We start from the raw sequence: 72089 nt of genomic DNA, 5'->3' as shown, positions 1-72089 counted from the left end.
TACAGAATAGTAGAGGAAATAGTTATATCACAGAGGATGGAAAACTATTCAGGATAACAAAGGAGACATATTCATAATTAAATAGGATAACTTGAGGCTCCTAGAATTGGTGGCTTTTGTAGACCAAATGCACACAAGAAAAGTCTCATATTGTAAGTGAGAGCTGCTAAATTGTTCAAGTGCTCTTTAGGTCAGAGTCAAGAGACAGGTGACAGACAAAAGACCTATGCTCTTCTTTTTATAAAATAAAGAGAAATGTTTCTGGAGCAAAGATCCAGATACTTAGTTGAATTCATTATCACTAGAAGCTTCACATTAAGATAGGATGTAAATTGGATGCTGTAAGCCAGACCATGAAAGGACGGAATTGATAAAGGACAGATTATTTTTGCTTTCAAGGTCAAATGGCATTTAAAAAGCCATTTTTCAGACACAATGGAAAATTACAGAGGCAGACTGCAGATTTTCTGATAGTCACAGTGGCCATTTCTTTATAGCAAAATAGAATGAACTGCAGATGTTAGTTCCTGTTTTTTGTATGTTTTACTACCCCATAAGTGTCTCTAGTCCACATTCTAGCTCTTATATTTTCTTTATAACTATTTAAAAAGGTAATTTAGTGTCTGTGGAAGGTGCCAGTCTGTCAACACTGGAAATTAAAGTCTTGTTTATTCATAATGCAGGGGCAGCAGCACTATAAACGTCACCCCATCCCTGCCCACTGACACTCCAATATTCCTTAATATTGACCTAGAGAGACCACATCTAAGGCCTTGTTTTCACTGCTTAAAAAACTGTGTTTTTTACCTCAAGATAATTAACGTGATCTTTACTAAGGTAAAAACATAATGATGACAAAGCCCTTTAGTTTTACCATGAGATAAACTGCTAAAGTCAACCCCGGGTGGAGGTATAGGGCTGAATTGGTGTGTTTACCTTGTGATAAAACTAATGTACCTCCTCTTTGCTGTGTTTTTACCTGGGGATAGTGCATGTGTGTTAGCTACCTCAAGGTTAAAAAAAAAAAATGCTGCTTGTTTAGCAGTGAAGACAAGCCCTAGAAAGAAAAGGTAGTTCAAGTGTCCATGCTCATCCTACCCTTGGCTTTTCTGCTGAGACTGCCAACAAATGACCACTGGACAGCTGTTAGGAGGTAATAACTTTCAACCCCCAGTCTACAATAATACAAAATCAGTATTCTGCTGTTTGGAATTTCTTATTCATGATGGGTCATGTCCAAGTCACATGAATGTAAGGGACATGAGATTGTGGTGATCCACATCAAACTAATCTGCCATCATGAACTGCCTAACAGAGGTATAACTTGGTGTACTGGTAACAGGCAAATTAGGGAGTCTGCCTTTTAGATAAAAATGTAGGTTGGGATTTTTAAAGGAGACTAAGGGAATTAGGCACCCAACTCTCACTGGAATTCAGTGGGAGTTGGAGACCAAACTATTAGGCCGCTTTGAAAAATCCCACTTATTTATGCTTAAAACAATATAAAATTGCCTCATCCAGTTCTCCCCTGCACATCTACCTCCTCTTTTTCACTTTTACTCTTTCCCCTTCACTGTCTCTTTCACTTGCTTTCTGAAAAAGATATGGAGCTGGCATCAAAGGTCAGGGGTGGCCTTATCCACTACAGTGTCAGTGCTGCCATTCACACTCCCATGAATGTCCTTTTAGCATACATTCAATTAACCCCAGTTAAGTACTCTACTGGGAGTGGCATGTAGGCTACAGAAGAGCTTCTGTAGTGGCCCAGCTTTGAGCTCTAACATCAGATGAGGATGAAGGCAGGACATAACCTGCCCTCTCCCTGACACAAGCCTAAATCTAGCGAGACACAGACTGAAAATTTTCTGCATTTGCAGCTCAGAAATTGATTTGAGGGAGGAATGGTTTGAATTTTTAGCAAAATAGTCCATCCACATCTGAAATATACCCAACCTTATATATGTGTATGTGTAGTCCATTCTTATCCTTTCCAATGCCTGAGGAATACTCCAGTGTGTGTCAAAGATCTATCAAACAGAAATACATAAAAAGACATAACATTTACATGTAATTTATATGTAATATACTGAACCAAATTCATCCCCGAAATAACTCCAATGACTTGAGTGGACTTACACCAGGGATTACTTTGTCCAATTATATGTTCAAAAATATACATATTGCTTTATGTGTACTTATAAATCTATGCTCAAACATGAGTCACCCCATGATGATCCTGTCTACTTTCAAAAAATGGCTTTGAGGTGTATTTATGAACAGGTACCAAATACAGTTATCCCCCTATTTGTATAGCTTTCCTTAGCATATGTAACATGACTGCCTTCTACAAAAGTTACAGAAACGTGTCTTTGAGTTTTACTATTACTGTGTAATGGGAAAATACTTTTGGTGTTCCCTCATAGTCCTATTTGGAATGTGTTACAGTACATAAGGCTGAAAAGCCCCGCCTTCTGGATGTAGAACCAAATATTTCAGTTCAAGACCCCACAAATTATCAGCCTTGATAGGAGCAGAATATAAGGTGAAATACTATATACCTACGGCTCTATCCTGCTTTCATGCAAATAAATGGCAAAAATTCCAATTGACTTGAGTTGTGATCAAGATTGGACCCTAATGAAAAGTGAAATGAATAGCATATTCTAAGACTGTACCTTTTGTGATATCACAGTGTGAATCAGTAGTAGCTACTGAAGTCAGTTGAGCTACACTGGTTTTAAAAAGGGTTTAAGAATAAGAATTGGACCTACTGTATGCATGTGCAAGTCTAATATATCAGTATATGGGCTCTAGTGGCTGAAAACAGGAAAATCTATCTAAATAAAAAAGTGCTTCCAGATTTTTCAGGTTTACATCAGGTCTTGCCTGGTTTTCAAATGTTTGCAATTCCAGGAGCCTGAATTCCCTGTTGACGGTAGTGCAATGCAGTTTACACAGAACAAGAAGTTAATTTTATTTCCATACCAAAAGACAGTAGATTGATAAAATTGTAAAGTCACTAAAATCATGAAACAGAATGGGTGGAAGAACAGCCCCCCTGCAGTAGACCATGTTAATTACCCTTGCAGCTGGGAGATCAATTTGCATATATATTCTTTGAAGCCTGTCAGGTATGAATTGAACCACTGAACTGTTATATTTGATAATCTAGCTCTCCAAAGCATTTTTGCTAAAGATGTTATGTTTCACAGTACCAGTTATTTTTCTATCTAAAAATAAAAAGTTGTATTTAATTTGTTCCTGTATAAACAGTTCTGTGTTTGTGACTTCCTGGAGTATCAGGCTAGCTAAATAATCTCATCAGAAGCACAGATACTGCTAATTAAACACAAAAGAGATATGGACAAATAGCCTTGGTGACAAATGAAAGCTGAGAAATTAAAACTTAAAGCTACTGGTGACAGGCATGGCTCAGGGGATTGTTAATGAGATATGGAACTTTTCAGCTCTAGGATATGTATTCCATTCTGTTCTGTGTTAGTAGTGACAAAGTTGTTACCATCTGATGACTGCTTGGTGGCCTGAATGAACCAAGTGTATAATCTCAGTTAACTTCCCAGTGGATATTCTGTTCTATTTCAGTTCTTTTACAATACCCATCACTATAGTATCTAGTTTCCTATATCATAAAATTGCCCACAACGGGACAACAGTTGGCACCCTTTGATGGCCATTTCAACCATAATCTGAGATTTATATAGACATGGGAGGACCAGATCCTCAGCTGGTGTAAATCAGTGTAATTCCGTTGAAGTCCAGTGAAGCCCAGGGCTTACGTGGGACTAAAGAGGTTCATAGGCTGGCACTGTACACAAAAATTTGGTCCCGGGATATTGGAGAGACAAGATGGGTAAGGTAATATCTTTTATTGGACCAACTTCTGTTGGTGAGAGAGACAAGCTTTCGAGCCACGCAGGGAAAGGTACTGGGTGTGTCACAGCTAAATGTTACAGCTAAATATTCCTACCCACAGCTATTCCCACAGCTAAATATTCCTACCTCACAGGGTCCTAGAGCCTGGGCTTCAGCCCAAACTAGGAAGTCTACACAGCAATGAAATAGCCCCACAGCCCGAGCCCCACGAGCACGAGTCAGCTGGCACAGGCTAGCCACATGTGTCTAGTTGCTGTGTAGACAGCCCCATAGTGTCTAGCAAAGTTATGAATTTAAACTCCCAGGCTAGTCTTTTGAAGGTGTTGTGCAGGTTTCTTTAAGGACGAGGCTTGAGAGGTCAGATATAGAGTGATTGTTTTGTGTAAAGTGTTCACCCACAGGTGATATGGTGTTTTTGTCTTTTATCATCTTTCAGTGTGAGTTCATTGAAGAGCATTGTGATTGTCTGGTTTCATCCACATAGTTGTTATTGGGGCAGTTAGTGCACTGGATGAGGTACACTACATGATGTGGTAGACATGTATAGGATCTGTGAGTGAACACTTTTTTCATAGTCCTCATCCTCAAAGGAAACCTGAATAAAACTTTCAAAAGTCGAGCCTGGGAGCTTAAATTAATAACTTTGCTAGATCCTAAAAATCATGGTCTTCATAAAGACACTGGATTCATGTCTCATTTATAACAATCCATAAACCACTAATCCTCTTTTTTGGTCCTATGATTGCAGGGATGTTAATACACCACATCACCTTAAATCAGGGGTGGCCAACCTGAGCCTGAGAAGGAGCCAGAATTTACCAATGTACATTGCCAAAGAGACACAGTAATACGTCTGCAACACCCCCATCAGCTCCCCCACCCCGCTCCCAGCACCTCCCACCCACCAGCAGCCCTGCTGACCAGCGCCTCCCTCTCCCTCCCCGCACCTTTTGATCAGCTGTTTCATGGCATGCAGGAGGCTCTTGGGGGAGAGGAGGGAGGAGCGAGGGCATGGCAGGCTCAGGAGAGGGGGTGGGAAGGAGTGGAGTGGGGGCAGGGCCTGTGGCAGAGCCAGGGGTTGAGCAGTGAGCACCCCCTGGCATATTGGAAAGTTGGAAAGTCTGTAGCTCCAGCCCCAGAGTTGGTCCCTATACAAGGAGCCGCATATTAACTTCTGAAGAGCTGCATATGGCTCCAGAGCCACAGGTTCGCCACCCCTGCCTTAAATGGTCCCTTAGAAGGCATGTTAACTACTTATGCTACACAATCTCTTTCACCTTCTATTTAGCTATGACACTCTGAATAGGTTTTCCAGACCTGAAGAAGAGCTCTGTATAGCTCAGGACCTTGCCTCTTTCATCAACAGAAGTTAGTTCAATAAAAGACATTACCTCACTCACCTTATCTCTAATGTCCTGGGATCATCATGGCTACAACACCACCACAAATAAAATAAATACTGCACTGTTGCCACCATTTAACAAGAGACTTTGTATCATTGTAGTTTCTGCTCTAACCCCACATATAAACAGTCAGTTAAGTTTTATACAGAAATTGCTGCTTGTCATAGACTAGAATCATAGAATATCAGGGTTGGAAGGGACCTCAGGAGGTCATCTAGTCCAACCCTCTGCTCAAAGCAGGACCAATTCCCAACTAAATCATCCCAGCCAGGGCTTTGTCAAACCCGACCTTAAAAACCTCTAGGAAGGAGATTCCACCACCTCCCTAGGGAACCCACTCCAGTGGTTCACCACCCTCCTAGTGAAAAAGTTTTACCCTAATATCCAACCTAAACCTCCCCCACTGCAACTTGAGACCATCACTCCTTGTTCTGTCATCTGGTACCACTGAGAACAGTCTAGATCCATCCTCTTTGGAACCCCCTTTCAGGTAGTTGAAAGCAGCTATCAAATCCCCCCTCATTCTTCTCTTCTGCAGACTAAACAATCCCAGTTCCCTCAGCCTCTCCTCCTAAGTCATGTGCTCCAGCTCCCTAATCATTTTTGTTGCCCTCCGCTGGACTCTTTCCAATTTTTCCACATCCTTCTTGTAGTGTGGGGCCCAAAACTGGACACAGTACTCTAGATGAGGCCTCACCAATGTCAAATAGAGGGGAAAGAAAGTAGTTTTTCACCCTAGATGGGACTTAAACCCACAATCTCTGACTTAGAAAGCTATTCATAGATTCATAGATTCAAGGACTGGAAGGGACCTCGAGAGGTCATCGAGTCCAGTCCCCTGCCCGCATGGCAGGACCAAATACTGTCTAGACCATCCCTGATAGACATTTATCTAACCTACTCTTAAATATCTCCAGAGACGGAGATTCCACAACCTCCCTAGGCAATTTGTTCCAGTGTTTAACCACCCTGACAGTTAGGAACTTTTTCCTAATGTCCAACCTAGACCTCCCTTGCTGCAGTTTAAACCCATTGTTTCTGGTTCTATCCTTAGAGGCTAAGGTGAACAAGTTCTCTCCCTCCTCCTTATGACACCCTATTAGATACCTGAAAACTGCTATCATGTCCCCTCTGTCTTCTCTTTTCCAAACTAAACAAACCCAGTTCTTTCAGCCTTCCTTCATAGGTCATGTTCTCAAGACCTTTAATCATTCTTGTTGCTCTTCTTTGGACCCTTTCCAATTTCTCCACATCTTTTTTAAAATGCGGCGCCCAGAACTGGACACAATACTCCAGCTGAGGCCTAACCAGCGCAGAGTAGAGCGGAAGAATGGCTTCTCGTGTCTTGCTCACAGCACACCTGTTAATGCATCCCAGAATCATGTTTGCTTTTTTTGCAACAGCATCACACTGTTGACTCATATTTAGCTTGTGGTCCACTATAACCCCTAGATCCCTTTCTGCCGTACTCCTTCCTAGACAGTCTTTTCCCATTCTGTATGTGTGAAATTGATTTTTCCTTCCTAAGTGGAGCACTTTGCATTTGTCTTTGTTAAACTTCATCCTGTTTACCTCAGCCCATTTCTCCAATTTGTCCAGATCATTTTGAATTATGACCCTGTCCTCCAAAGTAGTTGCAATCCCTCCCAGTTTGGTATCATCCGCAAACTTAATAAGCGTACTTTCTATGCCAATATCTAAGTCGTTGATGAAGATATTGAACAGAGCCGGTCCCAAAACAGACCCCTGCGGAACCCCACTCGTTACGCCTTTCCAGCAGGATTGGGAACCATTAATAACAACTCTCTGAGTACGGTTATCAAGCCAGTTATGCACGCACCTTATAGTAGCCCCATCTAATTTGTATTTGCCTAGTTTATCGATAAGAATATCATGCGAGACCGTATCAAATGCCTTACTAAAGTCTAGGTATACCACATCCACCGCTTCACCCTTATCCACAAGGCTCGTTATCCTATCAAAGAAAGCTATCAGATTGGTTTGACATGATTTGTTCTTCACAAATCCATGCTGGCTGTTCCCTATCACCTTACCACCTTCCAAGTGTTTGCAGATGATTTCCTTAATTACTTGCTCCATTATCTTCCCTGGCACAGAAGTTAAACTAACTGGTCTGTAGTTACCTGGGTTGTTTTTATTTCCCTTTTTATAGATGGGCACTATATTTGCCCTTTTCCAGTCTTCTGGAATCTCTCCCGTCTCCCATGACTTTCCAAAGATAATAGCTAGAGGCTCAGATACCTCCTCTATTAGCTCCTTGAGTATTCTAGGATGCATTTCATCAGGCCCGGGTGACTTGCAGGCATCTAACTTTTCTAAGTGATTTTTAACTTGTTCTTTTTTTATTTTATCCGCTAAACCTACCCCCTTCCCATTAGCATTCACTATGTTAGGCATTCCTTCAGACTTCTCGGTGAAGACCGAGACAAAGAAGTCATTAAGCATCTCTGCCATTTCCAAGTTTCCTGATACTGTTTCTCCCTCTTCACTAAGCAGTGGGCCTACCCTGTCTTTGGTCTTCCTCTTGCTTCTAATGTATTGATAAAAAGTCTTCTTGTTTCCTTTTATTCCCGTAGCTAGTTTGAGCTCATTTTGTGCCTTTGCCTTTCTAATCTTGCCCCTGCATTCCTGTGTTGTTTGCCTATATTCATCCTTTGTAATCTGTCCTAGTTTCCATTTTTTATATGACTCCTTTTTATTTTTTAGATCGTGCAAGATCTCGTGGTTAAGCCAAGGTGGTCTTTTGCCACATTTTCTATCTTTCCTAACCAGCGGAATAGCTTGCTTTTGGGCCCTTAATAGCGTCCCTTTGAAAAACTGCCAACTCTCCTCAGTTGTTTTTCCCCTCAGTCTTGATTCCCATGGGACCTTACCCATCAGCTCTCTGAGCTTCCCAAAATCTGCCTTCCTGAAATCCATTGTCTCTATTTTGCTGTTCTCCCTTCTACCCTTCCTTAGAATTGCAAACTCTATGATTTCATGATCACTTTCACCCAGGCTGCCTTCTACTTTCACATTCTCAACGAGTTCCTCCCTATTTGTTAAAATCAAGTCTAGAACAGCTTCCCCCCTAGTAGCTTTTTCAACCTTCTGAAATAAAAAGTTGTCTCCAATGCAGTCCAAGAATTTGTTGGATAGTCTGTGCCCCGCTGTGTTATTTTCCCAACATATATCTGGATAGTTGAAGTCCCCCATCACCACCAAATCTTGGGCTTTGGATGATTTTGTTAGTTGCTTGAAAAAAGCCTCATCCACCTCTTCCACCTGGTTAGGTGGCCTGTAGTAGACTCCTAGCATGACATCTCCCTTGTTTTTTGCCCCTTTAAGCCTAACCCAGAGACTCTCAACACTTCCGTCTCCTATGTCCATCTCTACCTCAGTCCAAGTGTGTACATTTTTAATATATAAGGCAACACCTCCTCCCTTTTTCCCCTGTCTATCCTTCCTGAGCAAGCTGTACCCATCCACACCAACATTCCAATCATGTGTATTATCCCACCAAGTTTCAGTGATGCCAACAATGTCATAGTTGTATTTATTTATTAGCACTTCCAGTTCTTCCTGCTTATTCCCCATACTTCTCGCATTTGTATATAGGCATCTAAGATACTGGTTTGATCTTTCCTCCCAGTTTTGTCCTGACTCTCCTTTCTCTCTGCCAATATAGCCCACACTCCCTCTCGTTTCCGACCCATCTCCCCGGTCTCCATGTTCCCCACTTACCTGTGGGCTTTGCTCACCTGTCCCCGTCGAACCTAGTTTAAAGCCCTCCTCACTAGGTTAGCCAGTCTGTGTCCGAATAGGGTCTTTCCTCTCCTCGAAAGGTGAACGCCATCTCTGCCTAGCAGTCCTTCCTCGAATAGCATCCCGTGGTCTAGGAAGCCAAAGCCCTCCTGGCGACACCATCTTCGCAGCCAGGCATTCACCTCCATGATGCATCTGTCTCTGCCCGGGCCCCTACCTTTGACAGGAAGAATTGAAGAGAATACCACCTGCGCTCCAAACTCCTTCACCCGTACTCCCAGAGCCCTGTAGTCACTCTTGATCCGCTCAGTGTCACACCGCGCAGTATCATTTGTGCCCACATGGATGAGTAGCATGGGGTAGTAGTCAGAGGGCTGGATAATCCTCGACAATGCCTCCGTAACGTCTCGGATACGGGCCCCCGGCAGGCAGCATACCTCCCGAGATGAGATGTCAGGGCGACAGATGGGCGCCTCCGTCCCCCTCAGCAGAGAGTCTCCGACCACCACTACCCTACGTTTCCTATTCGCAGTGGTGGCAGCAGACTTTCCAGCCTTAGGGGTACGAGGCTTCTCCTCCTTTACTGTAGGGAGTGATTCCTTCTTTCCTGTGTCAAGAAGAGCATAACGGTTACCTATAACCACGGCAGGAGGGTTCGGAGCAAGGGTGGAGCACTGCCTGCTGCCAGAAGTAACCAGCTGCCAGTGTCCACCCTGAGCCATCTCCTCCTCCACCAGTGGTGTATCAGCAGTCCTGCGTACTGGGACAGCTACCTCAGCTGTCTCCACATGGACACTGTCGAGGAATTGCTCATGGATACGGATGCTCCTCAACCTAGCCACCTCCTCCTGTAGCTCTCCCACCTGCTGCCTGAGAGATTCCACCAGCAGGCACCTCTCACATTGGATGGTCCCCCCAGCCTGGATATCAGTAAGTGGAAATTGCAAGTTACAGTCTTTGCAAAACCACACCAGGATCTGGGTAGAGGCATCCATGCTTAGGCACTCTGTCTGGCTACAGGCACAGGTGGAGGAGACAGTAGCAGTGCTGGCACAGGTGTTGCGGGTCTTCCTAACCATCGTAAGGCTCCCTCTGTCAAACTCCCGTCTGCAGCCCCCTGTCAGCTGAAAGGGTTGTTTAAGCGAAAAGTTATGAATGTAGTTGCTTTATAGGTATTAAGGGGAATCAAGAGAAAACAGATGGAACCGGCAAGGGACCCTCGCCCCCTTCCTGCTCCCCTTCCAAACTCCCTTGCGAAACTCCCTGTTAGCAGCCCCTGGTCGCTTGTGCGCTGCTTTATAAAGCCCTGGCCTGTATGAATGCCCCGCCCACTGATGAAGGCTCAGCCACTTACCAGAGACTTCTAGCTTTCAAACCTTCCAACTGCCAGCCACAGCACACGGTCCTTCAAACAACCAAAACAAACAAACAGACTGACAAACACAAGCTCAGCTCACAGCAAGTAACCCTCAAACACAAACAAACACACACTACAGACAGTCACTTACCCCAAAAGGGTGCTGTATTGCTCCTCCTTCACCTGGAGAACTCCCTTGCAAAACTCCCTGTTAGCAGCCCCTGGTCGCTTGTGCGCTGCTTTATAAAGCCCTGGCCTGTATGAATGCCCCGCCCACTAATAAAGGCTCAGCCACTTACCAGAGACTTCTAGCTTTCAAACCTTCCAACTGCCAGCCACAGCACACGGTCCTTCAAACAACCAAAACAAACAAACAGACTGACAAACACAAGCTCAGCTCACAGCAAGTAACCCTCAAACACAAACAAACACACACTACAGACAGTCACTTACCCCAAAAGGGTGCTGTATTGCTCCTCCTTCACCTGGAGAACTCCCTTGCGAAACTCCCTGTTAGCAGCCCCTGGTCGCAAAAGCCTCATCCATTAGGCTACTGGGGCCCTGAAGGGTAACTGTCCTAAAACAAGGACATCTGCTAGCTGATCAGTTTTTTCATTCACTAGTTGGATGAGTGGTATACTTCTGTTCTTTGTAAAAAAAATTATAATTGAATTGGGATGTTTGATTAGTTTACCCATTCTGCTTTAAATTCAAAGTAGTCATAACCCCAGTGCCAGTTGATATGTGTTTATCAGAATTTCACATGAATGGCCCTCAAAAAGCATTGCATGTATATTGCATATTGCTGTTGTTTCAAAAAATTGCAGCTCTATGGGACAAAGAAGGGTGTTTTAGGATCCTTATGAAACCAGGAATTCCTGGCTGACATTTTGTAATCACCCATCTGAGAATGAAATTCTTGTGATTATATCTAAGGGGTTTAGAACCTTGTTTAAATTTGTGGCTCCAATGATGCAGGGACCTTTGTAATCCAATACTCTGCCTCCCTTTAAAATTGAAACCATTGAACTACCTTGCAATGTTTTATATCTTTACACGGGAAAAGTGAAGATCACTGGTCAGAGTGTACCTTAAGGGGACCCCAAGGAGTTAAAATTGAAATTTTCAAGGAGGCCAAAGGGAGGTAGGTACCCAACTCCTATTGAACGTCAGTGTTAGTTGGACACCTAAATTCTGAAGTCCCCTTTAAAAATCTCAGCTGAAGTCCGTTATTAACAGGAGAGACACCTACATGCCAAAAGAATTCCAAAGATAGCAAGTCAAAAGCAGATTTTTGTTTTGGAGGGGTCTTATCATTATTTATACCTTTCTAGCTCAGCATTAGATCCCTTTTCCCCCTGTAATATATGCAGCCTTTCAATATAAGAGAGCTAGGTGATATAATTTTAATGCTTTTTAATTTAACAAATCTTTTGCATGAAAAATATTTATTTAATGATCAATATATGAAAGAGAAGTGTACTTCTTTTTTCCTGGCAAATAAAACTCTCCTAGTCTAAAGTGAACTGCAGGTAGTTACAAATCATGCTCAGCAAAATAAACTTCCTTTCTATTGTCTTAAACTCTTTTAAGATTTAGTAGGGTCTTATATCCCTTGAATGAATGCACCAGAACTGTAATGCATGCAAAGCAAGCATGCAGTTCAGCTGGGAGAGAAAGTCTGTACAACAGAACTGTTATCTTGCAACAACAGCGGGGGGAGTATGGGTGGGAGGGGAGATCAGATAATTATGTTTTGAGTCTAATTTAAATATTGTTTCAAATGCATGTCCAGTAGATGCCCAGAGCATCTGAGGTTGTAGATGTCAATTTTTCCTCCCATTTGCTTTGAGTTAGCAAGAACACTAATAAGAAAAGCAGGATGAATGCAGAGGGAGGGAGGGAGGTATATATCATAGAAGCACTCACTAGTTCTGCTATAGTAAATGCTTTGTCAGGTACCCATTATATATTTCTATTTTCCTACACCCTTTTTTTTCTGAATTGTGCCCTTACTCCACCTATAACTTTCTGCCTATGAACACTCCATGTTTTCTTTCCTTTTCTCTGGTTAAGAAGTCAGGATTACCCATATGAGCACTATCCATTGTTGGCCAGCAGGGGCTGTCACTCCATCATAGGCATTCAGCTTCACCAATTTGTTGTATTCTGAGGCTGTCACATAAATTATGTTTCATCAACTATTGCCCAAATGTTTGGCACTTGGGTTCCAAATATTCTAGAGTGTTTGTAATTGGACTGATTCTCAGCCATTCATGAGCAGCTGGGTTATTGGATAAAGCTTATTCAATTAATATCCAAACCAATCATATATTTAGTATTGTTCTTTGCTGCATGAAACCTTGTTATGGATTGGGCTAAAACCCCATTGAGGTGGAAAGGTCTGAACTCACTGTTCAATTAACATAATTGGAAACATAAGGCCTACCTAAGACAACAGGTGTTTGGGAAGCCACCCAAGAGCTTTTGGCCTGAGTATTTCTTTTGGATAGTGGTGTGTGGGAGTGTGAACGCACAGAGACTTAGGTCACAGACAAGACCAGAAAGAGAGGGAGAGGGAAAAAGGCAAGAAGAAACAAGCAAGCACAGTGTATTCTGGAAAAAGCTAGAGAGCTTTTGGGTCTGGCTGGTGTTGGTAAAAGGGCTTAAGGCTGTAAGCTAAGAAACTGCTCCTTTTTATTCTTGGTTTCTTCTGTGTTCAGAGATACAGGAATTTGTACATTCCTTGTAAATGAACAAGACTGCATCAAAGAAATACCTGGCTCCCACCAATCTCTACTCCCAACAGGAACACCCACAAAAGTGGTAACAATATCATAACTAGGGCTGTCAATTAATCACAGTTAAGTCAAGCAATTAACTCAAAACACATTAATTCGATTAAAAAATTAATCCCGATTAATCACAGTTTTATCCACACTGTTAAGCAAGAATAGAATACTAGTTTAAATTTATTATAAATATTTTTGGATGTTTTTCTACATTTTCAAATATATTAATTTCAATTACAAAACAGAATACGAAGTATACAGTGCTCATTTTATATTATTTTTGATTACAAATATTTGCACTGTAAAAAAGATAAACAAAAGAAATAGTATTTTTCAATTCACCTCATATAAGTACTGTAGTACAAAATCTTTTTTGTGAAAGTGCAATTTACAAATGTAGATTTTTTTTGTTACATGACTGCACTCAAAAACAAAATAACGTAAAACTTTAGAGCCTACAAGTCCACTCAGTCCTACTTCTTGTTCAGCCATAAATATAAACAAACTTGTTTGTCTGAGCGATTGGCTGAATGGTGATCGGAGCATGAAGGGGCATATAAATCTTTAGCATATCTGGCATGTAACTACATTGCAACGCCTGCTACAATAGTGCCCTGTGAACACCAGTTTTCACTTTCAGATGACATTGTAAATAAGAAGCCGGCAGCATTATTATGACTCCGTTGTTGGCAGGTCATTGATGTAAAGGTTGAACAGGGTTGGAGAAAGCATAGAGCCCTGGGGTAACCCATTGTCATCTCCAAACACTTGTCTTCCCCCCCCCATATGGACTCTGAACTGCCTATCGTGGAGGAACAGTGCCTGTGACCCAAAGTAACAGGATCCGTGATACCTTACAAGCAGGCCAGTTGGCCATACCTTATCATATGCCGCTGTTAGATCAATGAAAACAGCACCTGTTTTCAAGTTTCCCTGGAAGCCATTATCAATAAATGTGGTCAGCGAGAGTATTTGGTCACCTGTGCTATGGCCTCGGCAAAAGCCGGCTTGGTCAGGGCTCAAAATACTCTCCACGTCGGGTAATATGCGCTGTAGGACCAACCGCTCCAGTGCCTTGAAGCACACTGACAATAATGATATAGGATGATAGCTTGATGCTTGACTTGGGTCCTTTCCAGGCTTTAGGAGGCCAATGGCTTTTGAGGTGCACCATATCTTTGGTAGCCTACCGTCACTCATGATCAGTTCAATGCCCAGGTATGTTAAACTGTGGGTATGGTTTTTTTTTTTCATGGCGAGGGGGATTCCCAAGGCGCTCATCTAGATTCTGAAATGCCAAAAGGTTGTACTCATAGATGTCTGTCCCTAATCTTCCTGAACATAAGAAGTCATTGAGATAGTGTTCCACAGGATCAGAGGGGTAGCCGTGTTAGTCTGAATCTGTAAAAAGCAACAGAGGGTCCTGGGGCACCCTTGAGACTAACAGAAGTACTGGGAGCATAAGCTTTCGTGGGTAAGAACCTCACTTCTTCAGATGCAAGTAATGGAAATCTCCAGAGGCAGGTATATATCAGTGTGGAGATAACGAGGTTAGTTCAATCAGGGAGGGTGAGGTGCTCTGCTAGCAGTTGAGGTGTGAACACCAAGGAAGGAGTTACAGAAACAGTTTCTCCTCCCTTGGTGTTCACACCTCAACTGCTAGCAGAGCACCTCACCCTCCCTGATTGAACTAACCTCGTTATCTCCACACTGATATATACCTGCCTCTGGAGATTTCCATTACTTGCATCTGAAGAAGTGAGGTTCTTACCCACGAAAGCTTATGCTCCCAGTACTTCTGTTAGTCTCAAGGGTGCCCCAGGACCCTCTGTTGCTTGTTCCACAGGAAGCAGGCCAATCTCACGCACAATCACCTTCTCCAACATGGAGCTGAATTTTTCAAAAGCAAGATGGTACCCGAAGCACGCCATGGACATGGCTTTATCAAAATAATAATGACCCTCAAACTGAAACCCAAGCAAGTTAAAGTCCCTGGGATGCCCTGGAAGCAATCAGAATGCAGACTTGATATCGCATTTTGCCAATATCTTCCCAGGCCCACACTTCCTAACCATGGCTACCACAGCATCAAATGACGTGTATCTCACTGAACACAGCTATGGGTCAATATAATCATTTTATGGATAAGCCCCGGGGGTACAGCAGGTGGTCATCAGTCTGTATTCCCCCTTCACCTTCTTCAGTACCACACCCAGGGAAGACATGAGTAATTCCAGCATTGGAATGCATGGGAAGAGACCTGCCACTTTCCCTGTTGCCATCTCTAAGCTGATTTTTGGCCTTACTATATGCTCAAAGCCTTTAATGGACTTCAAGCTCTTTGCCCAACAGTGGCACCTCCTGCCCTTGTACGGGATTTGAAAACCAGCTGAAAATCCATTCCATAAATAAGCTACGTCTATTTTCCTGGGGTAGTCCAATAACAAATTCCATAACCCCGTATCTTAATTGGAGAAGAAGCCTTTCCCATAGTTACTGTCTCCCCCCATAGCATTCCCTGAAGCACTGGGACCTTGCAAACCCCCTTTCCTACTCTCTGGCTGGAACTGCCCTTTATCCCCAGAACAGCAGAGGACACTATGTTGACCCTCACACTTCCTATAGCAGTGTTTGTACCTGCATTGGGAGAGAAAGCATTCCCCATCCTTAAATGCAAAGCACACATTGGCTTTTGAACAATATTTTGAAAACCAGGTTTTAGCACCAGCAACCTGCTGCCTGTAAATTCCAGCTGGGTGGAGCAATAAGGAATCACACAGTTCCTTGTATATTTTCCCCAGGGTAAATCAGGCTCCTCAGCTTCCCTCTGTCATACCTTAACCAAGTTATCCCACCATATGTAGCATAAGCCCTCGCTATTAAGTCCTAATGCCTGACAAGGAAATATACCTCTTGGGGCTCCTCACACAAATTATACTCACATAAATGTGAAAGGCTGCAGACCATTTCTCAAGCGTTTGAGGCACCTTAGTTCTGCAGGGTTTGTCCTCATCTTTGTGTGTGTGTGTGCTATTTTCTCCCTACTCTGTCTGCTCTTCCCTGAACAGTAGGTAAATAAATCCACAAATTCCTTTCTTAATTGCTCCATATTTATTTGCAGGATATCAGTCCCACCCCAAACCTGAGAGTGGACCAATTTTGTCAGGCAGGCTGCCCAACCTATTGGCCATCAACCCCAGTGATTTTTACCAGGTCACCACATATCCCTTAAGGAGAAGGATGTCCAATGGGGGAGTGACCTGGGCCGCCACCCTTGCCCCTGAGTGCCAAGGTACACAATCCCCTCCATCAGTATCTGCAGGCCACTGGAGAACCCAACCACTGCATCCTGAGGAGGCCTGCTGGACTCTTGGCAGGTAACGGGAGCAAGGTAAGGCCTAGGCCCGTCACCTGCTCCTTGTCATCCTTGTCCACCTCAATGCAGGTTTGACTCTGACTACTCTCAGACCCTGAATCCATCCTGTTGACCTGCTGTATGGGGGGTTCAGGATCCTATCCAGGAGGAATGCACTCCTCTGACTCACTATCATCCGGAAAGCGAATTGTCCCCACCGAGTTCCTAGTTCTTGCCAAGCTGCTCCCCTCAACTTGTGACTCTCCTTCTGCACTGGTTGCAGGCCATTGATCTTTGCCTGATCTCCATTCCTGTGAAGATTGATCACATCTTTTCCCATGGGGTTGCACTCCCAAGCCCACTATTCCCCAGCAAAGCTCCACAAATGAACCCTTGCTCACTTCTCTCAGTGCCTCCATTAGGGCAGGGCTGGGTCCTTCCCATGCCTGGGTCCTTCTCATGCCTGCATACTACCTATGCCCTGACTCCTGACTCCCTCGAGGGAGCGGGGGGGCAGGGGGGGGAGGAACTGGTCATTCTGTGTGGCTCCCTCAGAGCAGTTCCTGGTGCAGGCATCTGCAGGTCGCTGGCCGTACTCTTGGCCAAAGCCCCATGAGCTCTTTCCTTCCCCACACCAGAAGCTGGATTAGGGGTGGGGTGCAGCCAGATGCAAGGAGACTCTCTGCCCCAGGGAGAGGGGCCCTAGAAACCTTACCAGACTTCATTTGCTTCTTTAGGACTGCTGCTGCTGCTGGAAGCTGGCGAGTAACACTTTCTCTACTGAAACAAAGCCAATAGAGGCTCCACATGGCCCCTGCAGCAGGTAAATCGTGGGAGCTGGGGAATGCTGGCCAATCAGCACCTCTTTTTCCCAGCTAGCCAATGAGTGCCAGTTACTCTCAGGGGAGGAGCTACCTATTGTTCCTTGGCAAGTGTCTCCCTCCCTTGCTGCTGAGACTGTCCTCCTTTCACCACTGGCCCTATCAAGTTCCCCCACCTGTTGATGCTGGTGGGTAGCATCTGCAGTTGACCCAACATTAAGCCTATTGGAGGGCTTCCCTAGTCAGTAAAAATGGAATAAACAGTCACCTGTATCCAAAGTGGTACAGGCATTGGGACGCAGCCCTCACAGCAAACACATCTATTGGTCCTGCATCAATAAGATGCTGAGTTCATAGAGCTGTCTTTAACTCCTATATTTATAACCCCTTCCCTGAGATCAGATGGTGAGCTTGTGTGGCACCTGCAAGACTGCTTGGTGAGCTTGTGTGGCACCTGAAAACTTTCTGAACATCTTCAGAAGCAGCTAGTGAGCTGCATCCTACTTCTAGATATTTCTAAACCCTTCTAGCTGAGTTGCCCTGCACTGATCTCTGCATATGTGTAGAGACACAGAGTACTGCAACTAAAATGCATGTCTCCTCCCCACTGCTTTTCTCCATCTCTTTGGCAATAGAAAATACATGAGCTACAAGTAGAACTGAAAATGTTGCAAAAACTTTCTACAACCATCTTCTACTTATGGAAGTAAAAATGTGGTACCAAGTATGGGCCCTGATGATGTAATGAAAAGTCTATGCAAGTCTCAGTGAGTTTATGGATGTAACAAGGAATAATATGGCCCAAACACTGCATAAATATTTTTAATCATTGCTGCCACCAGGAGAAATCAGAAGTGAACATTCATGGCAAGATTACTTTAGTAACATGGAGAGAAGCTTCATCTGCAAATCCACTCAGCTTCAGCATATTTCAGACAACATCAAGAAATGAATTTATTAATTCATACCCTCTGAACTTAAAGGGCAAGGTGTATTATATACTACAGTGATTGGCTCAATATAAATGTGACAGACAGAAGGCAGACAGATGATAGACAAATTATTATTATTGCACCGCACTGTTCATAATTCACTCTACAAGAAAAGTGACCTTGGTAAAGTAGCCACGATCTGAAGTGCAACTAGTCAATATCAGGAAAGGAAGGGGACTCAACAAATACAGCCTCATGATTTGCCATCAAGGTTGTCTAATTTTCAGATGCCCTCCCTTCCTTTGAATTCACCTTGGTTTTTAAAAGCAAAAGAGATCTGTAAAGGTTATATGCAAATGTTTAATAAATGCAGCTCCTTAACTTTCCCTCCGCATCCTGTCACTATAACATAAAACAAATGAACAAATGCTTGGGCTGATTGGTTTATTTCATTTTTCAGATTCAACTGTGTTATCACAAACATTTGGCACTCTTATTGAACTCTTGTGCACCTAGGGCCCTGACAGGAGCTGTATTTCATACATCACTCTTGGGATTGATGTCCCCTAATTAATCTTCAGCACAAGGGAAAACTAAACAACTGGAAGAGAATTTCCAGCTAGGAAACCTGTTAGAAAACAAAGCTTTAAGTTTACTGCCATTCTTACTTTATGCTCCTTAACATTGCTGTATCTAATTCTGGTTATGATTAGGGCTGTCAAACAATTAAAAAAAATTATCACAATTAATCACACTATTAAAAAAATAATTGCGATTAATCACAGTGTTAATTGCACTGTTAAACAATAATAAAATACCAGATATATAAATATTTTTGGATCTTTTCCATGTTCCACATAAATAATAATATAAAGTGAGCAGTGTATGCTGTATTCTGTGTTGAAATTGAAATCAATATATTTGAAAATCACCATGCACAAAAGTTCATTTGCACAGGTGATATCTGTTGTGGTATCCAGGCCTGGACATTTCATGAGCTTGATGCCACCTTAAACCCGGACATGATAAAGTTAACTGACTACTGTAAGACTTGGTGCCTCCAGCCAAACAGTCTCCAGTTTGTTCCATCTTCATCACGCCAGCACAACCCAAGAACTGAACGTTTATCTGAATGGTCAGAAGGTGAAGCATGAAGTAGAACCAGTCTATCTAGGTGTGACTTTAGACCGCACACTGAGTTACCATGCCCACCTGAAGAAGACAGCAGCTAAAGTTGAGACACGCAACGATCTTCTTAGCAAACTGGCAGGTTCATCATGGGGTGCTTGTGCTCCAACTTTGCGGATGTCAGCTCTTGCTACCTCATATTCGGTGGCGGAGTACTACAGACGAGTTTGGAGTCGATCGTCACACACCAAACTGGAGGATATGCAGTTACATGCCGCCATGCATATCATCTCTGGCACCCCGTGTCCGACTCCACTTCCATGTCTTCCAGTTCTGAGCAATATTGCTCCTTCTCATATTAGACAAGAGGTTGCCACTGGCAAGTTACTGGAGAAAGTACATGCCAACTCAAGCCTGCCACTGCACAATGACCTTTTTAAGCCACCAGCTGCACGTTTGCCGTCACGTCGCCCATTATGGTCTCATCCACCACGCCAGGATGCTAGAGTGGAAACACTCTGGCGAGAGGAATGGATATCTGTTATAATCCCCAACCAGTCCCTCATCACCGACCCCACAATTTGCCCTCTTGGTTTTGACCTGCCCCATTGCCAATGGTCCTTGTTGAACAGGTTCTGGACTGGGAAAGGCCTCTGTGCAGCCAACCAGTATCGATGGGGCCTTTGTGACAGCCCTTTGTGCAGTTGCGGTGCAACACAGACGATGACACACATTGTCGATGAATGCCTGCTGACTACGTTCAGCCGTGGCCTAGAAGAACTGCATCATGCCATTGAAAATGCCATCACTTGGCTAGACAACTATGCACATGCTAAATAAAATAAATTGAACTGGACACAGGTTAGGGTGTTTCTACAGAGGAGTTGGAATTGGTCAGAGAACTAATATGGTCTTTCAAAGGGGCAAAGAAAATTACTCCGAGGGAACTACTGGTGGTCATGGGGAACTAAAGTTTGCATGCCAGGTGGTAGCTCCCAGTGCTTGTCTAGCATCTGAGGCCTCTGAAGTGTGAGAACCCCACCACTTTATAAGAATGACAAGGGGAATGAACAGTGCTTAATTTGTAATGAAAGAGGTGCCAGGGCTCAAGCAATTAGCTACCAGGGCTCAAGCAAATTTTTTACATTCATAAATGGTGCAGAAAGCCCAGAGGTACTGGGGCTATGAACCTCCAAGGCTAGAGGTGCTGGGGATCAGCCCTGGCACAAATTAAGCACTTGGAATGAAGGAAGACTTAGAAGTGTGGGAAAGATTCCTGGAAGAGTTTAATGGGGGTTTCGATAGGGCGTTCAGTCTGGTTGCTCAAGACTGAGCTGCAGATACAATCTGACTCCTTGGGAGGTATAGGTTTTGGGATTTACTTTCAAGGGGAGTGGTGTACACAGAGATGGCCAGAAAGCTGGATGGCTCAGGGTATTACAGGGGACATTGCCTTCATCAATTTTTTTCCTATACTGGTGGCAGTCACTAGTTGGGAAGAAAACTTTCAGAACAAGAAAGTCTGTTCTGGTGTGACAACCAACCCATGGTCCATATTGTAAATATACAGTTGGCTAAGACTGCTTGATAATCAGGCTGCTGAGGGGCTTCATTTTGCACCACCTGTGGTTTAACATCCTTTTTCATGCAGGACATGTCCAAGAATGGATAATGATGTTGCTGATGATTTCTTGATTTCAGAATGACAGATTCCGGGATCTTGTCCTGTTGGTCAGCAGGGATCCGTGGACCATGCCCAAACAACTCTGGCTCATGACAGCTGTGAGACTAGTCAAAGAGTTGGTTGCACTGTGGACTGTGAGGGCCTATAATGCCAGCCTTTCAGAGTTAGTGGACTTTAGGGACTTAGCGTGGGTAGCCCATACCCACATACCAGGTCGTGCAATTTGTGGTGCCTTTGACCTATCATGGGTTGGCTCCCTCCACTATCTCTGGCCAGCTAGCAGATCTGTCCTACTGGAGCAGGTTGGCTGGTTTCCCAGACTCAGGTGGGCATTTCATAGTATGGAAATGTTAAGCAGGGTGGTCCAGGAGGGGTGGGCGCCAGAGAGATGACAGGCTACCCATAACATTGGAAACCCTGACAGAGTTATCAAGGGCACTGTCATGGGTCTGCAGCTGTGAAAGAAAGAGGCCATTTTATTTAAGGCAGTATTTGTTGTTGCCTTATTTGGTGCTTTGAGAATGAGTGAGCTGGTGTCTGGAGCAGCTGCAGACAGGTCCCAGCATGCATAAATATTACAGATGTGCAACATAGTGTCCTTGCACTTAAAGTACTCAAAAACAGACCAGAAGGGAACCGGGGCTTATGGTGTTGAAGGAATGTGCAGACAAGCGCTTGCGGCCACAAAATGCGGGGCCTGTAGCCACTCCTCCTTTCATGCACGGTGATGGCAGCTTCCTGACAAGGTAACAATTCAGCACAGTACTGAAAAAAACCTTGTGCTACTGCAGTCCTGACCCGAGTAAACTTGGTATTCATTTTTTCAGGATTGGAGCAGCAATGTCAGTGGCTGCAAGGGGTTTTGGCCCATGGCAGGTGCAGGAAAAAGGGCACTAGAAATCAAGGACTTATGTCCACACCAAAGAAAAGATGTCAGGGAACGGCAAAATGTAACTAACCCAATTTGCTTGTTTGTTTTAGAAGCTACCCAGAGTATACACAACATCTGGATTTGTGGCACTTTATAGTACATTGGGCCCACAAGAGGGCAGCCAGGACAGCAGCTGGATCTCAGCTGGGCTTCAGGGCCAAAGCTTGCAGTGGGATCAGCTCATGCCACTTCTGCACTCACTGATAGGCTAGGGTTGGGAGCAGACCCAGCTCATGTGGGCAAGGCTAGAAAGAAAGTAAATAGGGAGATCACCAAGATATTCCTGGAGACAAGGGGGTTCAGTGTTACAGCATAGGGACATTTGCTACAATTGGCCTGAAGTTTTCAGGGATGATAGCATACATTTGTCAGATGGAGGTGTTCACATATGACTATGGAACGTGAGGGCATGGATTGGGCAGGCGGGGTGTGATACCAGGCAGTGTCGTTGGGTGGGGGAGTGACTAAGCTAGTTGCTGGCACCCCCGGTGGCCAGTTTTCAATGTGGTTAAGAGAATAAAATGAACAGTGCCCAGAGATAAAAGACCTGGGATTTTGGTGATGGGCCTTGGGCTCATGGGCTAGAATGAGACCTTGTGGCCTTTGCAGGCTGAGGTCAGACTGTGTGGCCCTTACAGACTGAGGTCCCCACCCTGCTGCACCCTCTGTCCCCCTTGCAATGGGGAGAGTGCTAGGCCTCTTCGGGGGGAGGCTGAGGAGAGCTACCCTGTGCTATGGGTTATATCGTAAGGAGCCCTGTAACGCCCACACTGGAACCAGTTACATAGCTGGTATGGGAGAGTATGGGTGATGGGTGAGTTGCGCCCCGCCCCAGTGTTAAAGTTGAATAAAAGTTGTGACCTGCTGCTTAATACCATGTATGTGTCTGTCCTCATTTTGCTGCTGTGTCCACATCAGTGTATTTTATGGACCTAGAGGGGGAGAGCTTTAAATTGGGATTCTGTCTCAGTTAAAGAGAGAAGGGGGTATAGCTTAATGAGGTGAGAGGTTGTAAATTCTTACTTGACTTATCTTGGGTTATGAGGAGAAGATTGTGCCCTATAGAGTGAACACCTTGTAGAGATCCAGGGAATGGATATTTTATATGCTGATTCCAGTACCTATCTGTACCACTTAGGAAAACTGTGGCCTGTGTCCAATCTCACCAGAAACTGAGGAGACCAGACTGTTAACCCACCAAGTACTGGAATGCTGCTAGCTATGAGTATCCCCAGATTTTTGTTTTCTGACAAGGCTCTGAAGTGTTTGGAAAAGAACTGAGATGCTGCCATTCTTCTCTAGTGCTGAAGAGAGGGGGCATAATAGAGCTATACACAATATTACCTCAGTATCCTCCTAGCCTCTTATTAATGTGCATGTGAATCAACAGATTGTTTGAAATCCTACTGCCTTTGTCTCTTTTTTGTTAGATGGTAATGAACAAGATTTCTTCGACGCTGGTGGCAGTAAAGGAAAATTAATGAAAGTTTTCTACATAGTTCTTAAGAGCAAAAGTCTGCAAAGATCTGAGGGAAGTTTGTGCTCGAGATGCAAATGGCAGGCCTTCATCCATCTCCCATATGAGCCTGTACACACATTATTATAAGAATAACTGGATTCTTTGAGAAGGCCACCTAAATCAGAAAGACCAGAAGGTGAGACTACATGGATTAATAATGTACATTGAGTGAGGAAATGTATCTATTTATTTTAAAGATAGACATTTTTATGGTGCTTATCACTCTGGATAAAGATACATCAAAATACCGCTAAGAAGTAGAGGTTGCTGGCTCTCTCTTATTAAGATGTTTACTTGCATTGATATGGTTCTGGGGCTTTAGCCATTCTGAGAGGGTGTCATTATGTCATGGTTATTTGGGGAAATGCTAGCTTAAGCAGTTGTCTTGGTGCACATATGTTAAAGGTTTTAATGTTAATTGTCAATCCTACCTTGAAAGTAACATGGTTAATATTTGATATGGCTGAGATGTCTTTCATAATGCACAAACCAGATGTAGCTTGGTTTTTAATGCACATATTTTGCAAATAACTATTCATGACCATCCTCAGTGTAATACTCCCCTCAAAACCTCTTGCTTGTATCAAATAATTCAGTGCTAGGGACCAAATGTTTAAAAAGGAGAGGTGTGGTCTACTGATCAGAGTTTAGCAATAGGAGCCAGAAGTCCCTGAATAGTAATTCAAGCTAAGATGCTGACTCCCACTGAAGTCAGCTATTCTTGATATCTAAGCTGGGATATGGTGCTGACGTTTTGAGGCCTTGGGCAAGTCATTTTCTTCCTCAGTTTCCTCACCTGTATAATGAGGATAATAATCACTACTTCCCAGGGAATAGATTTTATCCTTATGCAGAGGACAAGCACAGGGCCTATGCAATACTTGTGCCTTCACAATAAGGCTTAAGTGAGACATAAGTGGTATTTAGGCCTAATGCTGGCTCTCTACATAGGGGAAATAACTTTAAGTTTGTAAAGTGCTTCAAAGAGAAGCAGGCACAACTGACAACAACAAATATGATCTGACTGTGAGATGGATGAGGCTTCCTACAGCACCAATAAACCAGCAGGTGAAACTGATAACAACAAACATTGTCCCAATGTCACAGAGAGGTATTAAAGGCCGGGGGAACGTTCCAGTGAAAATGACTGTGTGGTTCCCAGGGTTGCAAGCCAACAGGTCTAAGTGTACACATGAGAAGAACATACAGGCACGTGGAATTGGAGAGTCAGTGCTGTATGTGCAACAGAGTCTACAGACACACACAAAACACCCTGTCATATGCCTAAGGTGGCAGGTTGTGGTTCTGCAGGCCACTAGAAGCAAATACTCATCTGAATCATGTGCTATTGTAATGCCAACAGACCCTTGTCAGTGGCGGAATCAAACTCTGAACCTCTGAAGCTTAGTGTATGAGCCTCTACTGCAGGGGTGGGCAACCTTTTTGGCGATCGGGTTTCTGAAATTGTATGGAGGGATGGTTAGGGGAGACTGTGCCTCCCCAAACAGCCAGGCGTGGCCCGGCCCCCATCCCCTATCCGACCCCCCTGCTTCTCGCCCCCGACAGCCTCCCCGGGACTCCTGCCCCATCCAACCCCCCCGTTCCTGTCCCCTGATGGGCCCCCAGAACCCCTGCCCCATCCACCCCTCCCTGTCCCCTGACCACCCCCGAACCCCTCGCCCCTGACTGCCCCCCACCGCCTCATCTAACCCCCCCTCCTTCCTGACTGCCCCCCTGGGATCCCTGTCCCATCCAACCACCCCTTCTCCCTGACCGCCTCCAGAACCCTGCCCTGACTTCCTCCCGCTACCCCATCCAACCCCCCCTCCTTCCTGATTGCCCCCCTGGGAACCCTACCCCCATTCAACCCCCCTGTTCCCCGTCCTCTGACTGCCCCGACCCCTATCCATACCCCCACTCCCTGACCACCACCCTGAACTCCCCAGCCCTCTATCCAACCCCCCCGCTCCCTGCCCCCTTACCGCGCTGCCTGGAGCACTGGTGGCTGGCCGCGCTACTGCCACACCGTCCAGAGCACCAGGACAGGCAGCCATGCCACCGGGCTGGAGTCAGCCACACCACCGCGCAGCGCAGAGCACCGGGTCAGGCTATGGCTCTGCAGCTGCGCTGCCCAGCAAGAGCTCGCAGCCCCAGGAGTAAGAGATGTTGAACAAATATAGGCTAGTGAGGCCCTCAGAGAAACACTGTGATTGTGGTATGAATAAAGATTATCGTCCAGAAGAGGAAGTCATATGTCTAATTGAATCAGATAAAAAAAACAACACTAGGACAAAGGTAACAGTAAACTCCTTATCTCAGAAGAGATTGTGGGGGGAAAAACAGCAAGCAAATATCAGAAAAAAGAGAATGTTTAGAATGGGTTGCAACAAACATAGCAGTCATCTACCTGTGACCTGATGTCAGTACCTGAATCCCAAAAATAAGGTATGCAAATCTTACACCATCATCAGGACTGAAATGCACCCTTAGTAAAAAATCAAAATATGCATCGGGCTTGTCTGTACACACACTTAGTTTGCAGCATGTTGAGTTGTAAATTTATTGCTCACTAGCCTGCTGCATGCTAAGTGTCCATGTGGTCCCTGCTACTATGCTCTAAAAGTTCCCTAGTGCACTTTAGTCTGCTCTCATTTTAAAGTGGGGTAGCTCAAAGAGCACTCTTTAACTTTGGGTGCCCAGCAGCAGGGTCCACATGGACACAAAGGGTAGGTCTACACTGCAGTTGGCTGGTGTGAATCCCAGCGTAGATAGAAAGACTTATGCTAGCTCTACTTGACTCAGTGCACTAAAAATGTTGCAGTAGGGGTGACCTTGTGGGCTAGCTGCCCAAGTCCAAGCCTGCCTGACCCCCTGGGTCTAACCTCGGGTGGCTAGCCTGAGCTGCCCCCAGTGCCACAGGGTCCACACTGCTATTTGTAGAATGCTAGCTCAAGAAGAACTAGCACAAGTCTGTTTACTCAAGCTAGGAATCATACCTCCCATCCTTAGTCTGCAGCAGGCTCGTGCAGAGTGGATTTACACCTCAGCTTGCCGTCAACTAAGTGTTCGTATAGACAAGCCATCATAAGGAAATGAAAGGTGAGATGATGTTAGGACCAGTACATGGGTAAACAGCACCCAGAACATCAAAGACTTTGCTGAATTCCTTTCATGAATTTTCTTCCTTCCTTTTCTTTAGAAAATCTCAAAAGACTGAATAAGAATAAAATAATGCCAAAATGTGGCCACTGAAACCTACCTGTATTACCAGACCCATTTATGAAAGATGGTTAGAATTATCCTCAATCATCCTTGGGGGGACATTGAGTATTATCTATCCAGATTTAAACTGCCAATTCAGGAAAGCATCTCCATCCAGGACAACACTTAAACTGGTGTGTAAGTCCCTTTGATTCAATAGGATTTAAGCATATGCTTAAAGATAAGTCGGTGCTAAAGTACTGTCCTAAAGAGAAAAGGTCTTAAGCACATGTTCATGTGCATTCGTGAATCAGGCCTGACGTGATTACTAGAGAATATTCTTGGCTAGTGAATTTTGAATTTGTAAAATTGTTTATATTATTTATATTTGCCATTGAAAAAAGAATGCCTACACAATGGCTCTGAACACCCTGAAAATAATTAGATATACAATAGCCACCCAGAGCATTAATACTAATATGCCAAGAAATTAACTCTGTCAGTAGCAGCCTGGAATATTTTTTATCCTCTCCTGGAATTCTCTTGGGAACATATTCACATATACTCTGCCTGAGATGTTATTAACTGACATTAAGTCTCTCAGCCCCTTAGGCTGTGGCATTTTTTCCTGCTATTTTCCTGACCGTTAAACAACCCTCATCTATGTGATCTGGAAGCCGCTGTGCTTAGACTTTCCTTAATGCATGCATTGAACTGTACCTTGTGCTCTGTTATTGTACCTGAAGCTGTGCAGGTTTCATATGACTTACACTATAAATTATGTTGCATTATGATCCTATAATACATTTAAGAAAGGCAAACATCAATTATTTATTCCAAATAAGTGACATCTACCTTTAAAGCTTTCCTATCTTTCTTTGCTCTCAGGTATCCAGTTTTAACTCCCCCTTCAGTTATGACCATCTACTGATGCAGGACAAATTATGGCCGCCTGCCCCGTGTGCTTGGGGGGAGGTTTCAGATATCCCCTTATCCCAATGGACCTTTGTTGGAGGTAACTGTTATTTAGTGGCCTGCACTTCTGTAAGTTGAGGGGCTGTTTCACTTCCAGTGGTACTGAACATCCCAATGAGAGGGAGTGTCTGGACAAGTTGGAAGACTGGATACAGTTTGACCTCTGTGCACCAGCTGGTTGTTGGGAGATAGCACTGTGATGATCAAAGCTACACTTGTTACACAGATACGTGGTAACTAGCTTGGGAAAGCACACTCTCCACCAGTGACTCTGAAAACCTTAAGTCTGTCCCTGCACTATATAGGTATAATATAGCCAAATACAAGGGTCCTTCAGAAAGTGTGGAGCCTGACCAATTTAATGATATACTAGGGCTCAACAGATTTCACAGATCCAAATACTAATACTTTGATGTTTTTCTTTGTTAGAAGCCATTTTTTTTCATTAGTGCAGAACTTGTATGAGGACATGTTGTGGTGAGTCAGTCACCAAAGATTTGAAAAGTGAAGAAGAATGAAATCTGAGCAGTGATCAAGTACCTCCATAAGAATGGCTTGTCCCCAAAGGAAATCCATGAGGACATGGTGGCAACGCTGGTGGATGATGCCCTTTCATATACCACAGTAAAAAACTAGGCTGTTGAATTTAAGCGAGGGAGAATCAGCACAGAGGATGATCTAAGATCAGGTATACTCCAGAGAGGACATCACACCAGAGAAAGTTGATGTAGTCCACCAGATGGTGATGAATGACAGATCATCATCAGTCAGGCACATAGCTGAGACAGCAGGCATCAATGCTGGGTCATAGAATCATAGAATATCAGGGTTGGAAGACACCTCAGGAGGTCATCTAGTCCAACCCCCTGCTCAAAGCAGGACCAACCCCAACTAAATCATACCAGCCAGGGCTTGTCAAGCCGGGCCTTAAAAACCTCTAAGGATGGAGATTACACCACCTCCCTAGGTAACCCATTCCAGTGCTTCAGCACCCTCCTAGTGAAATAGTTTTTCCTAAAATCCAACCTAGACCTCCCCCACTGCAACTTGAGATCATTGCTCCTTGTTCTGTCATTTGCTACCACTGAGAACAGCCGAGCTCCATCCTCTTTGGAACTCCCCTTCAGGTGGTTGAAGGCTGCTATCAAATCCCCCTTGCTCTTCTCTTCTGCAGACTAAATAAGCCCAGTCCCCGGAAAAATCATGGACCAGGTCCTCAAGGAATCCATTTTGAAGCACTTGGAGGAGAGGAAGGCGATCAGGAACAATCAACATGGATTCACCAAGGGCAAGTCATGCCTGACCTACCTGATTGCCTTCTATGATGAGATAACTGGCTCTGTGGATATGGGGAAAGTTGAGGACGTGACATACCTTAACTTTAGCAAAGCTTTTGACACAGTCTCCCACAGTATTCTTGCCATTAAGTTAAAGATGTATGGATTGGATGAATGGACTATAAGGTGGATAGAAAGCTGGCTAGCTCATCGGGCTCAAGGGGCAGTGATCAACAGCTCTAGTTGGCAGCCGGTATCCCAGGTTGCAGTGGCCACAGTGACCAAATGGGCTTTCAGCTGCTTCCCTATCCAGCCTATTCACCAGATTTGGCCTGTTCTCCAAGTTGAAGGAAGAGCTTAGTGGGAAGATTTTCCATGATGAGATGATTGCAGCAGTTGAGGAGTTCCTGGACATGCAGGAAAAGCACTTTTTCTACAAGACAGGCATAGCCAAACAGCAGCTGCACTGGACCAAGTGCTTTGACGTCAAATGGGATTATACTGAAAAATAAATAAACAATTGAATACAAATTATATATTTTTTGTGAGGCGAGAAACTTTCTGAACACCCCACGTATCACCATGTGGACAGTGTATCTCTTCCTTACTTCCCCATGTGTCTTAGCCTTTTTGAGCTATACAAATGCCCAGTTCTTGGAGTCATTTGTGCTAGATTATTTTTAAACTTGCAGGCTCAGGACTGAAATTTCCCATCGGATGAAGCCAGGGCAGTACCAAAGCAACAATCTCACTTTACCTTGCATCAGAACTGTCACTTTATTTTTGTATTTTACAGTCCTGCAGTTCCTCCTACGCTATCACTGAATACATTAAATTATATAAAGGCACAATCCTGTGACACCTCTGAACCAACCTCTGAAGGGAAACAATTTTTCTCTCTCTCAAAGATAAATGCAAAAAGTCTGCATGCAAATACTGTCACAGATCTGATTAAATGGATGGAATCAAGGAAAGTCAAGAGCAAAGGCGGCAGTGTCCTCCTTTCCTCCCTGACTTCTGCTCCAGTACTAGTGAATTTGGATGGTTCAATGGTCTTTGAGCAGCACAATAACTGGGTGCTATCCGATTTTGTTAATATTTCTAAACTATAGCAGAAAACTAACCCTTTGCATAAGGCTCAGGACTGAAAACAGGAGCTGTTGGTTCTTTTTTAAGCTCTGTCATAGGCTTGCTGTGTGATCTTCACAAGTGACTTAACATCTCTATGCCCCAGTATGAGATGTGGATAATAACACTTACCTGCCTCACAAAGATATTTGTGAGGTTAAATTAATGAAGGTATTTCAAGTTCCTCAGACAGAAGTATCTACATCATTGGAATAGCTGGCAATTGAAATGTGGGTGGTCCCCAACTTATGATGGCTGGGCAATGAATTCACCCCCACCCCTCCCCGCACACTGCACCAATGCAGGGCACCTAGCCTGACCCCAGCGCAGAGAGCCAGTCTCTGCCTCCCACCCCACCTGCCACAGCGTACGCTCCCTGCAGGGATAGGAGGAGACCCTCCTTCACCACAGCCGGGAAGCACCAACTGGCTCAGACACCCTGGCAATGAGTGTCGGGGTGGGGGCAGGAGTAAAGTCTGGGGAAGGAGGAATACAACATGTATCTGCTCAGTCCAGGTTGGGGCTGGGGCATTTTGAGGTCCTTGCCCCACCTCCCAATGTCACTCCCCAAGCCCATCCTCACAAAGCCTCCGGCATAGGGAGAAGGCTCCCTGCGCTATTGCCCGAATAGGGGGGATGCAAGGAGGCACCACTGGTGTCAGAGCTGAAGCTATGCAGCTTCCTCTGCTGCTGCTGCTGCCACCTGGGCTTGGGGTGGGGAGAAACAACATCTAGGCAGGGGTGGAGTTGCTGAGTCATGTGACCTGAGCTGGCCACAGAGCACCTCCCATTTGAGAGCATTCACACAGGCTCAGATTTGAGTGGGTCTGGGTGCTAAGGTGCTAGTTGCATGAGCCATGGCCCATTCAGACCCAAGTATGACTACACTCCTGCTCTAGAGAAGTGCAAAGTATGATTATTACATAAACTGGACATCTTTTGCATGCTTTTCTTAGATTTCCTTTAGAATTATGCCATATGCATTGACAGCATGCACGACAATAAGTTCTTCAGAACTGGTTTTTGTTGAGCTTGTCAAGATATAGCTGTGCTTTGCATAGTATTTCTATTAGGAAATGACATACTACATCATAACAGTTCCATCAGAGACTTGAGGGTGTAAGCTGTCAATGTGTAATAGGATTGCTATGCATTGCATAGGGTGGTGCTGCATTAATAATGCTGAGCTACATTTAATATAGTACAATCTAGGAGACTTAAATATTGTCTTTGTAATGGAACTGTAATGCACGCTGTGTTTTAAAATATTTTGGAAAGTTCAGTATCTGCTGTTGTCTGCATAAAGAGCAGATGCTTCTTGTAATGTAAACAAATAACTTGGCTGTTTAACTTTTTGTTGTTGAAAAACGCCACCAGAAATGTCCTAGTCAATATTACTGTGGAGTAATGACCTGTAAATATCCCTGCTTACAAATGAAGTTAGTTTTGATTAGAGGAGTACAAAACCTGCCAATCTCTGAGTAAATAATACACCCACACTGTTTCAACTGGTTTAATCAAATCACTGGGTTTAGATGCCTGGAACCATGTACAGTCTGCATTCACAATGGTGGCAAGGGCCATGCCAGTTTCCAGTGTGCTTATTGTCTTTTCAAAATGTGCAAGTTATAAACAGTTCCAAAAAAGCACATTTGAAGCCTTATGAAAATAACATGTTATTTTCACAAAGTGTTGGTCAGAGTACATTCACTCCCCCCCTCCCCTCCAGCCAGCAGAGGGGAGCCCCACAAATCATTTTCAATGACCTCTCCAGAAAGTTCACCACGCTGTCTTGATTAAATCCAGCATTGTTTGGGGGGGCGGGAGAGGGGGAAGGGGAAAGAGGGAAGGGGGAAGGGGATCTGATTTTAGCGAAAGGATTTGTATGTGGTGGTGGGGTGAATAGTACAATATGTATTTTTATTTGTTCCATGGGCCCTATCATCATAGTACCTGACCTCCTCACAATTATTAATGAATTTATCCTCATACTTCACCTTTTCACAAGGTTGTATGATTCTTATTTTATACATGGGGCAGTTGAGGAAGAGACATGAAGTGTCTTGCCCAAGGTCCGTGGAAGAGCTGGGGCCCAAATCCAACCCTTTCAACACTCCAGCTGGTTTGTGTGGATTTAGGCAAGCTCTGAGGGCACCTACCCGATCAAATCCCACAGGGGAATGCCTAATTTCACCTGGTTGGAGGCTCTTCGTGGGGCTTAGGAAGCTGGACACCTAGATTAGGTGTTATAAGCATTCTCAATGGCAGAAAGTTAGGCAACTGGGGGACATTTATGACAAAAAATTAGGTACCTCCAGGGTTAAGCGGCAGCTGAGCAAGGGTTCTGAGGATCCCAGTGGTGCCTAAAGTAGGAGTTAGACGCCTACGTCTTTTTCTGCATCTGGGCCTGGGAATAGAACTGAAATTGCGTGATATCGGTCCAGTGCCTTAATAACAAGACTATCCTTCTTCACTATGGACTAGGTTCTTCCACCTTTATACATATTAAGTAGTACCTTACATTGACTAGGACTTTACTATTTACTTGTGGAGTAAGTAAGGTGGCAGAATTGGATCCAAATATAATATTATAAAACCAACTATCCCCACACATAATGCATGATGAGTATACATATATGGGGTGGGTCTGTTTTTCCTATGAAAGAAATAGATACTCCCGATAAAGTTCCAGAAAGACGGAGGAACAATAAAAGAGTGCAATGATCAATATAAAAAAGCTTTTGTGAATCTAGAATGCTAAAAGACTGCTTCCTTAATGACTGAATAGCTTTTGGGCACAGCAGTAAAAGGATAAGTGGAAAGCTACTCAGGGAAATGGACCTGACATGTAAGCAGCAGAACAAAGAGGAATACAAGTAACAGCCCTTGAAAGAGGCATGGAGCATGTGGCTGTAAACGCCACGCCTAAACAAGCAAGGAAGAAGTTGAGAGAAAATGAAAAGGCAAGGTTAAAAAATAGACCAAATAGGGGACAATGTCACTGATGTGGCAGGTACCATGAGTATAGGAAATGTACAGTATTAGAGCAAACATAAAGAAACCACTTTGCAAATATAGGCAAAGTAAAACAGTGGAGTGAAAGGGAAGAGCAGTTTATATATGCAATAAAGAATGGCTAACAAAATACATAGAAATAATCTACACATGACATAAAAACTAGACACAGACATACGTGCCAACTCTGTGGGTGCTCGGGGGCTGGACACCCATGGAAAAAAATAGTGGGTGATCAGCACCCACCAGCCACCTGCTGATCAGCTGTTCGGTGGACCCTGTTGATCCCTGCTGATCAGCTGTTTGGTGGTGGGCGGGAGGCGCTGTGTGGAGGGGGCGAGTGGGGGCAGGAAGAGGCATCCCTCGGCCCGCGCCGCTTTCCACCGCCCCCATTGGCCTGAGGCGGCGAACCACGGCCAGTGGGAATCGTGATTGGCCGAACCGGTGAACGCAGCAGGTAAACAAACCGGCCCAGCCCGCCAGAGTGCTTCCCCTGGCAAGCTGTGTGCCAAAGGTTGACGACTCCTGTTCCAGACCAAAAAGTATCCAAACTGATCAAAAAAGTGGCATCCGGTTGAAGCCAAATATATTGCAGAAAATAAATGAATCTTAGATTGTAAGCTCTTCAGATCAGTGATGGTATCTTTCCTGTGTGTATTGACGGTTATAGATACTTCTTCAGTGTGTGGCTGACTATCTCTGCTCTCCCTTTGTATTGCTGCAGCACAGGTCCCCACTCTGATTACCCCTCTGTCTTAGCTGCAGCAATAAATGTAAGTTGGAGGGGACATGTTGTCTTGACATGGAAGGCAAACAAGTAGATTTCATTTTCACTGGCTTCCAACACTTCTTCCCCATTCTCTTTAATATGATAGCTTCATGGAGACCAAAAAAGCTGGGGAGATAGCACAGGTGAAGAGATTATGTCTGCTCATCTGCTGAACCTATAGCTTTAGGAGAAAATAGGTAGATTCCCCTAGGAAGCTGGGAACATGGTAGATTGTAACCAAAACTGGGAGTAACCCACCAACACTGTGGGTATGTCTACATTGCATCTTTGAGGGTGCTTCCTAGAGAGGTAGACAGACATGAACTACTGTGCTAAAGTTAGCTGTGTAGCTAAGGTAGCACGGGAAGTAGCTTGGGCCACCCACTTGAGTAAAACCCACCCAGACCCCCCCACTGCCCATGCTATCCTGTTTACATAGCTAGTTCAAATTCATGCTTGTTTGTTTACCTGGGCTGGGAAGCACACATCCAGCTGCAATGTAGACCTACCCTGGGAGGCTTAAGAGCTAGGTGTTGCTGCCTGCAAATTTGCTGGTCACCAAGAATAAACAGGGTATAGTAATCCAGCGGATAAACTGAAGTCCAAAGTTCTTGCAGTTACTCAGAAGTTTGCACTACAAAACAGAATCATTCATTGAAGCTGGTGCTATTTTAATCTCCTGACCCAGTTTTGTTTTTCTGTTGTGTTTGTCTTCTCTGGAAATGTTTAACTTATTTAGTTAAAATTAGTATTGTGTTATGTAGATTTAGTGCTAGACTGCTGGGATTTTTCCCAATAAATCTAACCTGATCGTTAGCTGTGATTGCTCAATAGCTGCATAACTTTGTCTCTCATGTTTCTAAACACCCAACTTTCCCCCATTCTGGGCAATTTCTCCAGTTGTATGAAACCCTTTGAGTTGAATCCCACAACTGCCTTTAAAGGAACCTGGCCAGTGTACAGCTGTAGCTAAACTATTCTAAACATTCGCTGGTTCATGCCTGCATACGTCCAGCACTTTCTATAAAGAGTCTGCAGACTGCTGACCCTCTTTTTCCTCCATTGTTGCTACAGTGTTTACAACTTCTATTCTATTCCATTCATGTTCTTATACCACCTGTATCACATTACACTGCGCCTTCCAGTAGTGCGTTAAGCAATCAGACTATATAGCTCTCACGTGTTTGTTCTCTCATCCTCTCCCCAGGAGGAGGAGCATGTGCAGTAGAGTGTTTTATTTCAATAGGGCTTTAGGGTTTTGGTTGGTTGGTTGGTTTTGATTTAAGTATAAACTATTTAGTATCTCCCATATGACTGAGTGAGGAGTCTTATGATACTATTTTCTATATAGGTCTATTACATATAGGTCCTTGTACCTCACTCATCATGTAATATCTGAGTATCTTCCAGTAGTGCATTAAACCACGTGACCACACAACTGTCATGTTGTTTATTCTTTAATTTTCTTCCCAGGAGGAGAAGTGTGTGAAGGATCTTGCTTTGGTCGGGTTTTAAAACTATGCATGTTGCTATGAATTTATGTTAGAGAAGGCAAGGTCAAAGAAATGTGATTTGCACTTGGAGCAGAAGGTAGTGAGGTGTGTGATGGTCCTTAGTTCCTAATGGAGTTCATTCCACAGTCTCTGACCTGCCCCTGAGAAAGTTCTGTCTTTAGCACAGATGAGCTTTACCCTTATTGTGGGGTTTTATATCCCTCATGGACATTGACTCTGTAGCTGAAGTCCTTCTCTGTCCACTCATGTACCTTTCCCACCTCCCTCACTCTTCCTGACTCTTCCAGTTGGGACCATCCCTATGGCAATTGCCTGATTGGAATGTTGGGCAATGCCACATTTCTGAGATAAATGAAACCTCCCTGTTCAGTGCTGCAGTCTGAACTTTTTGGTCCCCCCTCCTCACAGAAAATGGGCTTTGGTCTCATGAAATAAGTGTATCTAGCTCTAATAGCCCCACTAACTATCATGCCATTCACATATATTTTCACTCTTTAGCATTTATACTGAAGATGATTAAGAGATAATTACTACATGAAACAATGTAGCTAATAAACAAGTAAACTTATGCACATGTACCTTTTCTATTTATTACACTCAAACTTCAATATGAATTAGGAAAAACTGAAATGTAATCCCAAATTTTTCAAATCCAGTATTTAAGACAAAACAAAACATACTCATTTGGATCTAGCAGGCATCAGTAAAAGTATATACTGTTATTGGAATTCCTTGTATGGTTCTTAGTGCTTTGCTATACATATTGTATATTTTACATGATTGTCCGGTTTGGCCAATGTACATGGCAGAGGGGCATTGCTGGCACATGCTCTCACAGATCTTGGGAGACAGACCTGTCCTCGCTTACAGACAACCCCCCAACCTAAAGCAAATACTCACCAGCAACCACACATCACTGAACAAAACCACTAACCCAGGAACCTATCCTTGTAACAAACCCCGATGCCAACTCTGTCCACATATCTATTCAAGTGACATCATCATAGGACCTAATCACATCAGCCATACCATCAGGGGCTCGTTCACCTGCACATCTACCAATGTGATATATGCCATCATGTGCCAGCAATGCCCCTCTGCCATGTACATTGGCCAAACCGGACAGTCTCTACGCAAAAGAATTAATGGACACAAATCTGACATCAGGAATCAAAATACTCAAAAACCAGTGGGAGAACACTTTAACCTGTCTGGTCATTCAGTGACAGACCTGCGGGTGGCTATATTACAACAGAAAAACTTCAAAAACAGACTCCAAAGAGAGACTGCAGAGCTAGAATTGATATGCAAACTAGACACAATCAACTCCGGTTTGAATAAGGACTGGGAATGGCTGAGCCATTACAAACATTGACTCTATCTCCCCTTGTAAGTACTCTCACACTTCTTATCAAACTGTCTGTACTCGGCTAGCTTGATTATCACTTCAAAAGTTTTTTTTCTCTTAATTAATTGGCCTCTCAGAGTTGGTAAGACAACTCCCACCTGTTTATGCTCTCTGTATGTGTGTATATATATCTCCTCAATATATGTTCCATTCTATATGCGTCCGAAGAAGTGGGCTGTAGTCCACGAAAGCTTATGCTCTAATAAATTTGTTAGTCTCTAAGGTGCCACAAGTACTCCTGTTCTTCTTTTTGCGGATACAGACTAACACGGCTGTTACTCTAATACCACTGAAGTTAGCAGAGTTACACTGGTATGAAGTGTAAGTGACAGGAGAATCAGGCCTATTGAACTAGATTCTGCTTTCATGTACATGAGTGTAAATCCATTGGCATATAATTGACAATAGAATCTGCTCTGTTGCATTTAGATTGATACCAGGAACGTGCAGAAGTGTTATCTCTGTCGAAGAAGAGTGTTATCACTGTTCCAGTAACCTGCCAATAAGAATACCACTGTTACCATTCAACGTTCACAGGATGTGTGTGTGTGTGTGTGTGTGCGTGTGTGTGTGTGTGTGTGTGTGTGCGGGGGAGGGGAGGGAATCTGAGTAGTGTTGTATTTTTGCTTAATGTTTCCTAAGGGTCACTAGTGGACAATTAGGACAGTCCTAAATAAATCAGAAAAGCTGGTTATCTTGCAAACAGGGTGATACTCATCATGTTCTTGGTTGTAGTTAATGCCACCTCGTGGCCCAAATTAGTAGGGGTGCTGAAGAAAAGTGAGCCTTATCTCCTCATTCTGGAGGGCAAGCTTATCACCATAGCAACACGCCTGATCTCAACCAGCCAAAGGGGAGGGAATCCCAAGGTCACCAGGCTCTCCCACAGTATATTGCAGCTGAACCACCTTTAGCTGGCTAGAAATTTCGTTTTGATTGACTAGAGTTTTCATAACCTTTTTAAAATAAGTGATACTCAAACTGCGATATCTATCACTTGATATATTAACAGAAGGAGGTCCAAAACTATTATAATACATGTATTAATAATATTGAATCACCCAACAACAGCGAGTGAATATTTAGTTACGAAAATCTACCTTTTGAGGAGATACCAGGAAGTCGCATTTTTACTCCTATGAAAATAATATTTGTATCACCTCTTACAGAGCTATAGTATATATCTTTCAGTGCTCCACATACAGTGGCATATTGTAAATAACAGTCTAGAAAACACATTACCCTCTTGGATGATTTAAATGTTTTGTTTTCTCATTTTAAGATTGCACTTTTGTCCATGGCATTTCTGTCTAAATCGGGGTCTGAAGGACTGATTTTGATCTCACACTTGTATAAATCAGGAATAACTCCACTGAAGTTGATGGAGTTGCACAGTGATTAGGTAAAGTTGGCAAATGGGATTAGAATCAGGCCTTCCAAGTGTTTTACTTTCCTTGTTTTGTTCTTTTGTGTAAGGGCTTAGACATATGTGTGTGATGAGGAGAGGAATTTTCTGGGTGTGTTCTTGAAGACGTATCAACTGCAGTGTGCATGGGACACATTTACAGTTGTATAGATTATTTCACAAAATTAATGTAGCCACTTTATTACTGTTGACTCCCTGAAGTGTTTCCATTTAAACATCTTGTCTATTCCTATTCAGATTCTGTGCCCCTGTATCTAATTTTAAATAGCCTCTGAGGCTATCCCTTATTCCGAGGACAAGGAGGATGAAGATGGAAAAAAGACTGTCAGATTTGGCCAGGAAGACGTCACTATTGACCTTAGTTAGGGATGCCTCAGCAGAGTATAAGGGGTGCAAATTGATTGCAAAGAGTCAAGGAAATAGTAGTGTGGAAATTAACACAATGTAAGTGGAACTTGGATGTAAAGAAGATGACGAAAATGGGGTAGCAGCTGGAGAGACGGGAGAAGTCAGGGGAGAGTTTTTTAAGGTAGTTGAGACAGTGGTATATTTAAGGCTCAGGTAAAGCAGTCAAATAAGATAGAATTTAAGAATGAATTAGAGAAGATGGATGAGGGAGAGTGTAAAGGTCAGGAGGCAATAAGAAATAAGGTCAAGAGATTGGAAAGGGTATTGGAGGGACATTTAGGTGTTGGAGATCAGGGTGAAAGAGGAGATAGCAAAGAAAGAGGAAAGCTGGAGCAGGTGGCGAGTAGAATGAAAAGTTGGAGGATAACTCATGGTTGGTAGTGTCCAATCTTTTCTCTGAATAAATTTGCAAGAATTTGTGCTGAGCAGAGTCAGTGGCTTTGAGGAAATTATTGCAGGTGGAGAGGCAACAAAAAGGGCGAAGTACATTTTTCTTGTCCCAACCCTTGCTGGAATCTGTCATTCTCCATTCTTGGGGCTGCATGAAGGGGGTATGCTAAACTCTAGTGCTGTCATAACTCTCATTATGTGCTCAGCCCAATTGGTTTGGTCTAAAATTGGCAGATGTGGAGCTTCTGAGAGGTGGAGTTCCTTTTCACTTCAGCTTTTCAAGCGGCTCTGCAGCAAACCATGGTGGAGCTTTATTCTCTTTAGATTTTTGTGGGGAGATGAGCTTTTCTATAGTGAGATCAGCTGCATGTTGCAGCATCCATGATTTTCCAAAGATTATATGGTTAGGGAAGACCTGAACATTTTTATTTATATTGGGCTCTCGGGTGGGGAAAATGTTATCTATCAGTGGCTGATGTTATTGTTTATAGAGGCACTAAATAGATATAGAATTAGCTGAGGGATTCTTTTGAACATGGATTCTGGTGAACTTGCTCTATTACCCCTCTTTGGGACCCCTTAAGAACACCCCCCAGTCTTTCTTAGGACTACCACCAACCACTGCTTGGGGCTAGGTTACTAGCTGAAATCAGTTCAAATTAAGCTCATTGCAGCAACGCAAAAACTCATACTCATGTCTGGCTCTTCTGCCACACACGGAGCTCTTATGGGAGAGAGGGGAGCCCTGCCAAACCCTATAGTAAAGGGCTCCTGGTTCTTAGCCCTTAAAGGAACAGTGTCCTGGTTTTTCCTGTTGTCAGGATCTCAGCATTGAGCACAGGCATGCCAGGTCCTTAGATGGCATCCTTAGCCACTGCGCCACAACAATGCACTGAATGGCTGCTCTTGGCCAACAGCCTTAGTGCTAAAGGTCTGTAGGCACACAGCAGCTACACCCCTGATTGGATGGACAGGCAGCACTCTCATTGAGTGCCTGCACTATATAAAGGCCCCAACAGGAAGAGGAAGCTGTCTGAGCGACAGACCATTGCCTGTTGGTTGCTGCCTAGACTGCCTTGCCTCTGCCTGTCCCAACATTGTTGCCATGTTGCTTCGTATAACATACCTTGCGACCTTGCCTCGCTAACCCATTGACCTGACCACTTGTATTAAATCTTACAGCTACTGACCCGAGCAAGAACTTCAGTGATTGCCCTGGACTGCCTCCAATACGGACTGATCTGCCAGCTTCCTGATGGCTCGTGCACCTTTGACTACTGCTATGGATCATCCCCCTAGCCTGCCTCGGCCACCAAGCATTACACCCATCCAACTATTAAGTCTCTGGGACTGCTTCCTCTCTTCCTGCTACAAGGCCATTTGTTTATTCAAAGATCCCTGGAATGGGTTCTTCTGGCCCTCTCTGGCATTAATAGCCAGTATACCCGTTTACAGGGAGAATTTAAACACTACTCTAGAGTGTCATAAACATAAACACAAAAGCATTGTGTTAGAGCATGAGAATGAGAAAGTGAAACTGACACAAACCAGGGAAGTGAAACTTTCAGTCTACTATCATTATCAAAGCTGAGTAAAATGTAAAAAAGTAAGTGGTATTCATTCACTTTTAGTATTCTAAGACAGCAGTTTAACAACTATGGTTTGTGAATCACTGGCTGCATGGTGCTAGTGCTCCTTGTTTCCAGTTTTTAAATTGCATTAAAAGACAATTAAACATAGCAAATGATTTTCTAATATTAAATGTCTGTGTAAGCAAATTGCTGTAGTTCCACAGGGATGTCATGCTTGAGTGAACTGAAGGGGAGGTGGTCTGTATAGTCATGAATGGCAGAGAGGTGATCTCTCAATTTAAGATGTGTTTCACATTGCAAACTAATTTGAAGATAGCAGATCCAAATTGTTATAAATGATAGCAGGCAAGTATCTTATTATTTTGCTGTAAATATGTTTCTTATTTTGTACAGAGGATGAAATGCCCAAGAAAAATACTTATCTGATGAACTTATCATAATTGAAAATTAAGAGAAATAACCTATTATTTTTAATGTTAAAAATTAGATAGACATGTATAATATTACAGCTGCAACCTTGCAGTCAGTTCCATTTGGTATTATTGCGTTTAAACAGATTCATGGGCACAGTGTGCCAGTCTGGGGAGCAATTACAACTATTTGATTTTTATCAAAACATTTATATTGAATAATTATTTTTTTATGTTTAATTAACAACACATAAAAAGCTTGATATTTTAATAAAACATCAACATTTTGCACTGCAATGCATTAGGTCCCCTTCAACTGCCAAGTAAACAGTGAATGTGTACAGTGTGGCAACTGTTTGACATGTCGGTTGTTTAATCATTAGAGCTAGACAAATACTGCAAACTATTTTTCTGTGAATATTTGCTTGAATTTAATGCTCATGCCCCTTTTGTACTTACTTTCAACAAAGACTTGAGCAAATAGGCTTTACTTGTACAAATATTAATGGAGGGTGAAATTCTATCCTGTGCAGAGAAGCAATGCAAAGTCCTATTTGGGTGCAAAAAGTGGTGTATATGCCTCTTGGGTTGGCTCTCTGCACAAAGGTGTATTTCACCAGAAATATAAATGGTCTGGACAAAGATACAGTGTGACCATGCTTTTCACAATTAGGACCACACACATGTAATCATTTTGTGTCAATCACTGTGGTGATGAGAGAAATTTGCAGACCAATGAATACAGTAAACTAGGTATATTTTAGTTGGGATGATACCTGGTGCAGTACACTAGGGGCAATTAAATGAACCAGACGAGGTTCTGACTGTACCTTTCTCAGTGGCTTATATACACATGAAAGAAAATTAAACTTGAGCTCGGTTTCCAGCCAATACATTTGACAGAAAGCTATTTTTTTTACAAGTGTGATGCCTTGGGAAAGATCTGTGTATTTAAGAAAGAAAAATAAAATAAAAAGTTCTAAATTCCCTAATCCTATTTATCTGCTATTACTCCCTAAGAGTCTCAAAAGCCATTGAAAGTGCTATGCTCATCCAGGCAGGGGGCAGATATAACACCATCTGACTAATCTGACCAATCACAGTTAAATCGGGATGCTCATATTTCTACTCTCCTCGTCTATCCTCGTCCAAAACTGTTTGTAATCAATCTGAAGAGAAATTAAGTATGGAAAAACTTAGGTGAATAAATTCAAGAAAATCTGGATCTGCTCTTGGGCATTCTGTAAGCATTAAAAGTGGTTAGTTTAGTTTAATACATCGTTAACTGTCAATTATTCATCTCAGTCTAGTGATTACTAACAATTACATTAAATAGTAAAGTGTTTTAAACAGGTGATGAGAGTTATAGTATTAATTTCACAAGTGTCCAACCACCACTTTTGTGTTAGATTCCCATGGGGAGTGGTAGAAGACCCAACACTTAATTTAAACCTATGCTGGACAATGTACTTAATGATGTATGGTCTGTTTATATTTAATCCCTTATATTCAAGTGACTGAAATTAAATTCCAGAATAAATGTTTGAATGATAATAAGCAATTGATTGAAACAGACAAAAGGCAAGGAATCTAATGGAAGGCTAATGCTTCTCCAGGAGTTCATAACGTTCTGTGGGAGGTGAAAAGGGAGAAGTGGGGAAAAGGGAAAAAATAAGAGGAACTATGATGTGAGGCCCCAATCTTGGAATTTCCCATTAACTTTTCTCACTGAGAAGCAAACTTTAGCATTATTTATTTGTAACTTTTTATAATTTCCCCTTTCTGAGGGAAAATAAAAGAAAATATTCACAAGAAAGATTTTAAAATTTCATACTTTTATCTATTGCCTTCCAATTTATGGTCTCTTGGGCAAACGGGCAGTTTTTCAAAACATGTATCATGTCTCTGACAGACTGGAACAGCTTGCAGTCTTTCCAGTCTAGTGGTTTAAATCTCTTTTTGTGTGTGTGGTATCTATATCTATATAGATATATATATCTATATCCTCTATATCGATATTAAGTCATATTATTTAAGTCCTAGACTGGAGAGGGTTCTGATTTATCATGCATTTAGATGTTTAGCTAAAGTGTGACAGTGTTGCAAGCAAAAAATTTTCAGCAAACATGTCAATAACATTTACTGCAAATGTGCAGTAGCCAATTGTTAACTTGCAATATCTTTGGCTCTGCAGTAATAATTCATAAAACACCAAATGCAAATTGGCCATGTTATGAATGAACTGCTTGCTAAATTTCATTTCCTGCATCAAAGTAATTATATCAATACAAACTCAATATCTGAAACACTTTTTTTTAGTGCATGGGTAAAAAGGTCCAAATGGATTTTCCCACTAAAATATTCTTGTGTACATGGGGAAATTGACTGGCATAGCTATAGTGGAATAAGCTATTCTATAGCAGAGGAATTATTCTGAAATAAAGTCACTTTTATGCCAGAATAGAATGTCCACACAGGGAGTTATTCTGACACAGCTATCACAGAATAGTTTATTTCGCTGTAACTATCATGGTCAATATTTGTGTCTAGACAAGTTACAAAGAATATGGTCTTGAGCTTTAACACTTCATGCCATGATGTTGCCTAGAACAGTGGTTCTCAAACTTTTTTTTCCACGGACCACTTGAAAGTTGCTGAGGGTCTTGGCAGACCACTTAATGATCTTTCCAAATGTTGTTTGTATCATTAACTAACTATTGTAAAGTGCTTTGGATAAAAGCACTATATATATTACGTTTATATAAATTATATATAAATTATTATTACATTTATAGATATATATATATATAAACACATAATAATAATTAGCTATTTTTGTTCTACAAATAAAAGCACACAACTCATATTTTCATATCAATAGTTTTACCTTTCTAATGCGAAGGATGTGCCCTCTCTTCCCCACTACAACAGCCACCGAGCTGGGGCTGGGAAGGAGGGCCGTCTCTTCCCGGCAGCTGCAGCCAGGCTCGGCTCTACCATTTTTGCCGCCCCAAGCAAAAAAAAAAAAAGGCACTCGGACTAACGCCTGAACCGCCGAAGCAAAAAAAAAGCTGCTCGGACTACAGTCTGGCCCCAAGAATGGACGGAATGCTGCCCCTTAATATGTGCTGCACCAGGCATGTGCTTCCTCCGCTGGTGCCTGGAGCCGGCCTTTGCTGCAGCCCTGGAGCTGGGGAAAGTCACCTCTTTCTCTGGCCGCCGCACCCTGCACATCCCAAATTCCCTCCACCCCCTCTTCTCACCCCACTGCCCCCTCCCACCTACCCCCTATTCCACCCAAGGCCACCACCTCACCTTACATGTGCGTCTTCTCCAGGGTTTAGGCACCTAATTAGTGGAGCTACGCCTGCGCGGCTCCACTAATTAGGTGGGTGGCCCTTCATTCTCTTGTGTGCAGCCACCTAGGTGCGCATCTTAGAGGGAACTACCCGTGGACCACCTGAATGGAGCTTGCGGATCACTGGTGGTCCGTGGACCACATTTTGAGAACCTCTGTCTGAGAGCATTTCTTTTAGCTTGCATTATAAACCTTTGAAGATAGGGGTTTATGAAGGAAATAAATGCTTAGATGATGATGAGTACTTAACGAGGCATGAATTGCACTGCTGCAAAATGGCAGCCAGGTGCTTCCAGCTGATTTCTGTAAGATGTTCCATATATTGTGTGTGTGCATGTGATGGCTTCACACAATGTAAGAAATAGAACTCTAAGGTATGGAAAATACTGAGACAGAGTTCTTTTGCTGGGAATTAATCACAGAGAGTGAGAGTAAAGGCTTTCAATTTCTTCAGTTTCTCCGGGCCTTTAAAGGATTTGAAGCCCCTAGAAAATTTTGAGTTTCAAGGACCAACATATGCTCCATATTTCATAGACTGTTTCACATTTTTGATCTATGATACTCCATATATATTTAAAAATAAGAGTTAACTCTTACCCACAGAATGATAGTTCTCAGCTTTTGGACTTATCTGAGCAAGAATCTCTAGGAAACCATGTATACTGGGGAGAAATCATATAATGGACGTGCTTTTTAACCATGCAGTGAAACTGGTTCATCCCAAAACAGTGTGAATACTGTGTGCCTGGACAGTTGCTAAACTATTTCATAAAGACTACTACTAGACCATTCTCTAAAACATATGTTTTAAACATCATTTAAAAATAGTTTGGTCCCATCCACATTTGCCAGGCAAATGGTTTGCAACAACAACTTTTAAACAATATTTTAAAATAGTTTCTTCTAAACATGAAGTTGGGGCTTCAATTATACAATTGGAGATTACAGTTCTGGTAGTTCCAGCTCTGGTAGTAGGAAAAAATGGAGCTCAATAGACATGATGATTCTGTTCTATTCTACACAAGTTCCTAAGCCACGCTCACCACTGTACTAACGGAGCACCTCTCAAAAGTGTTTTAAGTGATATTACTGTGATGGGTTGGGTCACAGAAACCCCCTTGGGAACTGTCACCTGATGTGCTGAGACTACCTCTGAGCCTGTTTTCCCTGGCAGCTTGGGACTTCAGTACCTTGCCTGGTTCAGGCATCTCTTTGGGGTGGAGAGGCTATCTTTTGTGCCAGCTGAATACAAAATGGAGGGGTTTCCCAGGGCCTTCTATAGTCTCTCTTGTGGGTAGAAACCCCTTGTGTTTTCCTATGCAGAATCACAGTTACAAGATGGAGTTTTGGAGTCACATGGGCAAGCCACATGTCTATGCATGACTCTTTGCAGGCCAACGCCATTGCTTACATGTTAGTTTGAACTTTCCCAGGAAAGCTCAGATATGGACTGGCATCTCTCAAAGTCCATTATCAGCTTAAGTATTTCTTGATTGGGCACTTACTGAGAATAGTCTTTTCTCAAGAAGCCGACCAAATGCTTCACTGAGGCTACTTAAAATCAAACAAGTACATAGCCAATATTCATAACTTCGAATAAAAAAATGATACACACCTACAGACAGCATAAGTATAACCAGCAAACTACAACCTTTCTTTAGACACCCCACTTGGCCTCCTCTGTACAAGATTGTACAGGTGCAACAATGATTGATACGGTCACAGTTCCTGTCAATAACATCACAATTACTAACATCTGTCACAAGTAGAACTCTTTCTACTTTGTGTCCCTGGGGGAAAAGTTACATGAGATTAAAAATATATGCATACATGTTTATTTTTTGTGTGCTGTGCTATCTTTTTATTATTTGAAAGCAAGGTCAAAGAGGTGCACCTTGTATTTGAAAATAAAAAGGGTGAAGTTTGTGGTGGCAAGTTAGGGTAAATAATGATACTTTGCATTTATATAGGACTTTTCATCCATAGATCTCATGATGATTTAATTAAATAGAGATGGATTTAGCTAAATAGAGTCATAGTCTTCAACCCTGAAAGCCTGGAAATATTGCAGCAATTGTCTGAAGGACAAACATGTCGAGGATACCATTGTCCTAGAGTAGGGCTGAGAGGGGCTGGTGACAATATGTAACAAATTATAAATGGTATTTAACATATTTTAAAATAGAATGGGTCAGCTCAATGGTGCTAATCATGGAGTAAAGGTGCTTCTCAGTCTGAGTAAGGGTATCAGATTCTGGTTCAGGATGATTGTATTTTCATTGTCAAATCATCATCTTTGTGCCTCATCAATCTTCATTTGTCCCACAATTTAGGAGCTTAAGTTCCACATTTGGAAGATATCCATTGAATGATGGTCTTATCAGACAGTCTTTGCTCTTGAGAGCAGTCCCATTGTGTGAGTAGAACTACAGGACTGGGCTCTTAGAGAGGTGTGTTGGTGGAGGCTGTTGTTGAAATTTTACTCTCCTCTACCTTTTGGACAAGTTTTTGTAAAGACAATTGTCCACATAAGCTGGAGGCTTCTGCGTCCAACAGAATCTGTTGAAATTCTGTAACAATTCTGTTAAAATATTGTCAAAATATTTTCTAGCTTCCCCAAACCTTGGTAAGGTAGGTAAGGAAACAAAGATAGGGAAACAAAGGCAGAATTTTTAAATAACTCAAGCCAGGCTACAGAGAGAGTCAATGTCAGAACTGGGGTTAGAATGCAGGAATCTCTTGTCAGTCTTGTGTTTAGTTCGCTGTGCTATTTGGATACCATTCCAAGTCCTTGGAGGTCACAGTGTCTTCTCAGCAGAGCAACCTGCTAAGCTGCAATCAGGTGACTCTGAGGGAGCTTGCAGAAGCCCTAGGATCACCAGTGGCCGGCTAGAACCTAAGGGCCATCACTGCTACTACTGGCACAAACTGATCCAGACTTCTCCTGAACATCAAGCCTGGGTTTCCCTTGAGCCCAAAGGACAAGTAGGAACTGTTGCCTGTAGTAGGGATTATAAATGGCTTTTTATTCCTTGGTTAAATCAGTGACAAACTTCCAATATTAATGATCAATTTACATTTCCAAGAATATCTTCACAAGGAATAGTGCTAGAAACTAAATTTTTTTTTGTTATTTAAAGATGAAAATAGTTTTATTACTGGTATTTCTAAATTACTCAAATTATGAGGATCTGTGGGATTTATGGGGCCATGAGGCCAGGTTAATTGATTTAAATGGAGTGGACCCTTCCCTTTTTTACTGTGTGTGTTGCTACATAGCATATTTCTTTGGCTTTTAAATCAATAGCTCTTTTAGTTTGATGCAAAATCCACCATGCGACTTGCTCTCTAGCAGTTCCTTCTTTCACTTGCCTCCCCCTCTCTCTTTGTATAATAGGTTGGTTAGCTTAAGCTCTCAAACCTCCCGTGGGAATCTGTCTGGAACAACAGGCTCTCTTTGCATACATGCTTCCTTTCATTTCCCCATCTGAAATTGAATGATATATTTTTTCCTCAAAATCTTCTGATGTTGTTCTTTGAGACTCAGTTTGTCAAAATCACACATTAGCAAAGATTTTGACTAATACAATTGCATTTTTAGATGCTTACTAGCCTTGGCAACATTTACAAAAAGAAAAAAAAGACAGAAATCAAGTGTACTGATCAACACAAATATACACAATATCTGAAAGGCAAATAATTATGTTGTTGCTATAGTGGCAAGTGTTTTCAATTCCTTTTGTGTTAATCAACTTAATTGCATCTGCAAAGGCTGAGAATCAGTAATTTAATGGTATATATTGCTATTGTTAGAATCTAGATGAGGATAAAAAAGAAACACTGCAAAAAATGTATGATCAGGTACTGTAGAAGGTACTGATAGATGTCTTTAATATATCATTAGCATTCTTCGTGAGATGTGTGATATGAGAGTTATGAGCCAGTTCCTGGAACACTTCCTCACATAAGTAATCCTAAAGTGAATAGTTCCATCAAAGTCATGGTGAGGATATCACAGTAGAGAGGATTGGGCCCTAATTTAGTTGTTCTGTTATAAAAGTTTTCTTAAAAACTACAATTATATAGGGCCAGATTCAGATACCCTTGCTCACATTAAGTAGCACAATACTCACTGGAAATTGTTAGAGCTGCTCAAAGAAGAGGACGCTATTCAGTAGGAGTAAGGGTATCAGAATCTCACCCATAATGAACACACCTTCAGACATTGCACAAATAAGGCCAGATTCTCAATTGGCATAGTTCCATTCCAGTCAATGGAGGTGTGCCAATTTACACGGGCTGAACATTTGGCCCTATAGAGTCAGAAATTAGATACAGAAATGATTATGGAAGTGTCTAGAATGCAGTCACTGTGTGGGATTGCAGGTCAAACTGACATACTCAAATTAGTTTTAATCTAGTCACCTCAGATCCCATGACAGTGAAACTGCTTCAGTGAAGCAATATGAGCTTCAGTGTCATCTGTATGAACCCACCTGGAAACCTGGGTTATTACTCACAGGGCTAGCCCATGCTGAAACCTGGTGCTGCCACAGCTTCACTGTTCCTGAACCGAGGTAACTAGATGAAAGCTAGCTCAGGTATGTCTACACAAGCTGCAATCACACCCTCTGGTTGTTGTCAAAAAATACCGTGAAATTATAAAGTCACATTGTCTATAATTGCCACTGCAGGATTATTTTCTACAGAATATTATCCAGTTTAGTGTGCTCAACTGATGAGACTTCTATCACTTCCCTTGGAAAACTATTTCAAAGTGTAATAGACCTCACGGTTACAAAATGTTTCTTAGGTATGTATGAATGTTTCTTCGTGTAATTTGTCCTTTGTTCAGTTTTGTTCCTTGATACTTGTTTGTTCTACCCTAAACAATACCTATCTGTCATTGACATAGCTAGCCTTAGGTTTTAGCTCTGATGGACTAAACTAGTTCTAGTCTGTGAGCAAGTTAGGTCTAGATTTCAGGTCAGATGAACAGTATTATTGGTGAAATCAGTATTGGATGTCAGAACTTTTTTAAAGCTTTTGTGGGTTTTAGCCCATGAAAGCTTATGTCCAAATAAATTTGTTAGTCTCTAAGGTGCCACAAGTACTCCTCGTTCTTTTTGCTGATACAGACTAACACGGCTACCACTCTGAGAACTTTTTTTGGCATTTGAAATATATTGTTTACATAGTTGGTCCAAATCCTCCCTCACAAACTCAGATTTGTGAAGAGAGTGGCATTTTATCTTATAGTAAAATGAGAATAAAACTAAACATATAAGAGCAAGTGAATGTCGGGCACGCTAATTATATTACATGTACATCACACATAATCATAGTCCTGAGCTATAGCTTGCCAGTAATGTAACCCTGTAGAATTCAGCTGATATTAAATTAATGGTCACCACAATTTTGTAAGTGTTGTACGACCATCCCAGAGAATATAGAGTAGTGTGCCATCTCTATTTAAGTCAATCATCAATACATAAAAAAAAAAAATCCCAAAGAATACTACAAAGTTTGTGACTCAAGGGATAGAATGGTGATGATACAATGGGTTAGTGGAGTGTTTCCCAAACTTGGGACGCCACTTGTGCAGGGAAAGCCTTTGGTGGGCCAGGCTGGTTTGTTTACCTTCTGCATCCGCAGGTCTGGCCAATCGCGGCTCCCACTGGCCGCGGTTCACCGCTCTAGGCCAATGAGAGCTGCTGGAAGTGACGCGGGCTGAGGGATGTGCTGGCCGCCACTTCTAGCCACTTCCATTGGCCCGGAGCGGTGAACCATGGCCAGTGGGAGCCGCGATCAGCTGGACCTGCGGACGCGGCAGGTAAACAAACCGGCCCGGCTGCCAGGGGCTTTCCCTACACAAGCGGCATCCCAGGTTTGGGAAACACTGGGTTAGTGCATCAATACTTCTGGAGATGTAGGTTCAATTGCTGATTAGGTCAAAAGGGAAATATGTTTCTAACCCTTTCTGGCCCCCAGAGTAGGTATGTTCGCATCAAAGATAATAAACAATGTACAGGACTCTCATTACCTGCTAAAAAATGATGAGTCTGGAATAATGAAAATGTTACAGGTTAGTTTGGAGGTGCATGGTAAGACTGAGAGGAACTTTTACACCTCCTGTCCATAGTATAAGTGGTTCTTCTTAATTCAATTTGTTTAACTTTCATAAGCACTGAAATTGCTTGAAACTTACAAAACAAGTAATAATGAAAATGCTGAACTGAACAGAGAAGCACAGTACAATATGAGGTACATTGTATTAAGTAGTGTGTGGGAGGTCTGCATACAAATCCTGTTAACAAATAATAGAAGAAAACAATTTAACGTTAAAGTTCAAGTTCAAAACAACTGAAATAAAATTCAATAAACAAAGTACCCCATTGAACAATGTATTCAATTTACAGGGGGTTTGCATATTGTGAAAAAGATCTTAATTGCCTGCTCTAACCTACAAGGCCTATCAACTATGGGTCTCTCACATCTGAAGAAACAAAGAGAGCGCTTATTATAGAGCACTTAGCAATGTTCAGCCAATCAACTCTCTTAAGTGGCTAAACATTCTAAACCCTGTAATTTTGTATCTAGAGTGCTTTGCACAATGCTGAACAATTTGTTGGACTGTTCCTTGTTATTTGGTGTGTAATTCATCTGAATTGCTGTCAAGACCCACCATAATATGAACTATCCCAGTTGACACCATGTACATTTATAGTTAGAGATGCTCATGAACAGAAGTTTGGTAGTAGGTGAATGTGCATGTTTTACTTGTAATACTGATCTCTCAAGACATCTTTTCTTACCCTACTGGCAAAGGAACATATTTCATTCAACAAGGGGGGGAAATTGATTAATCATTTCTGTGAATCTAAACTGGTGTAAATTGCAAATGAATGTATTTCTCACCTATGTATTCAACAGTCAGTTATGTCAATTTCCTATAGGTATTAAACATTGCAAACTATTTTGCAAGATATACACAATAGTATTTGCCATTAACATACAACAGGATGCACATTGCATAGAAAGGAACGTACTGTGTTGATTTTGCCACAAGTAACAACTGTACTGCAACGTGTCACTTTACCATCATGAGATCATGCCTTCTTAATGTTGTATCTGATAATTGATTTCACCTGCTAGAGGCATTTTAGAAACTATACTCTGGGTAAATCAATTAATTTTGAGTGTATTTTAAACTTTTAGCAGCCAAATGTATCATAACTAGATTTGTCATCTAGAATAGCCCAACCTGAATGGAAGTTGTTCACACAATTTCTTAAGTTTTATTTTGTGTGCCTTGATTCCTCACTATGCCCACTCTCTACCTATTTTTGTGAGGTTCTAGATTAGTCACATGTTATGACACTTGTGGGTTTCCATGAGCGTTAGAGTCTCTTTTCATCTGAGTGGGGGCATGAAAAGAGATGTGAAGATCTGAAATATATGCCTACGTGCCATTTTTAGCTCTTTAATGGATGCTCAATGTTTTTTATATCTAGTCAATTAAATCTTAGAGTAATGATAACCTTGGAAGAAAGACAATGAGAAAAGCTTTTATGCTAGTAAACTACAACTGAATTCTTCCCCTGCTTACCTCTCTCCAAAAACATCTTTTGTTTGATTCCAGAGATGGAACTAGGGCTGTATAGAATTTAGCAGCTTCACTTCACTTAAATCATTTTGTTTCTGGTTTTGTTTCACCCTCTGAGTTTTGCTTTGAATTTGGAATTGAAAAGTACCTCAAAACTCAAAGTGGAACTAAACTAACATCACCAATTTTTGCTTTGTTTGGTTGTCAGAATTGTATGACACCACTTAGCTTTAATGGTTCCCACCTGAAACCATAAACTGGACCAAGTTTGTGCAAAACCAGTTTAAGTTTGCTTGAAATTCAGCTCAAGGTCATTGAAAGATTTACAAATTTCTGTTTTTCACATTTTCTGGAAGTTTCAAACAGTTTGGTTTATATTCCTAGAAGATTAAAGATTAAGAATGTAAAGTTCTAAACTGTGAAAAAAAAATTGTGAATGATACAGAAATAAAAATGTTCTCTGTTTTTCTTTCTATAAATGTAATAATAGGTTATCAGTAAGACAAGCTTCAGAGATATTTTAGATCCACCTACCTTCATAGTGGTCAATAGTTCTCAACAGAGTCCAATCTTACTTTGATCACAAATAAATTAGGTATTTTTTCACTTTTATTATTGCAATTTACAGTATCAGTTCAGGGTTCTGGCACTGAAGTTATAGAGAATATAATTTATTCTATGGGCATTAACTCTACATCATTTTAATTGCTTTTGCTGCTGATCCTCCACTACATCTTATTTGGTGCCATAGCTTTGACATTCCATTGACATTACTCTGGAATGTCATGATGTACTTGATGTACTTGATGGGGATCCCTGGAGGTGTATTTTTACCTGGCACATTAGGTAGCAGTTGAATCTTAAATGCCTACTGTATGATAATCTGCCTATTTCATCTATCTAACCAACCTAGCTCTGTCTAATCTATCTAGATACATATGCCATGCTTGTTGCCATAGTCACTGAAGCAAACATTCAGTAACCTATGTAAAATTATGATTGTCACTCTTGTTGAGAATCTTATCAAAGGGGTATGTCTACACTTCAATTAAAACCCTGCCGCTAGCTGACTTGGGCTCATGGGCTTGGGTTAAGGGGCTACTTAATTGTCATGTAGATGTTTGGGTTTGGGCTGGAGCCCAGGCTCTAGGACCCTGCGAGGTGGGAGAATCCCAGAGCTCAGGCTTCAGCCCAAGTCCGAATCTCTACACTGCAATTAAACAGCCCCCTTGCCCAAGTCCCTTAGCCCAAGCCAGCTGGCACAGACCAACTATAAGTATCTAATTGCAGTGTAAACATAACAAAGAGACAAAGGACTGAATGGGCATGAAGAGTGAATTTACCTGTTGAGCCTCAAAACCTGAGTTGAGACATATTTCTAACCAAGTTAAAATCCATTAACAATGTCTTCATGACATGATTTGATACAATCTCTCAATAGGGAAAAGCAAACTAGTTTGGGAAAAATGAGGACTCTGGTTCAGTGAATCATCTCCCTGAAACTTTTCTAAGACTTTGATTAGCTTGGATAAGGCCTAACAACCATAGGCTCACTAAATTTGTTGCTAGGGTTCTGTGGCCTATCAACTTGCTATTTTTAGAAGAGCAGCTGTAAGTTGATGTTATTTGAAATAAACACATTATCCAGAATCAGCCACTCCATTTTCCACGCAGAAATTTATGGGAATTTTACACCTGGTTTAAATATGGCACGAACACATGTTTCTGCGTATAGCCTAGAGCCCATGGATGCATGATTATTCCCAGAGCTGGGTAAGTGTTGTAAGAAATGTACAGTGAATAATCATTTATGTTTTTTTCATGAATTCATTTAGACTTTGTCCATGTCCTTTTTAAAATTCACTTTCCATCAATATCCACCCTAGCAAACAAGTTTATTGACAGGAATGTTTACCAAAACAGAGAATTTTAAGTGAAAATTGCAGAATATTTGCTGGAATGAAATTTTAAATTGATAACCATGAGTATATACACCAGAGACCTGAGACTAAGCATTGCACTCATTGAATCAAGGAACAGAAACTTAGCATGTGACCTATTTGTCCAATCAAAACAGCTCACAATAAGCTGTTTGATAATGAGCTACACACTAAGAATTAGCAAAATTAGATGGCAAATCATTTCAAATAACAAATAGATTACAGTGAATCATGATCTGTTTGTGGAAAATTCACAATGACTATGCTAATAATTTTAAATTTACATAGTGCCTTTCATATGAATAAATCCTAATATGTACCATCTCAGCATCTGACAAAGGCAGAGTGTAGCAAAATCTGGAAAAAACAATGTCTAACGCCACTTTGTTAATGTGCAAAAAATGATGTTTTTTTTTTTCAAACTGTATTAATGTATTTAATTACTGTCAATAAAATAATCAAATGCCTTTTGTTTCTTTTTCTCTGTTCCCTGTTCCTTTCCTTTCATATATTTTTGTTCAATGTATTTGTTTTCCCTACGTTTTAAAATTTCTTTCTTTTCTCCCTACCTCTCTTCCTCTTTCTGTATTTTCTATTACTTCTTTTAATATGTATTTTTGCCGTATAAATATTTTCTTGTCTTTACCCTCTGCTTCTTCTCTTCCATCTGTCATAGCAAACCTCTTCTAGTGCATACGGTCTGTCTCTTCCTATTGGATTTTCTCCCTCCAAACCAGGAAAACAAGCATCTTTTTCTTTCCCTCTTCCTCTTTCCCTTTCCTCTTTTTCCTCACTCTTCTTTTATTTTCAAATTTATAATTTTTATTAGTTTTTCTAAATACAACAAATAGACCAAAATACCAGATTCATAATAGTTCATAAAGTAAATAAAGAGGGTTAGGATAAAGGGAGGGGAGGGGAAGCAACATATCTATCATCAGGGTCTATGCTAATCTCAGACCTCTACTGCCCATTCTATGTTTTTTCCCTCCTATCCTCTGCATCTAATCTATCATGTACATATGTGGCTTCCATCAACATATTATCTTCCCATCTCCTATTCCTTCACCTGACTCCACATTCCTCTGAATTCCTCCTCTTTTGTTTACTTACTATGTGTAACAATAATACATGTATGAATACTATATATACCTTACATATTGAATTTATGCAAGATCATATATTGACAAAGCCCTGGCTGGGATGATTTAGTTGGGGTTGGTCCTGCTTTGAGCAGGGGTTGGACTAGACGACTTCCTGAAGTCTTTTCCAACCCTAATCTTTTATGATTCTATGATATGCAGGCGTGGTTCCCTTTAATTACAGTGCACAGACATACTGTATGCAATATACAAAAACCATGTGGCATACTATTTATGTATATGAAACACCCATGCCTTTTCGACAGGGACAGGCTTTAAAGTTATCCTGATTCTGAACTCTCAAGCCTCCAAAGTCACGATCCGTACTTCTTGCTTTTCTCCCTTTTTGTTTAACCCCCAGGGTTATCCCTTTGACACTTCCACCCTATGCCCAGGTTTACCTCTCTCTGTCTGCCTCATCCTTAACCCCAAAGTTACCCCTGTCTTTATCCCATTAAAATAAGCTTATTAATCAAGCGATCAAGACCATCATTTTTACATAAGAAAACACTGAGGTCAGTGGAAGGTATACACATAAAGGGACTGCAGAAATGGAGTCAGTGTAGTAAGTCTTTTTCCATATATTACCTTGACAAATATATTCACCGATTTATCTTTTTGATTTTTGTTTGGTTTGTGTAAGGGCTTTTTCTACTTTGCGTGTCCTTTTTTTACCTATCTGGCCAGAATGCAGCCACGTTGCTCATGTTCCAGATTACCCGATAAAATAGTTTACTGATTTTTCTCCTTGCTTTGTGAGGTCATTTCTAACTTTTATTCTAATTTTTATTTTGCTCTTTTAACTTCTAGATGGTTGGTAGAGATAAGGAAGTCTTCTGTCACTGAACCTAGCCTCCTTGTGACAGGGTAAAGCAGTCAGAAAAAGATTCCCTATCACGTGTCCTTCCAGTGGCGGAAAAGCTCTGGATACTGCAACCTATAAATTTACCAGAGCAATTGCTTTGTCTTGGTGTTACTCATGTGCTTTGTCTTGGTGTTACTCATGGTGTTTCATCAATAAATTCTGGCCTGATATAAGGACTGAAACAGACTTGGGTGCAGCATTGTTTCTTTCCTAGGCTGGTGAGATAGTCCACCAGCTTACCCTCTCCTCACTGTTTGCTCAAGCTGTTGGTTTGAAAATCACTGGTCTTGTTTGCCTGTTTTCTCTGGAGTGGTCAGGCAAACATTTCTGTTGGTCATTTACCAGTTTGCGTGTAAATGTGCTCAGTTGATTTGTTTATTCAAACAAATAAAATCTCCTCCTAAACATTCATGGAAACCAAAAGATTGTCCCCTGAATCCTCTTTCCAAATGTAAGCCCCCCTCCCAAAATAGTTACCTCAGACCATCAGTCAGCAATAGTGAATATGTTTCCACAATGCACCTAGCTATAGTGGTGACTATGCTGTTTTATTTTCTATTATATGTGAGAGGAAGTAAAGGCTTGAACTTTCCAGACACATACATATAGGAAGGGCAAAAATACTGAAGTGTGCAATGTCATGTATCAATTTGGGTCTGGAAACCTAAAATAATTGGACCAGCCTGAGTGAGGGGACAGTCATGATTGTTGAAAAAGTAATGGAGTCCAAACTGCTGTGCATAGTAAGAAAACGAAAGCTTGAGTTGTGGATGCTGAGTTATGACTGTGAGTTGTGAATAATTCTTCCCATATTTTCCTCATTATCACTGAAGATGTAAGGCTAAATTGACATAAGCCTTGGGCAGTGAATAGCTACTCTAACTCATGAAAAGCACTGGGAAATAACTGTGACTCAGGAACAATTCCTACCCTGCTCCCCTCCTGCTCTGGGAGCATTAGAGGGGAGTGACAGCTAGTCTACACTTCAGGTTATGTCTGCATAACTTATGTCACTCGGGGGTGTGAATAAGCTATCTCCCGAGCGACATAAGTTACACCGACCTAAATGCCTGTGTGGACAGCACTATGTCAGCGGGAGAGTGTCTCTTGCTGACGTAGCTACCCCCTCTGGTTTTATTATGCTGACAGGAGAGCTATTTCCCATCGGCATAGAGTGTCTTCATCAAACGCACTACAGCGGTGCACCTGCATCGGTGCAGCTACGTCGCTGTAGTGCTTCTAGTGTAGACTAACCCTGAGTTACTTCATCACTTTTGAGAATTCAGTTTACTTCTCCACTCTTGCTGAGCCAGTTCTACTGACCAGCATATAGGGTCAGTGCTCTGGTTCCACCACTTTAAGGTCACTTTCTTGCAGGCAGGAGTAGCAGGGAAGAATCCCTACTCTCCTTCCCCTCTGCCTGGAGCTGCAATGTAGGCCGCTCTAATGTGGTTGTGTGGAGTTGGAAAGGGGGACCTTCCTTCCCATGACACCCCTTTGGAGCTGTGTTAGGGCTAGAGACAATCTAGCCCATAAAGATTTTTAAAACGTTTGCTCGAATGTTGTTCAAGCTCTGTGAGTCAGATTTTTCTTGTAGCTTAGAGGTATTATGGGATGAGTTGCACAGGAATAATATTTGAAGTAGTGATGGTCTGGGGAAATTTGTGTGGAGATTTAAGAATACAGTCCTTCACTTGCGTAATGCAAAGACTTGTGAGTCATGCGAATGACATTTTGAGTATAGCTCAGTGAAGAGAGATAATTTCCCATACAGGATAATGTCCTGCATCAGATTAGTACCCTGGGGAACACCACTGGTCACAGAAAAAATGTTATTTATTTATTGTTCATTTTGATTTTGGGATTAAGCCAGAGAGCTGCTAAGGGGCTATTGGGAATATGGAATACTTCCCTTTGGCAAATAACATATTGTTTTATATTAGAGGATAAGTGGACCCAAAAGATACTTTATATAAGATTGACAGCCCTGTAAGTCATAAGTAAATGTTTAATACATGATATGAACTGATGTAATAGTCCAGGATTATGGAGTAATGCAAATGCCATGTTAAAATACAAATGGGGTAGGTCATAATTATATTATATAGCTTTGTATCATACAAACAATACATTAAAATATTTTTCAAGGAAAGATTTACAGTGCTGCTGTGGGATAGGAGATAGTTTAAGATTGTATCAATGCTAATATGCATGTCTTATGTCAAGAATGGTAGTTGACTTTGTATGAAATGATTTTTGTCCTCTAAGTGCTTGTACAATACTCTATACTTTTTCAATGAAAATAATTATTAAGCATCCGACCTTTACTCAGGGTGTTCTTGCTTATTCAGGAAGAACTTCCTGTAAGTTGGGTTTTACCAGAGTAAGGACTACAGAAGCAGCACCAATGATGTTGGGATTTCCTCTAAGACCTCTTTCCACTCAGCATCCCAAGAACTTAGTTCGACTCCAGACTCCGTCAGTCAGGTATCTTTATTTGGCACATTGCACACAGCAATGTTATGCTGAGTTGATCAGACTCAAATGTAGGGGGTGGATGCAGGGTACACCACAGATCTTAAATTACACAGCAGACCTCTTCCTTTATATAAATTTACACATTACATTGCATTTAATATACATTGCATCACATGTTTTGGGATTGGCTTGGTCACTTTGTAGGAACTGATCCCTGTACAGCATGATCTGTTCATGCACCGTTCATGCACAATTTACTCTTTACATTACTTTATGCTCCTGACATATCTTGTCCTTTGTTATCTTATCCATTGTAAACGGTTCCCTGGGTGTTCCCTCTTATCTTAGCTAGTACAGACATTCTGTTTCCAGCCTGCTGATCCATTTACCTCTTTAATCCTGTCTCCCAAGAAATGAGGCCTCACCCATGTGTCAAACCAGGCCAACAAAGTGTAGCGACAGCAATGGCCCTTATTGTGAGATAGAAAAACAGCACTTTTGTTTGTGAAAATATTTCTTAACCAGTCCTCTGTTATCCTACCAGCTATCTATGGTAGGCAAAGCCTATTGGCCCCATTCTATACAAGGAAAAAAAGGTAGAGTGAAAAGGATTTGCTCCTGTGAAACTACAAGAGACCTCGGCAATAGAATGAAAACAAGGTTTAGGGCTCTAGTACAGTCACAATGTGTCTGTCTGCTGCTAGCTCTGATTGTGGTGGTAGTGATGAAATAGAAGAAATGGCCTGCTGCTAGACTATTCCCTTGGTTTTGGGACCACGTGGATTTGTTTATGTAGACCCACTTGCAATGCCCAAATCTGCATGCCTTGCAGAGACACATCACACTTGCCTTCTCTGTGACACCCATTGTAGTGAAGTTCCCTGCATTTGTTTTCTTCTTTGGCAGCAGTACAGCAGAAGAACCATTGTGTCTGCCATCTGAGTCATATGTGGGAGCAGGATTTGGAACTTTGTGCACAAAGGTTGGGTCAGTTCCCAGGGAGGTTGCATGTCACATGGTTTTTGAACCCTAAATGCATTTCCTGCTGTTGGGGTGAATAGAAAGATATAACTGAAGTATGTTGATTCTGTGGCTTTCTTGGGTGTGAATTACAGGTCAGCTAAGTTTCTTCAGTTGATGGTTGATTGCTTGATAGAAATAATTGCTTGCCACTGTTTCATGATACTGTGTTCTCCAGGCACTGTTGTCCTCCCTGTTTCTAATTTCAGTGCCACATCCAGCCTCACTTTGTTCAGCCATGACACGTCAGCAGTCTTCTCATGGGGCATCTAGTTCTAGCTGACAGAGCCCAATTACCCCATCAACACCTGAAAACAGATGGAGTACAGGGTGAGAAGGTTGGTTTCTGCTGTATAAAAATGCCATTTAAAGCAGCTTCTCACATTCTGTGCTTGAATGCTGAAGGAGGAAAATGTGAAGTAGATAAGGAGCTGTCTACAAACACTATGGCGAATGGTCTCAAAAGTGTGGACATGTGCAAATACCCATTTGGGTTCCCATCTAGGGGCTCAAGTGGGAGTTGGGTACCCAGGGGATTTTCAAAGTTCAAGTTTGACTGCACCTTAGTTGCCTGAGTACACAATACTCAGTGGGATTTTCCAAAGGGAATATGCTAATTTCCTAGGTGCCCAAGGCTAAGATAAAATGCCCATTAGGTGTATATTAGAATAGGTTAATACGCATTAATGAAGTTTTTTGGTGTCCCCCTCACAGAGTATAAAAGCCAGCTAGCAGAGTTACTTCTTTAGTTCAAAACTTGGAGGCCAGTTATCTGGAGCTAAACAGTCTAGATATGATCCTTTCTGATGATGAATATTGGGGGTCAATTACAAAGCAAAACCTTTCTAGACTTCAATCCTCCAAGAAACATGTGGGCCACTAAACACTAAAGCCAAAATTTCAGAAGCTTGATTAATAGATTCATGGATTCCAACACCGGAAGGGCTCCTGCGATCATATAGTCCAGGGGTCGGCAACCTTTCAGAAGTGGTGTGCCAAGTCTTCATTTATTCACTCTAATTTAAGGTTTCGTATGCCAGTAATACATTTTAACAATTTTAGAAGGTCTCTTTCTATAAGTCTTTAATATATAAATGTTTAAGAAGTTTCATTTAAAATTAAATTAAAATGCAGAGCCCCCTGGACCGGTGGCCAGGAGCTGGGCAGTGTGAGTGCCACTGAAAATCAGCTCGCGTGCCGCCTTTGGCACGCGTGCCATAGGTTGCCTACCACTGATCTAGTGTGACCTCCCATATAACACAGGCCATAGAATTTCTCCAAAATAATTCCTAGAGCAGATCTTTTCGAAAAAAAAATCCAATCTTGATTGAATGCACCACCACCCTTCATAAATTGTTCCAATTTACCCTCAGAATTAAAAATTTACACCTGGGGGTGGCAAAATAGCCACTTGAACATCATCTAGATTTTAAACCAATAATATACTGCTGAATGGACACTTTGACATCAATATATTGCGAGAAGAACCCCATAATAAAAAATGCATGGACAGTGTTTCTTTCTGCTAAATTTTTTATTTTGGGGCACCAAAGAGTCTAACTTCAAGAGTTAGTCATATCCAGATCAGACCAGGATTGTTTGTTAGTAATAAAATATGTTTAATATGAACGAGAAAGTTATCTGTGCATATAAAAAATCAAATCAAAATATATAATCAATTAAACTAAGATAAACTATCACTGACTAGGTTTGTGTGTGGGGGTGTGTGTTTTGTTTTGCCTTCCTTCTTTTTGCTGATTCAGTTGAAACAGACTTATCTTTGAGGGAGAAACACATGCAAACCAAGGACTTGTCTTCCTTTTCCCTCCTGTCTGTACTGGGCTAGCTTGATTATCACTTCAAAAGTTTTTTTTCTCTTAATTAATTGGCCTCTCAGAGTTGGTAAGACAACTCCCACCTGTTTATGCTCTCTGTATGTGTGTATATATATCTCCTCAATATATGTTCCATTCTATATGCATCCGAAGAAGTGGGCTGTAGTCCACGAAAGCTTATGCTCTAATAAATTTGTTAGTCTCTAAGGTGCCACAAGTACTCCTGTTCTTCTTTTTGCGGATACAGACTAACACGGCTGTTACTCTGAAACTTTTCCCTCCTGTTGTTCTGTGACCATGTTTCTGTCTGATTCACCTTCTATCTACAAAGCTACTTTTAACACCTCAGTGCTAAGTACTATCATCTCTCCAGGGCACCCATCCAGCCAGACTCCCTCCTCCCTCCCCTCACACACCTAAATAGGAACAAATGCTGAGCTGACAGAGTGAGAGGGATTCCGATTTAGTTACATAGGATCTGTTTCTCTCAAATGGATCTTTGCAAACAACCACCAAACCATTGCATTTATAGAGGGTATTTAGTGCCTCTAAGTACTGTACCTAACGGCTACCTTATGTTCAGATCTTTGCAATGTCATTTTAAATGCTTAGGAGAAAAACAATTTATCAGTGATTCCACTCTCTTGGAAAGACTATATTGAGAAGCTGAGTACTATAAAAATATATAGCAGGCTAAGTGTGGGGTTATATAACCAGACATCCCAATTGGAATATCATGGGCCAGAGTTTTTTTTATTGTTATAACCATCTGTCCTGACAAATTTTGATGAAATGCTATTTTTCTGGTTATCTTCATGCTACAGTCTCTAGTAGAAAACCCTCAACACTTTTTTTGTGTGTGTGTGTGTGTGTGGTATGTGTGGTAGATTTGTCCAGGCATTTGGTTCGCATATGTCTTATAAATAGTATCTCACCCCGCCCTTTTCTCTGGTTCCTGACATACTTAACTGTGGTGTCTTTTCATCACTGGGACGGATGTCTGCTCTCTGAACTGATAGTGACTTTTTCAATTGAAAATCAGGGTATAGCATACAGTGTTGGGAAGTGTTTCTGTTTATCCTGCCATGCTACATAAGGTGTGGTAGTAGCAGAAGAGTATTTCTTGCTTATGAGAACTCTGTAGTGTTTTTAATACCTGAAAGAGTTAACTATTTTGACTGGGATTTCAGTACAAAGTGCCATTTTAAGGAAACTGCCACTGTACTTCCTAGCTGGAGACCCAGGGCCAGATCCTTGTCCCTACTTTTTGTGCTGCTCCAGTAGCAAAGGCCAAGAGGTAAGGGGGACAGCTGACATAGCAGCTCTATCCCACCCCAACTGGGCTTCCAAGGTAACAGGCATGACTTGCTGCAAAGCTGTGTGGCTGGAGCACTGCTATGTTTGGTTATAGCTGGCTGCTAGAACATGCCCCATGGACCATAGGCACCCAAGAGAAACTTAGAGAAGTGGTTTCCAAGATAGCAGTTTCCAATCTGGCCTGCAGATTGGGATGTTGTTTGCACAGAAAACTCTTATTTACAGTCTCGGAAGGTGTTAGGAGTGAACAACAAAACGGTAGCACTCAACCCCAAAGATGAATGAAATAAATAAATGTGCATGGGCAGCTGAAGAAGGCATTATCCCCATCTGACAGCAGGTTTCCAAGCTGAAAAGTTGCAGTGCCACAGAAGCAGTGTAAACGAGGTAAAAGTTTACAGCACTGGCAATTGGGAAACACTGCAGTTTGACTATCTGAGTTATTTTTGGAGCGTAGTTTAGCTCATCACTTAACTTGTCCTTCTGCTAGCCCCACTCCCCCGGCTGTGAAATTCATCTAAAAAACATAATCCATATAGTGCTGTGGTTTCCTGAGGCATGGAGGGACTATGTGATAAAGTATTGTTCCTCCTTCACCCTCCATGCTTGATAACTAAGGCTATGTTTTAGTCATGGGTATTTTTAGTAAAAGTCATGGATAGGTCATGGGCAGTAAACAAAAATTCACAGCCCATGACCTGTCCATGACTTTTTCTATATACCCCTAACTAAAACTTGGGCTGTGGGTGCTCTAAGGGGGACAGTCCAAGGGCACTGTGGGTACTGTGGGGGGGTGGCCCAGGACCCCCGCTGGTGCTGGGGGGGGAGGGTTGGCGGGGCTGGCAGGCTCCCTTCCCAGCTCTGCATGTCCCTGCAGCTCCTATGGGAAGGGGCAGCCAGGGGGCTCACAAGCACCAGCTCTGCAGCTCCCATTGGCTGGGAACTGCAGCCAATGGGAGCTGCGGGGGTAGGGCTTCTGGGCACGGGCAGTGCATGGAACCCCCTGGCTCCTCCACCTAGGAACTGCAGGGACATGCCAGTGGGAGCTGGGGAGTGCCCTGCCCTGAGGTAAGTGCTGCCCTGCACCCCAATTCCCTGTCCCTAGCCCTGAGTCCTCTCCCACATATCCAAACTGCTGCTGCTGCTGGTCCAGGCAGAAGTCACTGAGGTATCTCAAGGAAAGTCAAGGAATCCGTTACTTCCGTAACCTCTGTGACAGACATGCAACCTTATTGATAACTGACAGCTCTGCAATGCTTGCATGCAGGGCATGTACTGCCTTGAAAGGAGCTGATTTTGTTGGCTTGTATGATGAAGCTATATTGTGTGAATGACAAAATAAAAAGAGCCCTGAGTAATAAAATGAATGAGGTAAAACTCACTGTGATACTTCACCATGTAAGGTGTCATTGGAAAAGTTCTGATTTGCTGAATATGATTATCCTATTTGTGTGGATGTATCATTTTTGTATCTGAAGTTATGAATATTGACTATGTATCTGTATTTCACATGTAGTCACAGCTGGGTGATACCCACTAAGCAAAATGCTTCTAGTCTAGACAGCTGGCTGTGAAGGGCCTATTCAAAGTAATGGGCCATTAGGAAAAACAATAGGTCTCAGGAGAAGCTTATCCCCCACCTGTTAAGCCTTCCTGAGAATGCTCCAGACAGCCTGTAAGTAATGGCTGCTATGACTCAGGAAGGTATGCAAAGACATGTGACCAGGCCACATGACTCTGGACTTCATTTTGGGATGTCTGTATTTTTCCACAAACTGGTCTGGGAACCAAGTTTGAAACAAAGGGTTCTTGCCATATTCTAAAACTATATAAGGCTGGGAGTGACATCATCTGTTGTTCTTCACTCCCCTACAACTGAACACCTAAGAGAAGCTCCTAAGGAAAAGGACTTGGAATGGGGATGGAGATCCCAGGCGGCAAAGCAAGTGCAGCTGTGCCTTAAGAATCTGCAGCCTGCTTGTATCATCAGCCAGGGTGAGAATTGCTAATTCACATCCTACCTTTCTAGTATTTTAGGCTTAGTTAGCGTTTTTGTTTATTTACTAGGTAATCTACTTTGATCTGTTTGCTATCACTTATAATCACTTAAAAGCTATCTTTTTGCAATTAATAAACTTATTTTATGTTTTAATCTAAACCATGGAGTGAAGTGTTTGGGAAGCTTAGCTCAAGGGGCTGAAGCTGTTGCATTTCCTCTCCACATTGAGGGAGGAGCGAACTATGAGGTTATGCTGTACAGTTCCTGTGCAGTGCAAGACAGTATAATTTTAGGTTTATATTCCACTGGGAGGGTGCGTATATGGGGAGCTGGGGGTTATCTTGGCTGTAGCCTCTCTGTTGTTGGTTCATGCAGTGGCTGGTCAGAGAGCCTGCGTGTAACTGCAGCTGGGTGTGTCCCAACCTGTGTGAATGCTGGTGGAAGTGTAGGCCCAGGAGTGGGTCTGCAGCTTGTCACAGCAGCACAATGTGAGAGGGAGCCCAGGCTGGTAAGTCAGAGGGCTCAGTGGTACCCCAGTTCCAGGTGGCACCCTGGGGGGAACCCATGCCACTTGCAATACCATATTAGTGAACAGTTGTAGTATCAGTAAACATTGGATTGTGAGGTGAAGTTTTGGGCCAATGGATGCTCTGTGCCAGAGATGTACCTGTGCAGGACTCTAACCCCCAGGCTTTTTAATGTGACTCCTATTCTCTGTGGGGATTGTGTATCTAAACTGCTTTAGAAATTTAGGATGAAATTCATTTTACCTCCACAAAGCCTGAATAGTCCAGGGGGCAGAATTTTGAGGAGAACCACTCCTTCAATGGGTGGCTTTGCAACACAGCCGTATATGAATTAGAATAGCGGATGCTGTCCCTTGACCATTCTTGTATGGGTTGTTAAGACCACTAGAGTGGCATATTTTTGGATAATTTGTTCCCTTTCCTAAATGCAGCCCTCCATGCTGGCCAGTATGGGACACAGATACCCCTCTGTGGCATGCGAGGACTGTAGATTCCCCTCCACTTCAGGAGGCTGCTGAGCCAATTTCCATTCCATCACCTTCACGTAGTTTCACTGTAAAGCTGACGTGACGCAGACAGCCTTGTAAGGGCCCTTGGTGGATTTCACCCTTAGGGAATATTGCCGGCTAATTAAAATTGTATCCTCAGGTTGTTTACTCAGTAAAAATAATGTGTAAAACCTGGACAGGGAAAGGAAGAGTTGGTGGGAATTTCAGAAGTGAACATCTGACGAATAGACACCAAAAAAAATCACTATTAGATGGATACATTTAGCAAAATTGCCTAATCTTCATTTATTTCACATATTTTAAACTCTGCTTGCAAAATCAAACCATGTTTTAAAAGATGTTTTCCTGGTTTTGTTTAGGGAGATTGAGAGAATGAAGGAGGAGGGTTGTAATGGGGGAAAGTGTGTTTATTTTTCTGTCTCTTTTAAATTGAGCTCCTAAAGATCCTTAAATACAAATCTACACATGGGACAATGCAAGGGGGCAGGGAACTATCAACACAGGGATAATGTTTTCATCCCTCAGCTCACAGAGAAACGGGGGGGGGGGGGGGGGAATTGCCTAAAGTACAAGTTTCCTTTATAGCGAAAGAGTTGCAAGAGACAACTAATCTTAAATCTAAAGGTACTTGCAGTCTCTCCTGTTGATGCTTTTCCCTCTTCATATAAATAATCAAAGAATCATCAGAGATGGGGAATTGAACACAGGATCTCCTACTTCCAGGTGAGTACTGTACTGGCTTTTTTGGGTCACATTCACAGTCTCTCTCCATTCATTGTACAGAGAGGGGAGGTGCCTAACTCAGGCTTTGTGGATCCCACTGTTGTTCCTTTGATTTTCTAGTCATCTAAAAGTTCGGTGTTGCAATGCTCAGAGTTGCAACATGGAAATCCCTTTCTGGCTTTAGGCCCCTGTGATTCTGAGTAGGCTGGCATGCATACTACACAGAGCAAGCTGACAAGGTTGAAGGACATAAAAGTTTGAGGGAGGCAAAGATGGGTGTAGCTCTTCCTGGTATAACCATAATCCACTCTAGCACAGGCACTTCATTCCCTTCGGGCACTACAGTCTGTAGGACTTTACCAGAAAAACTGTAGTAATAGCAATAACAGCGCAACCCATTTGAGTGAGTCTATACTACTGATTAGGTCTGGCCCTGGGACCCTCAAGTATGTATTTCCATCATCTGTGTCCACATCCAGAATCTTTACTCTGGCAAAACTTCCATTGAAGTCAATTTTGCCTGAGTATGGAATTCTGGATCAGGCCCTATATAGATAACAGAAGTAAGGGTAAAACCCCAAAGTCAGCACAACAGACAAGGTAGTTAGACCCTTTGGAAGCAAACCTGTAGTATCTGACTGCACAAGAGCAGCAAGACTATCCATCATTAGGGATCCATTACTGTACCTCGTACCATTAGGCAGGGTTGCCTTCATGGGGACAGCACACCTTATTCCAACAATATGTCCAGGTATTAATGATACAAATTTATGCTCAAGCAATGAGGTGTCAGAGCCTTTTGAGGCTGTTGCTGCCAGCAGTCCTCCTTCTTAGAAAGCATAGGGGTACATTTTCAGAATGGTTCACAGGGATTTCATTGCAGGACTCCCACTGATGTTAGTTGACCCTCTGAGAGTTTGACAGAGTAGATTAATCAACAGTTGGAAAAATAAAAGTCATGTCTAGTCAATCATGAGAGATCATTGCTACTTTGTCACTTACCCCTAGAAACAGATACTGGGTATTAGCCATTGTAGTCTTGGTTTGGTCAATTTGAAGCTTGTTAATCTAGTTTTATATTCATTGAGGGAACACTTGTGGTAATAAACTGAAAAACTGGGATGCTATAGTTAGGACCCAAACAGCCACTAAAACATCACCCTTTGGCTTACTAGTGTAAGAAAGACCATATTTTTTTTTTTGGCCCTCTTTTAAAAAAATGCCAGTTTAATCAATTTAGGGAACTGTTGTCCTCCTCACAGGGATTGGAAAGCAACTGTTGACCTTCTTTAGCACTCCTTTCTTTTTCAGGTAGCAGTGATCTTTATCCAGTTCCATAAGTGCTCGGTCTCTCTAATGTATATAATAAAACAGAGAGGGTAGTAGATAATTGACTTGCCTTTTCCTATTTGATTGACCCACCCTCCCATAACTTATTTCTTTTAGCACTGGATGATTCTGCTATTTGCTTCCCTCTTCCCTGATGTTCTATTGGATACCAAAGAGTTAAAACCCTTAGAATCAGCCACAAGCTCCCTGACATTTCTGTTACCAAATCATAAGGGGGAAAAAAATCCTTTTTTTGTTACTGCCTGCTTGTGATATGCTATAAAGGCTACAGCAAAATGAACAAAGTGGCAGCATCTTTCATGTTATTGTGTCACTTTTTTGAAATAAAAAAAAAAATCAAGTACTTTTGAGTTAGGGACACTGACTCATTAGCAAAGAAAACAAACAATTCCCAATGTTTGAATAACAAAAAACACAGTGTGTGTCTGTAACTGCCAAGCAGCAGAAAATAACCTGCTGATAATATGCCCATATGGCCTGACTGTCTGAAATGCTAAGCATCCGCAGCTCCTCTTACAAGCACCATGAGCTGCAAGTACTCTATGGCCAGTCCTGATGGCTGATTATTTTTAAAATGTTCTTTTTATTTAAATTATCTGATTGTTTCATAATAAAAGCAATTTGCTGACACAAACAGGAAAAGAAACCTGCAAATGGTGATCAAGTCAGAAAAGAGCAAGCAAAATATATTTGACAGTACTGTGTAATCTCTATAAACAATGTATATAAGTATGTATAGTACTGTATATAGAATTTATATATGTTCATGAATATATGGTTTATAATTGATTCTTGGTTCAGACAGATTCTTTAAAGCTGATTATGTTATAGCTCAATACTGGTAAAGAAAACATTCTATGAATATTATGGTTTTGGTTGAATATGTCATGGGATAGTTTTCCCATTATTGAACTGACTTGCTTTTTAACATAATAGGGTGAATTAATTTTGCACGTGGTGCCTTACATTTTTAGAATATAAGCAACTTGTCTGCAGCAGAAAAATAATTTGCAACCAAATATTTTATCTGAATATGGCTGTTTTTTCTGCTCTCCAGAAATATGAGTGATTAGGCCATGATTCTTTGGATTTATTCATTGTTCGATGCACTCAATTTTTTCAATATCCCCCCCCCCACTTACGTTAATCACAAACCATTTGTTGTGAGTATTTGATACTCTCTATTCAATATTTAAGGTGTATTGCTTAATTATAACTAGTCAGAGAATTCATGTGCTGTTGGTTCTGTAACTGGACTGGATAAGCAGGCAAGCTCTGCCAATGTGAATATTTGCAGGTGTGGATTTAAAATTCAAATGCATATGCAATTTCTGTGCATACTCACACATGGACTTTGAAATTCACTTTCCACAAATATGTGTGCCAAAAAAATTGGATTGCGTAGAAGGTGAACACAAAAGGATATAATTTAAAAAACTGAGCTAAGATCTTTATCCTGATCTAGAATTGATACTAGAGAGGCAATTTTGAGAAGAAGGTTAATACATGAAAATCCTTTAATTTTTGATTAATGATTCAGATGTATGTAAGTACAAAACATATTTTTCTTTTCCTTATTATTAACTTTTATATGACTGGGGTGATAAATGTACTGGGCTTTTAATTATTTTAATTTTGGTCTTTCCTTGTAATTGTGTTGTCTGATTCTATTAAGAATTTGTAAGAATTAAAAAAAAAGTTTGGCTACATCTATTAGTATTTTCTCATGTACCCTTTTAGCAACATGTTACATGCAGTGGGGATATAGCCTTGAATTGGATATGCAGCTGAGTAGGAAGGACAGGAAATGTAATGTATAAACATGGTGTCCATTCCTTCCTATCTGAATTGCATGACTAGATACCAGAGGGTTTATCCTTAGCAGTCTTGGCTGACACTTCTGTGAGTTAAAACTAGCATTTTTAATAAATAGTCTCCCTGTTGGATTTTATAAGCGTGCTTCATTGATCTGAGAATCAATAGAGCATAGCTAACAAATCCATCCTGCTAATGAATCAGGATTTGATCAAAATGCCATTGAAAGCCATGGAAATTTTATATTGAATCCAGAAGGGATTATTTAAATATTGGTTAGTTAATGGGCCATATTCTTAAGAAAGGCTTTATTGATTTCTATGGCTCTGTTGATTTCCTTCCCATCAAATCTGAATTGCTAGCAAATTCACAGGTCAGTGCCCTTGACTTCAGTTGATCTGAAACTGGGATGGGTAAAAATAGTGTGAAAAATTTGTGCTGCCGTGTAATAACTCCTGCTTAAAAGTCAATTTTTCTTCCTCTTCTAAAAATATCCCAAATTAATAAAAATCCCAAATTAATAAATAGATGACAGCATTATCAGGTTTGACTAAGGAATTACATTAAAATTTGATCTGATTGACCTGTATAATGATGTGTGACACACAGACCATATTGTCAAGTATCAGGGGGTAGCCGTGTTAGTCTGTATCTACAAAAACAACAAGGAGTCTGGTGGCACCTTAAAGACTAACAGATTTATTTGGGCATAACTTTCACTCTATGCATCCGAAGAAGTGAGGTTTTTACAGACCATATTATTCAGTGACAGATGAACCCCAAATCTTTTGGTTCAGTTTAGTAGGTTATTTGAACCTCTCCTATTAAGAAATTGGGATGAAAATATCAGGAGAACAGGCTTTCTTATAAGAAATTCAATACCTCTTTGGTTCTCTTCATGATGTCTGGTTCTCCTAGTTTTGAACAAAGCCAGAAATTGTAGGGTAAGTGGCTTCTTCCCTCCCTCCTCCAGTTTCCCCAAAAGCTTTTTCTTCCTTCCTGAAAACCACTACCAAAATGGAACCAACAAGAGGACAGACACACGTTCCAGACACAAAAGGGTAGATAAATGCCACCAAACTAGAAATGTAAAAGTACTTTTGGGTGGTAGAGATAAAAGTAACAAATTGGACAGGAGAAAAGTTTCCAAATAAGAGAATAAAGTACAAGATGAACTGAAATCTTCATATGTGCTTAACTTAATTCAGCAAAGAGGCCTGGATGGCATGAAGTGGAAGTTGCAATGAAGATTAAAGGTACAAGTCTTTCAAATATATAATTGGGATTCCATGAATTGGCCGAAAAGGAACACTATGAACTCACCTTCATTTTGGAGTCACACTCCAAATTCAGTTTCTTCCCCACTGAATACTGTCATTACCTGGATATTGAAATACTTTGGAGAATCAGAAGGATTTCTTTAGTTGCCCTGACGTTGCAAGGAGAAACAGGAATGGAACTGGAGCTCCGGGATGGAAGGAGAAGAAATTCACAAGATACCACTTTCCCAGCCCAACCCACATTAAACCAATGGACCTAATTCACCTCTGCTTGACTCAAGTTGTACACTAGTGTTCCATAATTGATTTCAAAGGAGTTTTATATCAGTGTAAAAATGGACTAAAGCATGATGAATCAGACTGTATCACACTCCTTTTTTTCCTGAAAACTTTACAGGTATATTGAAGGGAAAAGGGTGCTAGCCACATAACAATTGTCACAAAGATAGAAAAACAGGAAGGGATGTCAGTCAAACAGTGAAATCTGGGAGTAGTGATCAGTCATTTATACTAGTGATCACTGTGCCCTTATCTAATAACCCATCCCCTATTTACCACAATCTAATTTCATTTGGTTTTAGCGATCACTGCTTTTCCATTTAAAGTTATCTGATTAGACCTTCAAATATTTCCATTTTTCAAGACATAGCACATCTCCTGCAACTCTATGTAACATATATTCAGGTGGAATTTGATTTAAGTGGACAATTTATTTGTGATTCATGCCTACACTGAAGCAGGCTGCTAGGCGCCAGTACAATTTTGAGCTATCTAGGGCACCAGTTAACCTCCCTATGTCCTTGATGTATAATGAACATTTTAGTAATTTTTAGAATCACATCAGATTTGCAGTGTGTAAAAACAAACAAAAATCTTCCCCACAAATATATTAAACTGTCAGATGGCTTTTTACACACATACATTCCCTCCTCTTTTTGTCAGGATTCCAACTTGCAAAGAAATGCACAATTTCTGGGCATATACAGCAGATTGTAGCACAAGTTTTTCTCACCACCCATGCAGAAATGTCTAGAAATTATCACTGTTTAGTCATGTTGTGTGTGGCAATGTTGTTATGCTCAAAGGCATTAGCCTTATTCAGGCACATGGTCAATGTTCTGTCTACACTGCAAGACTAAACTATGCTTTGACCGTGTTGGGGAACAACAGCATTTCGACTGAGTTCGCCCATGTTGTTGTATTTGTAGTGTAGATTGTTCCTTAGTGGAGA

At 41.9% G+C, this 72089-nt stretch overlaps 1 long non-coding RNA gene across 1 annotated transcript; it reads left to right on the top strand.

Annotated features, from left to right (window-relative positions):
* Positions 1-23501: 23501 nt before the first annotated feature.
* Positions 23502-40836, top strand: LOC128833538 (uncharacterized). The gene is made up of 2 exons (XR_008444263.1): positions 23502-23717; positions 40275-40836. It is a non-coding gene; the product is annotated as an uncharacterized LOC128833538 (long non-coding RNA).
* Positions 40837-72089: the final 31253 nt, after the last annotated feature.

The sequence above is a fragment of the Malaclemys terrapin genome, chromosome 3, assembly GCF_027887155.1.
Source record: "Malaclemys terrapin pileata isolate rMalTer1 chromosome 3, rMalTer1.hap1, whole genome shotgun sequence".
NCBI classification, from domain to species: Eukaryota; Metazoa; Chordata; order Testudines; family Emydidae; genus Malaclemys; species Malaclemys terrapin.
This window is presented reverse-complemented; position numbering and strand designations above follow the sequence as displayed.